This window comes from Micrasema longulum, unplaced genomic scaffold (genome assembly GCF_059751315.1).
Source record: "Micrasema longulum isolate JH-2025_06_02 unplaced genomic scaffold, ASM5975131v1 h1tg001285l, whole genome shotgun sequence".
Taxonomy (NCBI): Eukaryota; Metazoa; Arthropoda; class Insecta; order Trichoptera; family Brachycentridae; genus Micrasema; species Micrasema longulum.
Window position 1 is genome coordinate 84,319 of NW_028278472.1, and position 51,209 is coordinate 135,527.

The 51,209-nt window shown below is 32.2% G+C and overlaps 1 protein-coding gene across 1 annotated transcript; it reads right to left on the minus strand.

The window, feature by feature from the left end:
- Positions 1 to 13,576: 13,576 nt before the first annotated feature.
- Positions 13,577 to 46,744, minus strand: LOC148276080 (uncharacterized). Its single transcript, XM_088234785.1, has 4 exons — positions 45,659 to 46,744; positions 43,777 to 43,881; positions 26,928 to 27,155; positions 13,577 to 13,980 (listed from the first exon to the last, which is right to left on the minus strand). The coding sequence occupies exons 1-4, from the start codon at positions 46,174 to 46,176 to the stop codon at positions 13,728 to 13,730; spliced, it is 1,104 nt and encodes a 367-aa protein (XP_088090911.1). The 5' UTR covers positions 46,177 to 46,744; the 3' UTR covers positions 13,577 to 13,727.
- Positions 46,745 to 51,209: the final 4,465 nt, after the last annotated feature.

Here is a 51,209-nt window from a genome sequence, read left to right on the forward strand (position 1 = left end):
AAAATAAATACTTTAATTTTTACCGTGTGTGAGAAAATATTTTTTTAATTCATTCTCCTATAGCACTGAACTTCCTCATTACTTTGTATTTTTGGGCACCACAACAGACCTTAAGGCCTAATGACAGTGGCAAATTGCACAGAATACCCAGGCATAAGAAACTTAACTGTTGTTTCAGTTCTCATCGAATCTCATTCAATCGAAATCGGAACCATCCATGCGTTAGTTGAGCGTCCTAGCTATTACATTACAGAGGTCGCTGAGTATAAAATTTACACACAGAACTGTATTCTTCGTCCGTCTGAACACAGGTTTTTTTTTAGTTTTTAAAACTTGAACCGATATCCAAAATCACAACACACGCAACTCAAAAAAATCAACAGTTTTTTTCGAATTTTTAATAATTTTATGTTAATGTCTTGTGCCCGTTGGTATACCATGTAAACAAGATACACAATATAAACAATAAAAAATCGTTTGAGTTAGTAGGCACACTTGAATGATTTATAAGAAAATTTATTGCTACGCACACATAAAACGAAGCTTAATAAAGATTTGAGTGGACTATAGGTACATGGTACATGTGTCTAAATTTTGCTCAAAACAGTTTGACAAAAAAGTTTTTAGTAAACATTGTCCGTTCCCAATTTTATAAAATGTCAGACGCACTAACCCTTTTTGTAATATTGTGTGTTGTCAAAGAGATGTTTTTCTTTTTTTATACCTTCCGAAAAGAGATTATTTTTACTAAAAGGAGTATTTATGTTATTTAAGTATTATATGTTTTATTAATTAATAAATAATAAGAAAACGTAAAAATAAGTCAACAATGTTTGAGTATGTCCAAATGCTTGCAGACTGGCTGGATTTTCTCCCTAGGGAGTTATTCATATTTAAATTTATTTCAACAGATCGGAAAATTTCACATTTTACATACATCATCAAACTTAGGTAGGTACCGAGGTACTTATTTATGGTTGAATTCCAAAACATAAAATAAATATTTTTTCAAATACGGCATTCTTTTTTCAAACGTAAAACTTCGGCCTTCTCACCAACAAAGGGGTGTGCTTTTACAGGAATACGATTTAAATTAATGTTTTGAATTTAACATTATTTATTTAGTATTACCAAAAATCCAATAAAAATAAATAAATGGGTAGAAATTATGAGGAATTTAATCTGATTGAGATCCACAAAAAACAAATGATGTTTGTAAACATTAAAAAAAAAACTTTTTCACACAAAAAAATAACATCTTTCCATTTTTTGGAAAATACTTTCTCCTTAAATGCAACCCTGGTAGATCGATGAATAAAACATTTATGCTCCTAACTTCATTTTTACATATTCGATTGAAGGTTTTAATATCTACGAACACGCACAGCGCAAAGATCTATATTTCTCTGAAAACCGCACGTAGATCAGTTAAGCCGTTAAGGAAGAGTACGGTGACATCACACGTACAGAGGAATTATGTATATAAAGATTTAAAGACATTTATAAAAATAAATTATCAAAGGAATGGTACAATTTGTTTTATTGTTGAGCAAAACTATTTTTCATGTTCTTTATTGTATGCACAATTAAAAATGTAAATAAAATTATTTAAAACAATGAAAAACAACATTTTATCGGCATTCTTTGTAGATCCGATCAAAACTTAAATTCTTAAAATATTTACTCAAATTTCTAGCAATTAAAATGTTCTGATAAAAAGGAGATTACCGCAATGCGTTAAAATTTAAGACGCTTAAAATGAATATGGTCTTTTTTAAACTGACGCTTGCGGTTGAATGATGACTTTTATGATCGTGTACATAAGAGAATTTCTTTTGATATTAAGCGATTCTAGTGAAAGTTTTACCATAAAATGTCAAATGAATTCGTGTCACGGGGAGTAAGTCACTTGGCTGAGTGGTGACTGTAGCGAGAGAGATGACAGATATGAGTTCAATACCCCGGGAATAAAAATATATTAATAGATTACTATCATGTTTATTAGTAACACAAGAAATCAAAACCGCCAACAGGTGATTATTTTGCGATAATATACCATCGACTTTTAAGGACGTCACAAGAATCAAACGAGAAATGGAGACCTTTTTCAGGGTTCCCAAATTGAGACTGACTGGAACTCGGAATTAAATTAGTTTAAAAACGAATATGAAGATTTAATATTTACAATAGTCGTTTTTAAAGAATATAATTTTTACAAATAATTGAACATACAATACAAGGTACTTTTTAAGCTCCGCAAAACGGATGCATGGAACCCAAGTTTTACCTCGCACACGAGTTTTCCGTGTTTTGTTTCCAGTTAGATCACTGTATTTTCTTAAGGACAATTCCGGCTACTTGAAAAAATGATATTTTCTTTACACTTCATAAGGGTCGTAAAATGAAACCAAAACGATTAAAAAAATAAATTATTTTATTATTAATATTTAAAGCATTAACTTTGTTTCTAAATGTTATTAAATATTTGTATATAACCACTTACCGACTTTTCTATGTCTTCCAGTTTTGAGACGTACCCCTCTCTTCATCAGGACACCAATTAAACCAACATGCAAAACTCACTATACACCTTCACCATAGTTGTTGCACAAAAATATAAAACCAACCCGACATGCGTTCTAATAAGCACATGCACTGATTAGGAAAAACATGAAAAAATGAAAATATTTTATGTTGTTTGAGAAATAGAAAAAAGATAGGGGGGATGGAGGGAAGGGGTGAGCTTGATAGGTTTAATAGGGTGACCATTACAGTGGAACATCGTATAAAGGACTATATTGAAAGGTTGTTTGATTATTGATCAAAGGAACATTATTTTTTTAAGGCTTTCCTAATGTGAAATATTAATAGTTGGAAGAATATCAAGAAATTTCGATATTCGTGTTAAAGAACATATGAGGTGTCTTCACAATAATAATTTCTCTGAATTCGCAAATCGCCTAATCAATTTAAATCATGACTTATTTAAAAATACAGGAGTTAAAATCTTACATACAAACAATAAAGAGTTAAAAGTAATAATACGGCGGCCTCCGTGGTGTAGTGGTCAAGACGCTTGACTCACGCACGGAAGGTTCTGGGTTCGATTCCCGGTGAGAACACAAAAAAATTAATTAGATTTTTCTTAAGCCTGGGTGTTCAGTGATGTAATTCACCACTGTAATTGGGCCTCCTGGCCTGTTGTGGTGCAAAAATAAATAAAATAAAAAAATATGAAAAAAATTGCAAAGCTGGACGTCATTTTGAGTAATTCACACTAGAGGATTTTCGAGAGACAAAATCTGCCAAAAAAATAATGTGTGCTACTTTTGCAGTTTAAAAATATACCAGAGAGTTATTTAGAAGTATTTCCATCGTAAAAAAAAAAATTACAGTGCTGAAAAAACCTTATTCTTGAAATCCACATTATGTGTACCCTAGAGAATATTGTTGAATGTAATCTAAAATTTCCGAGTTCTCTATTTATATTGTGGTGCAAATAAAATATACAAAATGTCATACCGATTACCTGTAGGCTCAGAAAAAAAAATTACTCACAAAGGTTCGTTCGTAAAATTTTTGAGTCTGATTGTGGTCCCGCCGTAATAGATTTTGTATCCGAAATCCATCCGAGGTTTGCTTGTAATTTTGTTAAGTATATTATAAGTCATTCCATTTCTTTACATAATTATTTAGCAATCAGTTAAAAAAAATTGACTTTTTGTAATAAACACATTTTACGGATGCCTCCTGAGAGCTTTAACTACGCTTTCCTACTCTACAAGGTATTGAGTTGTCGTGGTCCTGCAGGCTTATTCTGTCACACTTTATTCATTTATTTATTAATACTTTGACAATGTTTGTATTCTTTTTTTTCTACAGAATAATGTTCCCTTCCCTTTGGGGTGTCCCGTGCCGAGGGAAACATTTTACAAAAAGTGAAACACGCCTTAAATTAGTTATTTAACAAAGTCAACATACTTATAAAAAACAAAAAAAAACGTAATTTATCTATTAAACCTAATTATCATTAACATAATGAGCAATATAAACTAAAATAATCATAAAAAATACATCTTATCTATGTAGACCTATAGACCAAATTTCATATACAGTACACAAATTTTACCTATTTGGCTTGATCCTCTCATCGATGCGTGCGCAACCCACCTCCACTATCCATTTCTTAAGAGCAATTTTATATTGTGAGTATTTACTAACTGTCCTTATGGATAATGGAAGTAGATGTAGTAGGCCAATCCTCTTTGACCGAAGGTTGTTTTAGTTTTTAATTATTTTTGCATCATCAAGGTGGAGTATCTAGTAACTCTTGTATTTGTAAAAGAAGTTATGGAAGGTAGATAATAATGTTTATGTACTTAAAGTAACAGAGCTTTTACATCAAGTTGTTTTATAGATATTACATTAAGATTTCCGAGTATACCGAGGGAGCTAGTCCTGATTGGGACTCTTAAGATAATTGTTATTAAAGTTTTGTAAGTTCATTCGTTAGTCATATATCCATCTCACTTTAACTCAGTCAAAATCACATTCCTCTCTCGTTCCCTCTCGTACGGTACGAACGCATTTATGAAACGAATTATTTCCAGAATAAGGCTACTGGACGATTTCGGCTGGCAGTTCGTCGGTAGTTCAAATCTGGACTACGGAACGTTGACCTGACTTGAGGAAACACGCGGGAATTGGCCTCAGACAGAAAAGCCTGGTGGACACTATTTGCTTCACCTAGAGAGCGGACATAAAGTAAAGAAAAATAGTTTAAATTTAAGTATTTAAATAATAAGATTGCGTTTTATTTTTTTTAAAAGTTGAAAGCGACAAATGAATGTGTTGGAAAACAAATAAATCCATTGTAATCTTACCCAAGCTGTTGTAAGAATGCTTTTGTATCAATAAGATGTGCCACGTCTGATTAATTCAAGTATCCTCAATATATCCATTATCTCGTTTTCTTCTTTTGTTTTAAAGGTTACCTCCATTATTTTACACATCTTAAATCTAGAGATGTTGAACTTCAACCCTTGGTCATTTAAATACTCGAGAGAAAGTCACGTTCTTAATCATTTAAGTGTTTTACAAGAATTGACAATCCGGTAAATTTTGTTATGTTTGAAGTATTTTAAGTAATCAAAATGTGTTATTTACTGAAGATTTGACATTAAACCTTAATTAAACATATTTGAGTATTTTTTGATTTCTCGTTATTAGATTTGATCAGAACAAATGCATAGGTAATATTGTGAGAATACCAGAAAAACTGACCAAGTTACTAACTAGTATAGTTTTGCTATTTAGATTACTTTTTATTTTAAATTTCTTATGATTTACATAGACAAAGCATTAACAATGTATTGTGTCAGTATGGAAGTGTTTTGATTTTGACAATGTTTCCTGAAGCAAATATTCATACACTAAATTGATAATCAATTTTGTTAACAATCTTTGAGAAATAAGTGGTCATTTTTTTAGTAAAAAATTAAATTTAGCTTTAGAACTGTGTGAAAAAATCTAAAAATTGCAAAAATTTCACTTGGTCAGTTTTCTTTGTATGCTCACGATGTGTTCCTTGATTATGGGGTGATATTTTAAATCTTCTCTACCCTCTAAAGAGTGGTTTATTTGAGGATTTTTAATTTTTGCATTCTACGAAACTTTGCTGCACATAATGGCTACACTGATGATTAAACGTTAAATGATGTATAAAAGTGCTTAAAAATGGAAAAAAAATACGGTTTGTTCAATCAAACCTGATTAAGTGTTTTGGATAATACGAGGTTGTTCTAAATAAAATTCATCGTATTTTGTTTCACGGATTTGTATTTTTCTCACAGAGACGTTTGGAAGAGGCCTTTATCAAGCAGTGGAGAGAATAAGGCTGAAGAAGAAGAAGAAGATAGTTATACAAATTTTACTTTCTAAATCCAGTGTGAAAATGTCCATTTGAAGATTACAAAAAATACGACTACATAATTTTAAAAAATAAGAGAGATTTATCAAGTCTTGTGTCCTAAGCGACTAGGGTGACATCACAGCCACACAAGAGTTAAAATCAATATTTCATGTCAACCATGTTGGGAATCGCACCCAAGACCTCTTGTGTGGTAGGCAAACGCGCTGACCACTACACCACAGGGCCGACAAAAATGGTTTTTCATGCGTCCATAACTGAGTTTTACGCTCCATTAGTCATGGTTGAATAAAAAAGAGAGAAACTAGACCTGAGTCACATAAATATTGCAGTTTGCGTGTTACAAGTTCATCGCGTTTGCGACTTTAAAGTTATTAGTATTACGGTTCAATCATACTCGATACAAAGTGTGTGGATTGTTATAAAATATGTCTGTTTCCAATTTTATGGATACTTTAATGAAAGAGAAAACGGCATACTTAACTAAGTCGTTTATTTATTACTCTATGAAGAATGTTGACTGAAATCATTATCCGTTGTTTGAATATTAAAATGCGCTAAACGCTCGCAACTCGGAACCACCTGAAGTGATGAGAAACTCAGTTTGGACTAATTTATTAGTTTAATCTTATTGGCGTAACACTCTCTACGTGAGGTAAGGCTAATCTGGTGGGCGGGCATCAAATTTTCATTTAAGTAAATCATTCACATTTATCTGGAAAAATCTACTTCGTCGAATTAATCATTTAATTTATTTATTTATTTATTTACTTATATACGGCATTTCTGCCATTTAATTTATTGCTTATTTTAATTTTGAGCGAGCAGCAAGAGGACACGCGGTCTGACTTTTCTTCGTACACAAGCATTCCCGTATGTTTACCCTGGATTATGGTACTAAAGCTGTGATTTTAAACAAACAATTTATTTATTTATTTATACTTTTACATTGTTTGTATTCTTTTTTTTATACAGAATAATGTTCCCTCACTGAGGTGTCTCGTGCCAAGAGAAACATTTTACAAAATGTGAAAGTTATGTAACAAAGTTAACATAATAAACAATATAAACTACAATAATAAAAAAAAACATAACCAATTTATATAAACCAATAGACCAAATTTCATAAACAGTACACACATTTTACCTATGTGGCTTGATCCACTCATCGATCAGTGTGCAACCCACCTCCACTATCCATTTCTTAAAAGCAATTTTATACTGTGAGTACTTACTAATTGCCTTTATGGATAATAGAAGTAGATTGTACACGTTAATCGAGTAGTAGGCCAATCCTCTTTGGTCGAAGTTTGTATTATTTTTTTATTTTTCGCAGCAACATCTGGGTGGAGTATTTAGTAGCTCTTGTATTTGTAAAGGGAGGCAGAGAATAATGTTTATGTGCGTGTAGTAAAAGAGCTTTTACATAATGTTGTTTTAGAGATTTTACATTAAGGTTTTCTAATATACCGAGAGAGCTAGTTCTGATTGGGACTCTTAAGATAATTTTTATTATCCCTTTACTGCAAGAAATTTTCCAATAGGTTAAAATAAATATATGTCATTTTGAGCATCAAATGTAACCTAGGAAAAATAGAAAAAATATACTGAATAAAAAAATTGTTCCCAATTTGGAAGAACGTGCAATAAAGTTTAAAATTATCTAATGGCCAAATTTGGCACAGCATACAGTGGTGTCTCAAATAACTATTCTTCTTCTATTTTTTTGTAACACAATAAAATAAAACAAAGTTATCATTACTACATATATTTGTTTATTATTCAGCGCGATATTTTTGAAAATAACATTTAGGTGTGAAAGTTTTTAAAACAATCGCGATCCTTGTTGGGGCATAAATAGCATTTGCACCTATGTCACATTATGTGGGATTTTTGTGAGCATCTCAACGTTTTGCGCCTTTGCCGATCTGACTGCTACACTGGCCAGTGATTAAAACCATCTTCAGCTACTTCAATTGGAGGCAGCTCAATGCGTCGTCTTTTGCCTTTTTTTATTTGTAAGTAATGACTCATCACTCATCATATTCAATGCCGTTATCAGACCACACCAAATTGACTTTTTTATTTATTTTTCTTATTCTCGAGAAAGGTATCTCTGATGTAGAAGGCTGGCTGTTGATATCACCTTCAAGCGCCACTTCACTTTCAAGCTTCACTTCTTCTTCATAATTGCTAACTTCGTTGTAAAACTTGTAACAACTATAGTCTCCTTCAGTTTCTGGTATAAAAATTTTTGGGGGATGTGGTGCGTGATTCGTAATTATCAACGTCGGATATGTTTTCATCCTCGCTGGTTTCAGGAACGTTGATAACTGTGCGATCCCGAGTCTCCATTTTATGCGAAATATAACAATTTCCAAATTTGACCATGTATAAATAACCACCAAACTGCATAATATTCCAGATTTGGTCGACCAAAAATGACAAGACTGCATAGTGTTCCAAATATGGCACAAAGTTTAGTTGAAGCGTAGAAGCGTATGGAGATGGTTTCGCGGTATGACGTTTGGACACCTCATCAATTGTCGGCTGCCAATTTATTAGATCGTGTTTCAAAGGGCGTTGTTTTGAGTGCGAGACAAAAACATGAACCTATTTTGCATTGTTTGGTAACGGGAGATGAGAAATGGGTCGTGTACAACAACGTGACAAGAAAAAGACATTGGGCTATACCTGGACAAGCCCTATCAAAAACTTCGAAGGCCGAATTCATAAAGTAAGTTGATGAAATAAATATGATATAAATGTGTTAGGGATCCATTTTAAACTAAAAAAACACATGGAAAAAAACGGATAAAATCACGCAAAAGAAAAACCAAAAGCGCTGTCGCTAGCAAAATGACGGATCTGATAGCTTACCAACGTTTTTGTGGCTACTAGAATGGTCCACAATTGCGCTAATGTACGATTTATAGTAAAACAGACTCTATAGTGAGGAATTATCTCAAAACGCAACGCACAGGTAGCGGTAGTAGTTATCCTCGATTAGAAAAGTCGAATGTTCCAAATGTTGAACGACATGCGGTAAAGGGTTAAGCGTGTCCCTTTAGTTTTGTTTGTTTGATAAATTGTTTAGTATAGGAACTCAGATCATCCAAAAAAAATGCAAAAACGCAAAAGGTACTTACAAAAAGTTTAATGACTGTCAGAAAAACAATTTTCAAATACCTATTCATCAATATTTTCTGTCACTGCAAATCCTTTTAAATCTATTTAACAAAAATTAGTTATTGGTGTACATATTTTAACATTTCCTCAACAAATCTAGTCTATTATTGAAGTTACTTGAAACCAGCTTATTACAATCATTAACATCCCAATGGCCCAGGAAAAGTATCCGTGGGTTTAGATTGAATCTTATTTTCTCCAACCCGAGACTGTGGCCTCGAGTCAATATAAATTTAAGATGGAAAAATCTGTGCTTTCCAAAACTATATAGGCAGTAGTATAATAAAATTAATACACGTGGTCTCAAAGTCTTTTAAATAAATTTAATCATGTTATTCTACAACGTTAACGCCGATTCAATAAATAATATAACGTATTGTGCTTTATTCTTAAATTAATAAAGATGACCGATTATTTAAAGTCTATTAATAATTATCATCAAACGTACGAGTATTTATTGTTTGTCTAGGGGCTAGTTATTACAAAATAATTACGGTCCAATTGATTAACAATGTGTATATTAAATATAAATGTGTCGTAATTTGCATAAAATAAATAAATAGTTATTATTACAATAATAATTGTCAGGTACTTTGACATTTAAAGAGCCTAAGGCTTCTTTTAGGAAATCGGCTGTAAGTTTGGCTGTCAGATAAACTTAAAATGTCGTAGCAATAATAATAAATATAAATATCTCTTGTACGCTGCATCTTTTAAAACTGTTTTATAAATTACATTTCAACTTTTCATTTAGGCAATAAATATTAGTGATCGTCGGGAGTATTTGGGTCAGATATTTTGTCGGGGAATTAGCCAAGGGCAAATTCTTCAAAATTTCTTGATATTTTTATACAATTATCAATTTTATCTTAAAATGATTCTCCGTTCAACACTATGCCTTTCCGATATGTTAATTAAAACATTTTAAGCTCCCTAGATACATAACGATTCGAAAAAAAATATTTTTGGCGTAAATTTCGCAACTGAGCGATAATATTGTCATTTACCCAAAATTATTTTCATTTTTGAGTCAAGTATGCTGAAATGTTCCAAAGTACATAATATTTCCCATCCGCAGAATTCTGCGGCTTGGATCTAAAAGAGCCAATGTGAGATTCGATATTTTTCGTGCCACAATTTTGTAAAGGGTCCGTGTCAATAAATACACTTTTATATTCTCGACTATTTTATACACAAGTGAATGTGTTGTGATATTTTTTTATATTCTTTTTCTTTTCAAAGACGTCAAATAATAATTATAACGACAATAAATGGCGAATGAATTACTCTCCTGTAATATTACGATTAACGACATTGCCGAAGCCACAGATTTAAGGGGCTAAATTCTTAAAAATATTAGTGTGGTCTTAAAAGTAAAGAATTTAGACTAAATTGCCACAATTTTGTAAAGGGTCCGTGTCAATAAATACGCTTTTATATTCTCGACTATTTTATACACAAGTGAATGTGTTGTGATATTTTTTTTATATTCTTTTTCTTTTCAAAGACGTCAAATAATAATTATAACGACAATAAATGGCTAATGAATTACTCTCCTGTAATATTACGATTAACGACATTGCCGAAGCCACAGATTGAAGGGGCTACATTCTCAAAAATATCAGTGTGGTCTTAAAAGTAAAGAATTTAGACTAAATTATATTTTTTATTTGAATTCATGAAAACAATGTTGCGCAAAAATAACTATGCACACATATATCATTCAAAACTAGAAGCGCAAATTATGCTTTGTTTTTGGGAATTAATGTTAGTTTACGGATATCGTGGGTGTGCGTGTAACTGCGGTAAAAACGAGATTTTGCACTACGCTGCTTATTTTCCCGGAATGCGATGATTTGTTTTATTCATTAATACCATTTTTCTAGCTGAATATACCGTCGACTATTATCCAGTGGAAAAATACAACAATTTTCAAACGGCTAATTTTGCCTCCTGCGACAGACATTTATTTGCCTAGGTTGATTAAAGCGTACCGTTCACCCTGTTCGTGGCAGTCACCCCACTTTTAATACCTTTTTCAGTACTTCCATCCCTAGTAAATATACTTCCCAGATACAAAGATTATTCTACCTGTCACAGGAACTATCAAGAATATGAAAAAAAAAATACTCCTCATCGTCTCAGATAATTTTTCACAACAAAGTATGTACTCGTACAATTAGTATTTTTATCACAATATTTATTTATGATCATCGTTGTCAAAACCGATTGTTATGCATTGTTTTTTTTCATTTGAGAAGGTGAAAGTTTTTTATGTTTGTATAGATATATATATTTTTTTATAGTTGCAAATTATTTATACTTTGCTTCTTTATATGCAAGGTTTTATCGAAAATATTTAGCTTGAAGTTATATTTAGTTAACTTTTTTCATCGTAGATAACAAAAATAAAAATAAAATTAGCATCTGAATAAACAAAATATATCTAGAAATATTACATTTACAAATAATAAAAAAACAGTCGTAAAAGTTGAAAACAAAAAAATAAAAGGAGCTAGATACCACTAATAAATAACCTAGCCTGCTTGATCGTCCCTGTAATGAATCTAATAGTCTTTCTTCGTGTATCATTACAGTTCAGAAGCTCAGCTAGGTTATTTGTCGCAGCAATCCGAGTGTTTGGTTTGCATTCAAGCTCCCTTGGCCTATCGAACATTGGACAGTATGTTAGAATATGTTCTGCAGTCTGCTCAGTAATGCCATCACATGGGCAGCAACTATCGTCTCGCAGCCCGAAGCGATGCAGATATTCCCTCATGCATCCATGCCGTGAGAGAGCCTGACTTAGTTCATATGAACTCAGGCATTTCATGCTTCCAAAATGTTTTGGCCTCGTCTCTGCTTCTCAAAAGTTGCTTGATCTACTTATTGGCAGTTTCTATATATATTTTACATGTTTGTATATTAAACTCGTATATTTATTATATAAATAAAAGACGAGTGATAATCAAATTCACAAATCTGAAATAACCGTTAACAATGATCGGCTGCGTGACTTTCGTGACAGCTGACTGATTTTTAAATTTTTTTTATTTATTTATATTTTTTATTGATTTTTTTTTATAACAATCTCTTAACTTTAAATATTGACAGAAAAAAAACATTTACTAAAACCACAGTAGGACAGCCTAAATAAAACCTTCAATTAAAAATACGCTCAGAAATACTTGCATCAGTACTCCATATAAAATATTTGGGAATAATTATTGATAAATATTTTGAATGGGCAGAATATACAGCATATACAACACAAAAAATTAGAAAACTTCCCATATCTTTAAGTCGATTCGTAGCATTTTATACTTAATTATACTATAACAACTATGTTTTATTTTATGTAACTCAATTATAACTTATGACATAATAGAATGGGGAGGCATTGATGAATCAATATAATACCTACCAAATTTGCTCAAAAATCAACAACTAAAATAATTTTTAAAAAGCCCCTCAGGTAACCCAGCGTCAAGTTGTTTGAGCAATTTGAGATCTTAGATATAAGGATTATTTATTTTAAAATAATAATGTTTGTGAAAGCAAATTATTCTACCAAATTTCAAATGGAACACTCCCACATCACTAGAAGTCAAACTAGAGGATGAATAATGGGGTCTACCACAAACTCTGAATTTGGGCTAAGAAATTTCAGGTTTTTGGACCCCAAAATATTCAATATATTGCTAAACCATGACCCGGATTCAATTAAATAAATTTGCAAAAATTGGTTACTGGGTTTAGGTAGAGAAAAATCAGAAAACTTACTCAAAAATATTATTAAATAATAAAGGGTATCAATTTATATTATATAACTGTATAATAAATTGACTAGAAGGTTGTAATGTTATTTTTTTTTGCATAACAACGTCTGCCTTAAAACAGGTTGTACCTAGTTAGGCAGGCTAGACATGATCCAGAGAAATCTTTTACCTAAGTGTGTATGTAGTAGATAAAGAAATTGTTATTTTTGTTAAAAAACTATGGTTATTATTATTATAATCCAGAAGTACATAATATGGACATCATTGGATTGATAAAAGAGAGAAGTGAATTATTTATATCATATATTCTATCAGACAGTAATAATTATTAACTGCTAAAATTTTTGTAATACCTAAAACATGTTTTGTCGGCCTCGTGGTGTAATGGTCAGCGAGTTTGCCTACCATACAAAAAGTCTCGGGTTCGATTTCCGACATGGTTGATAAGAAATATTTATTTAAAGGGGTTTTCGAACTAAAATATTTCTAGTCCCTGGACTGGTAACTGAAGCGTAAGACTGATAATCTCACCTTCGTGCAACAAAAAAATATTATCATGATACGCTGAAATCGGTGTACAATGCAGAGCCCTATGCATTATTAGATGCGGAAAGGAAATGATGATGATGATAAAAACATCTCACGCTGACATTGTTCAGACACGCAATAAGAACAACATTTTTTTTTTAAATATTTATTTTTGATTTTTGTCAACAACAATTTATTTTAAATCTTGCTCGTTAAAACAGGACCTTTTTGTAAAATAATTACCAAAAAAAGGTATTACTAAAAACGTAATCATTCTCAATCATGCACTCGCTTTTCTCTACTTAAAACGCCATGCCTTTATTTTTGCTTATTTCTGATGTGGTTTGATAAACTCCATCATCAAAGAAATCCTCACTGTTTATTTCTTCTTCTTCTTTTGTTTCTGTTTTTTGTGTGTTTGATTGTGATCTTTCATTACTTGAAGTTGGATGTCGCACAGAATATTTTTTACATAAAAACTGCCGGCAATCTCCAGATTTGATAGCTTTGAACATTTTTTTCATTCCCGCTTGTTCTGCCACGTGATCAGGTATTCTGGAAGAAAAATAAACGCTTAATTTTTTTTAAATACTACTGATACGTTAAACTACACAAAACATCAATATATTTTTCAAAAAACGAATTAAACTGTTATTTAGATGTGTTTTCGTTTTCATAACCGACAATGACAAAAATAGTATATTGTTTAGAATTTTAATTTATTTTTTACAGCGCGATTATTTATTTTGCAAAACAACAACAATATAAATATAAAATTTAAATATAATACAAAATTAAATTATAAAAAAGGTCCATATAAATTTTCCCTAAAGAATGAAATAATTAATTAATTATATCAAATATGTGTATATATTTCTACTTAGCAATAAAATTAAATTAAAATTAGAAAATTTTTAGGATCCCATAAATAAAAAAAATATAAAAGATGTATATTATATCAAAATATAATCATTAAAACAATATTAATTATAGTCGGAAAATTAAAAAAACATAAATAAAATTTTCTTTATGTGAATAAAGAGAGAAAAAATAACGAAGAAGTAAAAACAATAAAATTTCAACAATGTTTTGAGTATGTCCAAATGTTTTTAGACAGGTTAGATTTCTTCCCTAGAGAGTTTTTTTAGATCTAAATTTGTTGAAACAGAAATCAAATGGAAAACCTTTTTCGGAAGGGAATATGCCCAGACTTCCATATTACCTTCTCAAAACTATCGCTCTCTGATACAATAAAAGATTTTTAAAAATATGATAAATGAAGAAAATACAAAGAATAAAAAAAGTAGCCCTCGATGACGATCTTTTTGCTTTATTCGGAGGTACTAAGGAACGCGCGATTGACGTGGGAGAATTGATAATGATGTCCACATAACCACATGCTTTACTTATGAACGGATTTAGATTGTAGCGGAGAGCATAGTACTTAATAAACATAAACATTATCGGGTTGCCAAACTGGAACGTCTTTTTCAGTTGGCAAACCTGATACGAACCTAACTTCACTCTATACGAGGTTCTAAATGACACGTGAAATGACATCGCTCGCATTTCTTCTCGATCTTTCGTTTCCTCCGCGCTTGGCTAGTTTTAACTATATTGTAAATTCCTTTTGATAAATTGTATGGTAATATAGTGTGTAACTTCCAGTAACAAATACTTCATATCTTATCCGTGTTCATCTTTATAATCCGCACTCACAAATCGATATCATATAAATGGTGACCCCGACATGAAAAGAGTAGAAAGAAGTAATAAATATATAAGAAACCCTTCGTTTTGGACTTTTTTTTCCAACCGTCTTTTGCTTTTGACCTAATAAAGCTCAGCCAAAATCAAGTGAGAGTTATTACCAGAGCCCGCCCAGAGCACTGCAGATTGAATACCTTGCTAGAATAAACCTTTCCAAAACTTCTAGATGTAGGTTCTGCAGTGCAGGTGAGGAAACACCTTTACACATTCTATGTGAATATGATGCTTTACATCATAAAAGGATCCTCACCCTCGAAGAACCACTGGTTAAATCTGATGATGTTAAAGATCTCGCCCCCTACCTAATAGCCCGATACTTTACGGATCTGGGCTTGAAAGGCGAGATTTGGCAATATGTAAACTCTTGCCTTTCACACAAGAGCCAGGCACTTAATAGACTTGAGCTTGGAGGGCGAAAACAATACGGTCTTTGCCTTTGATAAAGTTTTTATTTCGTTCCAAACACCTGTTTGAATCATGAATTTCTATCTACTATAGTTAACACGTTTTTATTGTATTAGTAGACATTAATTTCGATATGAAATAAGAAAGATTTTTTTAATTCCCGATAGTTTTAATTAGATAATCATTTTGATAATGTAATAATTTAAATTTACAAATAAGTTGCTAATTAAAAATACTTGTTCCGCTTATTTTTTCGACCAATTAGCACTGTCACCCTCTAATGGGCATCTTCAGACTGGTAGACATTATACAGTGTAAGGATAATTCATATAAAACTAAATATTATCTTAAGTATAAGTACATTAAAAAATAACTTGAAAGATATACAATACGTCATATTTTAATGAAACAGAATGGGACACATTATTGAAACATGTGTTGGCGGTGTACTGTAAGAGAAGATTCTATTCTATAATTAGTAACTTATATGTAAATATTTGTTTTAACATCATTACAATAGAATTTGTTATTACATCATAAAGAATTGTCAATAAATAATTTAAATAGGATAATTATTTATTCTTTTGAGACTTCGGAGCGGTACGGCGTGATACATGTAATAATTATAGTTGTTGCAACAAAAGTTATCCCTATTCAAAATAAATTTGATAAATGCTGAATTCAATTATTGACACCACCGCCACCTGTTTAGACAAGACGCTAACAATGGCATACAACAGTGCAACAGTATTTGACATTTTATCGTAGACACCTGTGCATGCATATGATCTGAAACCTTACGATTGTTTTAACGTTTTACAAAAGAAATCTGAATTGCAAGCATGTTTGTCGATACGATACATAAAGCTATCTACTTCCGTTAGCTTTGGTTAAAGCTGCATTCCATTGATTGCGGACACCTGTGTAGATATGAGAAACCACGTTGGTCATTTCCGAAAACTTTTGCTTTCTGACAAACGGTAATAAAAACACGCGGTACGCTAATAATCGATTAACCGCGTGATTGGTGAGGAGAAGGGGAGATGCGGGATGTTGGATGTTGGATGCCAAATGCTGGAGAAATTCTTCTCTAACTATAGATCAGTGTGATACAGAGTCGGCAATGTGAATTTCAAGCGTAATTCGATCACATTTTTTAATATACCCGTTCGATTTATTCACCAGATATACCGGCTAGTCAACAAAATTCACAAATCAAGCAAATCTGAATCTTCGCTTCTAATTTTTTTTGAAGAAAAACAAAATAAAAAATTATGATTAATTTATTTTTCTCCATATAGACTTGCATAGTAAACGAGACAAAAAAAATAGCAATATTATTGATGAGATAACTTATGTTTACATATAATTTACTAATTAAAAATACTTGGTACACTTCCACTTTTTTTTAACCAATTAGCGCTTTCACCCTCCAATGGGCATCTTCTGACTGGTAAACATTATACAGTGTAAGGATAATTGATATAAAACTAAATATTATCTAAGTGTAGGTACATTTTAAAATAAGTTAAAAGAGATACAATACGTAATATTTCAATGAAACAGAGTGGGACAAATTATTAAAACATTTGTTGGCGGTGAACTTTAAGAGAGGATTCTATTCTATGAAAATATTTATTGTTTTACTACAAAATCCAACTAAGGGGACTCTAATGGGTGAGTTTTTGAATTCTATCTGCTGATTTATTAAAATTATATCGCTATTATTTTTGATCCTATTTATTCCTAAAATTTATCTAACTTCGGACCTTTATGTTCTACATATAAAATTTTAATGTCTTTTGATTCGTCAAAATTATGTTTTAATTCATTTAGATGTGATGCGTAGTTTGATATATTGTTATTTTAAGGCTATAGTCGGGTAAAACGCACAAAAAATGAGGAAATCATACGATTTTACCACTTTAAAACAAATGTTAATTAAAAATCGTGCACTAATAAAATAAAAACAATATTTTTTAGAGGTATTTCTACTAAAAAATATACTTAAAAGTTTTATTTAACTAAAATATACATACTTTTAGACCGGCAGATAGCGCCATTTCAAATTTAGACGAAACTTTGATATCTCGATTCTTATATAAAGACTATGTATTGAACTTAATTTTTTTCCAATAATATATGGATAAAAAATTTTAAATTAAAATAACGGATTTTAAATCTTATTTTTGGTTTTTGAAAAGAAATACAACAATTTTTAATCACATAAATTTTGTGACATTTTCCGTTATTTCTACGTAAAATAATGCCTTCGGTAATACTTAAAAAAAATAAGGTATTTAAATATTTTAATCAAAATCTTTATTTATAAAAAAGTTTTCTATTATTTTTTTTAAGAAGATGATTCTGGTTGTAATATTTAATTTCTAACAATATCTTATTAAGGTTGTTATTACCATCATACCGGTACCGGTAAGGGCTGGCAATCGATACAAGCTACTTTCTGTCTCGAAAAAATATACCATTCCACCGAGGAAATTCTTATTGCTCAACAACGAAACTAATTTCTCCGTAATACCACCCGTTCAAAGCCACGGGTAAAAGCTGGCAGTATATAACTCTATGCAATGTCGAGCTGAAGTCTCTTGAAAGAGTCTCTTTCCTTAGACAAAATCACATTACAAATAACTAACAAATAAATTTTACAACAATTTCAAAGTATTATTTTGAACTGATAATAATATTTACAGTTTGCACAAAGTGTTATATTGCGAAGAACATTAAAGCGGTCCACATTCATTTACAGATCTGTTAGGTGTACGGAGAACATGAGATAAGTGACCGCAGTGGTAAGGAGGTGGATAAGACTGTTCAATGAAGGTCGTGGTAATGTACACGACGACGAATGAAGTGGGCATCCATCTTAAATTAGTGATGAACTGGTTTATGCAGTCGAGAAAAAATAAAGATAAACGAAAGTTTCTAAGGAAAATTCCCAAATTTCGAGATCACTTTTTCATGAAATCATTGCACTCATCGGACATTGGTGCCAAGAAGTTTGACAATGACAAGAAGTCGACATTGGAGGCGACACCCTTTGTCACAAGTGCCTCCTAAATAGTGAGAGTTATGTAGGAAAATAGTTTAAGGTCTGAAAATATAAACACTGTATTTTTTTTTCTCAATATATTTTTTTGTTTTCTTTAACCTGTGCAATTGAACTTGCTTCCTAGATCTACAAAAAATATATGTTAATCGGAAATCGACAAAAATTTTATTCAGCTTTAAATGTTGTAGTACTTCAAAAAAATCCAATGGTTGAAATACGAGTTTTTGCACAATCTTTCTTAACATTTAACATAACGTGTGAAAAAACTACCCCGAGAAACTGTGTGGTAACGTGAGGTTACCTTAGGTAACCCGAGATTAGGAAATGATTACCAGATAAAAACAGTATTTTTTCATCTAATTAAATTTATGTCTGTCTTGCTTAATACTTAATTAGAGACCCCATGAACATAAAAGGAAAGTGGAGAGACCACAGAGGAGCTGGACTGACGATATCGTTGAACTCGTGGGAAGAGGCCTACATCCAGCAGTTGATTGAAACGGACTGATACGAAGAAGGAGAAGAAGTGCGTCTTGCTTAATGATCTAATAATGTCAGAATCTGCTTTAAAAGGAAGAAAATAAGGAGATTCCGATTTGCTTGGAAAAGAAAACATATAAATCACGTATACTGCCAGTGACGACATACGCATTAGAGACCATGGCCCTTACCAAAAGAGATTTAGAAAAGCTCAAATGCACACTGCTATCCATGGAAAGATCCATGCTTTGTCTGAAGCCCAAGAGACAGAATAAGAAACGAGAAAATTAGGAACAGAACCAGAATAGCGGATATCATGTTGCAAGACATGACCCCACAAGATGAACCCCTAAAATTTTAAGGTGGAGACCTAGGGAGAACAAGAGAGGCGTCAAAAGACCTTTAAAATGATGGTACGCTGTGGGGGGTAAAAATTAACTTCAAGCAGCAACCGACCGAAAGAATTGGAAGGCTGTGGAAAAGGCAGTGGAAGAAGAATTTGATATTTTTCATTTTTAGTGATCCTGATGGGCCTAGGGAGAACAAGAGAGGCGTTGAAAGACCTTTAAAAAGATGGTCTGCTGTGAGAGGTGAAAATTAACTTTAAGCAGCAACCGACCGAAAGAAATGGAAGGATGTGGAAAAGGCCTTTATCCAGCAGTGGAAGAAGAATTTGATATTTTTTCATTTTTAGTGATCCTGATGGACCTAGGGAGAACAAGAGAGGCGTCGAAAGACCTTTAAAAAGATGGTCCGCTGTGGGGGGTAAAAATTGACTTCAAGCAGCAACCGACCGAAAGAAATGGAAGGCTCTGGAAAAGGCAGTGGAAGAAGAATTTGATATTTTTCATTTTTAGTGATCCTGATGGACCTAGGGAGAACAAGAGAGGCGTTGAAAGACCTTTAAAAAGATGGTCTGCTGTGAGAGGTGAAAATTAACTTTAAGCAGCAACCGACCGAAAGAAATGGAAGGATGTGGAAAAGGCCTTTATCCAGCAGTGGAAGAAGAATTTGATATTTTTTCATTTTTAGTGATCCTGATGGACCTAGGGAGAACAAGAGAGGCGTTGAAAGACCTTTAAAAAGATGGTCTGCTGTGAGAGGTGAAAATTAACTTTAAGCAGCAACCGACCGAAAGAAATGGAAGGATGTGGAAAAGGCCTTTATCCAGCAGTGGAAGAAGAATTTGATATTTTTCATTTTTAGTGATCCTGATGGACCTAGGGAGAACAAGAGAGGCGTCGAAAGACCTTTAAAAAGATGGTCCGCTGTGGGGGGTAAAAATTGACTTCAAGCAGCAACCGACCGAAAGAAATGGAAGGCTCTGGAAAAGGCAGTGGAAGAAGAATTTGATATTTTTCATTTTTAGTGATCCTGATGGACCTAGGGAGAACAAGAGAGGCGTTGAAAGACCTTTAAAAAGATGGTCTGCTGTGAGAGGTGAAAATTAACTTTAAGCAGCAACCGACCGAAAGAAATGGAAGGATGTGGAAAAGGCCTTTATCCAGCAGTGGAAGAAGAATTTGATATTTTTTCATTTTTAGTGATCCTGATGGACCTAGGGAGAACAAGAGAGGCGTTGAAAGACCTTTAAAAAGATGGTCTGCTGTGAGAGGTGAAAATTAACTTTAAGCAGCAACCGACCGAAAGAAATGGAAGGATGTGGAAAAGGCCTTTATCCAGCAGTGGAAGAAGAATTTGATATTTTTCATTTTTAGTGATCCTGATGGACCTAGGGAGAACAAGAGATGCGTCGAAAGACCTTTAAAAAGATCGTCCGCTGTGGGGGGTAAAAATAAACTTCAAGCAGCAACCGACCGAAAGAAATGGAAGGCTGTGGAAAAGGCAGTGAAAGAAGAATTTGATATTTTTTCATTTTTAGTGATCCTGATGGACCTAGGGAGAACAAGGGAGGCGTCGAAAGACCTTTAAAAAGATGGTCCACTGTGGGGGGTAAAAATTAACTTTAAGCAGCAACCGACCGAAAGAAATGGAAGGATGTGGAAAAGGCCTATATCCAGCAGTGGAAGAAGAATTCGATATTTTTTCATTTTTGGTGATCCTGATGGACAAAATATTTCATTTAAAGTTATATAATAATTCTAAATATGTCACACAATTTTTTTCTTATGCGTAAAAGTTTAGTTGAAGATTACAAAAAAAGTGGTAATATTCATAGTTGTTGCCAAGATTAAAATAAATTATTTTAAAGTGTTTTTTGATTAATATAAGTAACAAAATATCAGTAAATGGTTGACCACAAATACCAAAAGCTTTAAATATTAATAATATACAAAATATCAGTTTGGCAGGTTGTCTAGTTCGGCCCTGTAGGGGCCATCATACCGAAAGAGAAATTTATTGACTTTTCTTATCGCGCAGATATATAATAACTATGGCTGCTCGCGATCAGATATAGACAACATTTTAACAGCGGACCAAAAATGACCTCATGATTTTTTATATTTGATTTTACGATACGCCCAAGGGGCATTTACAAAAATAATACAGGTAAGTACTAACATAGCAATAATATTACAAATAAACAAAACGATTTTTTTCAAAGGCATGTAGAAACCTTATCGCTCTCGTGATAATGGTCAGCGTGTTTGCCCACCATGCAAGAGGTCTTGGGTTCGATTGATGACATGGTGAATTTGAAATATTTTTTTTAAAGGGTGTTTTTACACTAGAATATTTCAAAGTCCCTGGACTGGTACATGAAGCGAAAGACTAATCATCTTACCTTCATGTAACAAAAAATATCAAGATACATTGCGATTGGTGTACCAATACAGTGCCTTATGCACCATTCGGTGTGGAAAGGTAATGATGATGATGATGCAGAAACCAAAAAAGCATGTTGCAATGAAAAATCCAAAGTAAAACTGCGAAAAAAAAAAGAAAAATATGGATATAATGTAAGATTAACAGTTAAATAGAAAAAACAGCAGGAATATAAAGTGAATAAAAAAAGTGTTGGAATTAAAAAGGAAATTGTAATTATTAAAAAAAAGGGCATTGACAATAAAAAAAATGAAAAAAAAAATGCAGTAAGTGTATAACATAATGATATATATGGTACACATATTAAAAATATTTTCAAAAAATATACCAACTCTTCAAAAAAACGGAAAAAAAATTGCATGAAAAAGAAAGTTTTTAATAGACTTTCATAATTGGCGTTAAACAGTGTATTTAAGATCGAATTTGTTGCAATGGAGAGGAAGAATATTTTCGAGAAGGGAATATGAAAGTCTTGGCATTTACAGGACTTATGCCCTGTCTTATGCTAGTTTAAATGTCCACTTTACACTCTGTTTAACATCCACATCCACAAAAGTCAAACGAATAAGGTAAAGAATTTTAAATTAAAATCTATTTCACTCGTGTACTAGTTATTGAGAAAAAATGATAATCTGTATCCTATAGGACACGTTGCCAAGAAGAGGTTTGAAGCGCCTGGCTGCTGAGTGCAGGGATAGTTTTCTCATTTTCCTAAATCTATCCAGTATTCGTATTACAATCACCAATACTTATATTACGTATTTTCATTTCTTTCGATTTGTTTCCCGTTGCAAGGGAAAAACAAAGTTTTCAAAATCAAAAGTTTTATTATCTTCTAGTCTTTTTGGGATTTTTTTCGACCGCTGGCAATCTCCGATTGCAGACCCCTGGAGCGAAGAATTTTGCTCACAAATGGGTGTCGGTGCGATTTAAAATTCACTGCACTTCAATAATACGTATGCATACTCGTGTATGACCATGTTACAGACGGACACACATACACTCTCTCGATCATAATGACTCACGCTATAATATAACAGATTTAACTCACTATTGGCGTAATAATGAAATGATAACTGCAGTTAATTAACTATTTTTATTTAATTTTTGGCGAAATTTCAGCGATGATTGTGAGCATTAAGAGAAATTTTCCAAAACACGCAGTTTAGCCAATTTTATTTTTAAAAACAAAACCGTCATCTCAGAGGTCATTAATTAAAACTTAACACGACTTCTTTCATATCCAACCCCAGGAAGAACTTCCTGGTAAACCGAGTTGTGAAGCAATGAAATAGTCTTCCCGATAAAGTGATTGGTGCACTCTTGGTTAATGAGTTCAAAAACGACTCAAACAAACACATAAAAGGCGTCCGTGGTGAAGTGGTCAAGACGTTTGACTCACACACAGAAGCTTCCGGGTTTGATTCCCGATGAGAACCCAAAAATTAAAAACGTGATATTTCTCAAGCCTGGATGCTCCGTGATGTAATTCACCACTGAAATTAAACCTCCTGGGTTATGGTGCAAAAAAAAACTTGTAATCAATATGTAATATTTTTGGTTGATCTCGTGTAAGTTGAATTTGTTCGGATGTTTCATCTACCATTGCAGGATCCACCTTCAAGGTAAACTGTGTGTTTTGTAGAAAAAAAAGTGTACCAGTAATTTGTACCGTGTCGCAATCGGCAGCAAATACATTTCATGTCATTTTTGTAATGTGCATCGCCGGGAACTATGTTGAATTTAATTTCAGCCCGTCGTCGTTGTTTATGATATTTGTGTGGGTGTTTGGGTATTTCAATCACCTCTTTTATTATTCGTGCACTGCAATTTCTAGGTTTATCCAAAATCTTTGGTTTGAAGGTGAAAATATGTCCAACTTAAACCCAACTTACACGGGATCACCCAAAAATGATACATATTGATAACAGTGACCGTGAAAATTTACGCACGTATTAAATTTATGTTTTCTTTTCAAATTTTTAAGCTTAAAACACAGTGCGTTCGATGTACATGTCAAATAAAAACAATAATAAAATAAAGGGCCTTACTTATAAACTCGGCGTAAAGTTACACTTAAGTATGGTGGTTCACTTCAGATGGGAATACCATTATTATTGCAGTAGTAGAATAAGGTTGGTATTCCCATCCGAATTATACCACTATATTTAAGTGTAACTTTACGCCAAGTTTATAAGTAAGGCTCAAAGTCAAACAAAATAAATTTCACGCTTTAGGTGAATTTTCGAAAAGCAAGGTTCGGTTGGCTCGCACTGCCACGCGCTGCTGTTATATCATATACAGGCACTCTTGTCAAATATCAGAAATTAGATTTTTGACGCAAACTAGCGAGTGGTGATGTTCTATGTCCAGAGGTGGGCCAAAAACATCATGTCTATTATATTTATTAAAAATAAAATACTGCTGTCGGCACTGATCGGCCACCACGTACCGCACACTGCATCTGAAAATAATGTCTTCTTGGAGGTGCTCAAATACAAATAAACAATACTTGCTTATTGCTGAATGAGAAAAGCTGCTTGAAGAAACTCTATATAATCGTATTGTATTGGCATGTATGTACAGATGAAGATCAAGAAAACCGAAATAAAATAGAGGCACTTCATTGCATTAACAAAAAGAGAGAAGCGAATTTGTCTATATATATTGTATTATTAGTAAACATTCAAGTTTCTTAATAAAAATTCTTAGTGGATTTTCATTGATATCTTTATATGTATAATTTTTCTGTACGTGTGATGTCAGCAAACTCCCCCTAAAACGCTTAACCGATTTAAGTGCGGTTTTCAGTGAAATGTAGATCTTTGCGCTGCGCGTGTTCGTAGATATTAAAATTTTCAATCGAATCAGTTAAAAAAAGTTATAAGCATTTTTTTTTCATTTCATTTTTCCAGGGTTGCATTCGACGAGAATGCAAATTTAAAAAAATGGAAAGATGTTGTTTTATTGTGCTTATATAAAGTTTGTTTTTGAATGTTCACAAACAGCATTCGCTTTTTATGAATCCCAATCAGATTATTTCCTTATAATGTCTTCCCATTTATTTATTTTTACTGGATTTTTGGTGAATCTAAAATAATATATACTCACATTCCATTCATTTTTGAAAATCGCATTCATGAAAAAAGTGCAACCCTTTTGGTCAGATGAGCCGAGTTTGACATTTGCAAATAGATTTCTATATTTGAAAATGAATTATTTTATGTTTTGGAATTCAACCATAAACAAGTACCTCGGTACCTACTTAAATTCAATATTTGAATATTATTAATTTTGAGTTTTGAAATTCAATCATAAACAAGTACCTAGGTACTTACTTATCAATTAAAAGTCTTTTTCCAAACTAATATCAGGCGAGCCAACGTTCGGGCAGGACAAGGTTTGTCGGGTGCGCTAGTTTATTATAAAAATTGAATACGAGTGATACTAAAATCCACAAATTTGGAATAACCAGTTACCGGTTTCATCGTTTTCGCGACATCTTCGAGACTGGGTCATTCTCACTCGTCTTTATCGTCAAATATATTCGACATTATTCAGTTGATTGCAAAACCATTTGAAAGGCTTGAAGTTATTTTTGGAGGCCACCAGATCAATACCCATATCCGACAAAATCTATAAAAGAAAAGGCTAAAGATAGTAGCGACCAGCTCCATTCGATATTCAAAGTGGTAAAAACATAACTTTTAAAAGGCTTTTGACACTTGCTAAGACATGCTTAACGATGGTCTGTATTTATCTACCATGCGACTACAAAGCCGGGTCCTTTAACGTCTCGATACGTACACTCCGGAAATTGGTAAATCAGACGGAAAAAAAAAAATAACTAATTGTTTTTTGTAGTGGTAACTTTCTTATGCCTAAATAGTCTTATATGTTAATGAAGCAGAATCTATCCGCATTATTTTTTGCATCTAGCCACTCGCTTCGGAAACTGACAGTTATGTCAGAATTTTATTCGACTTTAAAATTGACTTATTTCTCTCTCCTCTATTTTGAATAGGCTTTTAATAAAAAAAGTGCCAACCTCAAAACGATTAAAAATTCAAGCGAATCGCAATTCAAGGAAAAATTGCTGGGTGGAACAAAATTTTTGTTACTGAGGAGATAAACGTATCGACGGGTTCTTTACCTGTTGATACAAACCGATGTACTAACATCGAACTTGATGGTGGGGGGATCGATAGTGTATCTTAGTAGTCGGTCGGAAGACTTTTATCTTCAACTATGACGTCATACTGAAGCTTTCATTTAAGATATGTGTACCGTGACGTACGCTTCCCCTTTGTTTCATATCGATGTACCTATCCAAAACATGAAAATGGGGGGTCGGTAGTGTATCTTCGTAATCACTTGAGAGAATTTATCTTAATCTATATCGTCAAGGTGAAGGTATGACGTCTTTATCTTCCCATCATAATCGAGTTTTCGACTCAATGGCTGCCCTCAGGTAAAATCCTCATAAAGGAAATCGAGTGGAGATAATTTCGCCTAGTTTGCGCGATCACCTATCATACCATGCTTGAAGTTATGGGTTCGATTCCTGGTAAGTTGGACGTGAAGTATTGGTTTTAAAGGTATCTCTATACTACCATTTTTTTTGTTCAATCAGTTGTTTTTAAATAGCGTATATATTTTATAATTGAAAAAAATCGTATACATTCTCATCCCCTCTTATTAATACTGCATTAATACTGCTGCTAGAGTTTGTATTCCTCAGGAATACTTATCTCTAAGCGCAGCTGACAAAAAGTCCTCCGGGACTCGTAACAGCTGCGAATGGTTAGCGGGCTTTTGGATCCCCTCGACGCTATATTGTATTGTTCCTGGACTGGCACATGAAGAGGAAGACTGATCACCTTACCTTTTATGTAGCAAAAATGACCAAGATACACGCGCGGATAGGAAAATTATGATGGAAATTAAAGTTTGATGATACATGTTTTTCTTCGACTACGTATTCACTTACGTGAGTGCCAAATTCCAGAAAATTTTATCTGCAGCAAGCGTCGTTGAGTTCCTGCCTTTCTTCGCCAACTCGCAGAACTTCCTGTCCTCACATCCTGGATCCTGGTCCTCATGATGAAGCGCCTCCGTCTCCAAAACTGACTTCTGAACAATCTCCAGTAAATGGCTATTCAGGGATGTTGGCAAATTAGGATCCAATGAACGCTGCCGAAACGGGTAGTGTTTGTTTCTGAAATTGAACATAATAATTTATTTTTTAAAACGCATTATTGCATTTTTTAATATACAGTTCTTATTAAAATAGGTTTTTAAATTAAGTACCTAAACTAAAACTTCAATTATCAGCATTAAAAAGTGCCAGACGCTATCCTGATATACAGAAATCCAGATAATTAATTTATTCATTCAAAATTACACTCATTTAAAAAATAAGTAAACTTATTAAGACTTTTTAGGCTATGCCCGTGTCAAGCCATAATAAATAACAATTAAAAATACATAGTAAAATTAATAAGATTAAAATATAATGACATGTGATACAGTACAAGAAAAATCCAGAAAAAAAAGTTTAAGTAATAAATAATAAAATTCCAAAGAATACAATTTAAAAAAGATAATCAGACTGAAGAATCAGAATTGAAGTATTGAAAAAAAAAACAAAATAAAGTATCATTGAAATCTATAGAAAAATAACATATATATAAAAACATAATTGAGATATGGTTTCTATAAACTCACTATACACTGTAGTAAGAAATAGTAGTAATAAATAATATGCCAAATAAGATTAAGTGCTAAATTAAATAACACAAAAATATATAATGAAAAGAACATAAAAATACATACAATTGGTCTGAGAAAACGCAAAATTTACACTAAGATCAGTATTTTATTAATTTTGAAATTAAACAGCTAATTGGGAATCACGCTAAAAACTTACTTCAACATGCCCAGCTTATTTTGATGAAGAAACTCGTTTACAAACATCTGGACATACTCAAAATACCATAATTTCCCCTTTCCCATGCAATAGTGCATAGGGCACTGCATCATAATATTAAATAAAGCAAATATCGATAGTCTGTAACGTGAAGACTATGTGATTGACGTTGCTACTTGGCTGTCCAGGAACAGTGAAATATTGAAGTATAGAACACAACCTTAATAACAAATATTTCATGTCGACCTTCCCAGGAATGGAATTCAGGACATCAAGCATGATAGGCAAGCGCTTTAAACAATTCATAACAAAGCTCATTTGTATCTACTGGATTTAACGTTATTAACATTTTATTAAATGTTACTAAATATTTGTTTATGTTTAACCACATATCCACTTTTCTGTGTCTACCGGTTTTTTATTTGCGTGATAGTTTGATTGATGTGCTGACGAAGAGACGGACATCTCGAAACCGATAGACAAAGGAAAGTCGGTAAGTGAATATATAACAATATTTACTAAAATTTAGTAATATTATTAAAAATAATAATATACTAGCGGACCCGACAGACGTTGTCCTGCCCGATCGTTGGCTTGCCTGCTATTACCTTGGAAAAAGACTTTTCATTGATTAGTAGGTACCTAGGTACTTTTTTCTGTTTGAATTTCAAAACTCAAAATTATTAACATTCAAATATGGAATTTAAGTGGAACAGGGGAATACTTAATTCGAGAATGTATTTTCAAAAATGTATTTAATGTCAGTAAATATTATTTTAGTACTACTAAAAATCCAGTAAAAAGAAATAAATGGGGAGAAATTATAAGGGATGTAAGCAAAGAATCTTATTGGGATCCATAAAAAGCGAATGTTGTTTGTAAACATTCAAAATTAAACTTTTTTAACATAAAAAACAATACCCTACCACTTTTTGTATATGCATTCTCCTCGAATGCAACTCTGATAGGTCGATGAAAAAGAGATTTATGCTTCTAACTTTTTTTTCGCAGATTCGATTTAAAATTTTAATATCTACAAACACGCACAACGCAAAGATCTACATTTCTCTGAAAACCGCGCGTAAATCGATTAAGCCGTTTAGAAGAAGTTCAGTGAAATCTCACGTACAGAGGAATTATACGTATATAAATATTTTATTAAGCATAAGTAGAACGATTTATAAGTAAAATACTAGCAAAAAAGAGTCGTTTGTCGTCGACTGTTACATGCTAGAAAGTTCGGCCCTTCGGGGCTCATATAATCACCCCTTCGTGCCTCGTTTCATCGGCCCTACGGGCTTCAGTTGATTAGATTCTTGGATGGACACCGAGAATTATCGCCCCTTTGGACGTCACAATTTATTTTTTGTTATTCAGAGCGATATAAATATAATAAAGAAGAATCTTTCACTCATACGAGTAATAATGCTACCAAAACCACGTTAGTCTACGACGACGTAGCACCGTTATTCTGATTTAGTATTAATTAAATCTCAATTACTCATTTTGCCGAGGGAATGAAATGTTTTTTCATGATGAAAAGTAACATGTGACACTCGTCAGCTCTTCGGCTATCCTTTTGTAAATAATCATGTCGATCGGTCCCCCCGTTGCGACGTGAATGAAACACAAACAAACAGACAAACTTTCTTTAGCATTTATAATACTAGTCTGGATTCATCGATAACAATTTATAGATCATTTGATGAAACAATTAGCTTCAATCTCGCTCAGAGTAAATAAATAAATTTCACGCGGGTGATTACAACCTGTCATCTTTTTAATTAATTTCACCTGATGATGGACAATAACTCATCTTAGATTTTTTCTGCACCTGGCTATGGGAACTAGAGCCAGGTGCACTGTGTTTATGCCACGATCTAATCAACTCTCCCTTAGTAATGAAAAAGTGACAATACTATCCATTTGTGCGCCACGTGACTGACACGATTTCGTTATATTGACAAACAAAACATACACTGGTCTCTATGTGCAAATAAAGTCGGTCATCTATTATATTTTGAAATCTATTTTGCAAACATAAAAATAAAACAAACCTTTATAAATATAAGACTCTAATATTGTTTAAGTATATGTATTCTTTAAAGCAGCAGTTCCCAATCATCGTGCTACTGAGCCTAAGGAATTTTTTTTCTGCGCTCACTTGGAAAAGAAAAAATCTCTTCTCCCAACCGTTTTATTTTTTTAATAGATAAAATAATATGGATAAGAGTTGGGCGCAGAAGTTGTAATAGTTACAGTTTCCAAAATTAAATTGTTTTTAACTCTTTTGTGGCTGTGATGTCACTAACTAACTAAACTAAACAAATTTTTTTATATTTTTTTATTTATATCCCTACAGAGATGAGGTAGAATTTTTTCAAATTCAGGATTATGGATATTCGAGCGTTTACAGGGCTTATGACCTGTCATTGGCTGGGTTAAGTGGCCACTTTAAGTACTACAACAATCCCCATTCCGCTTATTAGCAAATATCCACACAGGTAACATTTTTGATTTTTGTATATATGTTATTAAATGAGAAACCATCTCTGTAGGGATATAAATAAAAAAATATATACCTACTCCCCCTTGGGAGAAATCCAGATTTGTGTATGTACAAAATACACGTACCAAAAATATTGTTGTGTAATTTTTTTATACCTATGCTTGAAATAAATTAACGAAGCTGGTTGAGTAATGGCATTTGGATGAAGTAGATATTACTATTAAATAAGTTTCAATTATTGTTATGCACATTTGCTGCGAAAACGTAATTAATTGTTACGAGTAAATTTAATAATTTTCAACGAAATGTCTGATTAATATCATCATATATCATTTTTCTTTTCCTTTTCCCGTAGAATATGTTAATTTCTCTTGAATGCTATGCTATTTTGACGTTTGATAATATTTCAATTTGAAATGTCAGGTTTCACTCAATCTTGGCAAATAAAACCAACAGACGTTTTGATATGAAAATTATCTTTCTTTTTGTTAAATTAAAATAAACATAGATCCATGTGAAAAATTGTCTAGAAATCAGGAAGTTCAATTCTACTGGAAATTCTATACAGTTGTTTTTTTCTTACGTGCGGTAAAAATTAAAGCATTTAATTGTATGGCGAGGATTCTCGTAAATAAAAAATAGATATGAACTACATTGAAATACGTCACAAGTTCTTCCGAATCAACCAATGATAGATTTCCAGTTTCCGGAACTTATTTATTTATTTACAGACGTTAAGTTCATTTAACAATGATAAATACATTTCTTTATAACATATACATTATATACAGGTACAATTGAAATAAAATACAACTAAAGAAAATTAAAGCTAGGACAAAAATTAAATAATAATCACCACCTCAAGACAAGATCTGGTCCATCTAAGTAATTGTTGAAATCTAGAAAGACTTACGTAAAAAAAGTCCAGATCTTGTCTTGAGTTCGCAATTCGACACAATTGACTTATAGACAAGTACTTGTAACGTGACGCGCTAAGTAATTAGAAAACTTTAAAAAATCATAGCGCTGATAATACGATATGTATAAATCCATAAACATATATATATATATATATATATATTTTAAATTTTGCCTTAGTGTGATAGTATTTAAATTATATTAAAATATTAAAAACCATCGATCTTTCCTCATTACTTCCTGTAGGTAGTCAGAACGTCCGATTTTTCAAAAGAAAATAAAAAAATAAAGTTCCTTTTTAAAATTCCTTATCCATACTTATATTTTAAATGCGAAAGTGTGTTTGTTTGTATTTCTTTTACGTCTTAACAGAGAGACCGATTGATATATTTTTTTGCATACAGATAGCCGGAGATATGAGAAGTAAAATAGGAAACTAATTTTCAATCCGAATTAAAAAATAGTGAAATGAAAAAAAATGTCAGCAATCATGTCAGAATTAATTCTTCAAATTTCTTTAATTTACTTGCTTTATCTATGGTTAGTTTAGTTTGCTTTTGTAGTAGGAATTTTCGATTTGTGAAGAGAATAATGATGCAAAATAACGGATCGTCATATTTTTTTTATAGCTAAAGTTGGAGGACCGGCAATTGATACAGGCTACTTTCTGCCCGGAAAAAAATTATCGTTCCATCGTCAAAATTCTAATTACTAAACGATAAGGCTAATTAATTATCTAAATAATTTCTCTTAAGCGCGAGCAAAGTCGCGGATGAAAGCTAATAGTTTACAAGATCCAACTTCAAATCTCTACGGATTAAAAAAAAAAACACACATTTTATTATATTATTTCTTATCATCACTCCCTTTTAAGTGCCAAATGGACCATAGGGGACTGCATTCGTAAACTAAATACACCGTTGTTTAATCATCTGTTAAATGCAGGCATGTTCATCGGTCTTACGCTTCGGGTTCTAGTCCAAGAACAATGAAATACCGCTGTTCAAAAAACCTTTAAAATCAATATTTCATGCCCACCTGTATTCATTGTAGAAACTTTATCAATTGTGTTATGGCTGTTTTCTGCTGCAACCGATACTCACAATGCAAATTTCAATTTATTATGTTAATTTAGTGCGGTATATCAGCTATAAAAATCGTCCATTTAAATGATTTTATTATCCATGATAAATTTAATGCCTGCATCAAATTTTTAATGAATAAAGAAGTCTTTGAATATGTATGTTTTTTTTTTAGTTGGAAACAAAAGTTTGGTCCATTTTTAGAGAGATCCGTCTCTGGGGAAAACAGGGAAAAATATTTTCAGTTGTTATCCATTTAACCAACGACGTAAAATTCACTTTTTTTGTAAAACTTACGACTATAAACAAAGGTTTTAGCACTTTAACTTTACAACAATCAACAAATGGAAGAATTTAAGAAATATTGATAAAACAGTGTTTAAAAACGTGCACTATCCTGGATTCAAACTAAAGATATGAATTCTTTTTTTCTATGATTTATTTTGTTTCCCTTTAATAATAAGGAATATTCTTGGGTTTTTTAAAATATATTTTTTTCCTGTTTAAATTACTATAAAAAAATACCATGTAATCTTTTACAGAATAATTTATTTTTTCTTTAAAAATATTATATAACTGTCCATTATTTATTATAGGAGCAAAAATTCATTAATATTTTCTTGTATACCCACGAACAGGCCATGCCTTTGTAGGATTTTTTGTTTACTATTTTTACTATTAAAATCTATTTTATTGCTATGTAATTATGCTTTCTTTTTTTAATACTCTGTTTTATCACTTATGTTTATTGTAAAAAAACAACAAAAAAAAAATTAAAAAAAAAAAAAGTGTACGCATTATTTCACTATTCACACCGTAGGATAGGGCACTGCATTAGTACTTTAATTGCAGCGTATCTTGATATTTTTTGTGACATAAAAGGTAAGGTGGTTAGTCTTCCTCTTTATGTGCCTGTTCACAATATTGTTTCAGGTGCGTGTTACACAGTATGAAAGGTGCATTCTAATAATATCTCCTCAACAAAGTTATCCGTCTCTGTTGGAATAGAAAACTTTGAAATCATAATACGCCAGGTTTGTTGGTCGGTGTGACCAATGGCGAGTTGCGCATGTGATCTGATGTTAATGGAATCCGGATGAAAGCGAGAATTGATTGGATCTGAATGGCGAAAGAGATCCGGAATAATATGGTTCTCACCATCTTGCTTAGAAACAGGTGCAAAACCTGAGAGTTCGAGGAGAACTAAAACTGATTGATTGATTGCTGGTGATAAATCCCGCAAAAGTTATTCGTGTTTTATTGCCAATAAGCGTGACGCCTTCATTATTGTGCAGATTTGGTGACTCATACTTGTATTATTGACATTTTCAAAACGCACGTGGGCTATTGACATTTACAAGTCAATGGCAAATGCCTTCTGACCACTAACCCGAAAGTTTGATAAATTTAGAAAGAAAAGTAAAAAATATTATATTCGTAGCCACGTCTCACCAAATTTTAACACGCTTAGCGTTATTTTTTTTTTATCGTTGTCGTGAAGTTGTCGCTTTTTTTGCTCCCACCGCTGTCGCTGTCATTAAAGTTGACATTAAGGCGTAGACGTGGACGTAGACGTGGACGTAGACTTTGACGTTGACGTAGACGTTGACGTTGACGTTGACGTTGACGTTGACGTTGACGTTGACGTTGACGTTGACGTTGACGTTGACGTTGACGTTGACGTTGACGTTGACGTTGACGTTGACGTTGACGTTGACGTTGACGTTGACGTTGACGTTGACGTTGACGTTGACGTTGACGTTGACGTTGACGTTGACGTTGACGTTGACGTTGACGTTGACGTTGACGTTGACGTTGACGTTGTTATAAACATTGTCTACGTCGGAAAAACTATGGTAGTACGAGCACCCAAAAAAAAAGCTTTTTCCCAAAAACTATATTTTCCATACTATCGACGACATGATAAAGCTCCATTTTTCAAATCAAATAAAAATGAGAGTCGTCTTCTGTAAATCAGTCATTATTATTCAAAATGACCAATATTGAATCTCCATCACACGTGATTCGTGAGAACCTTTTGCTTTTAGAACCCAAAAAATGATAAATGCACATCATTTAACATGACTTTATCAGAAACATTTAATTATCCAAGATTTAAACTCTTTGGAATAAGGTCGTCGTGTTTTGCAAAGACCATAAGTACTATATTAATGCGTCGGTTATCGATGATTATCAGCTGAATACATTAATTTGAAAGTATAAATATTTATGACATTCCCAATGAGAGATTTATTTTAATGTTTCGGTCAATGAAATTTAAGATAGATCATAGGTATAGATTATAAACGAAACCCTAGAAAAAATAATGATCAACATATTCGCAATATTATGTAAAACACCAGGATATTGTGACGACGCACATGGCCAAAGTAATTAAGCTCACATAATTAATTACACTAATAATATTAGTTTGAACACCGCTCTTCATCAGAAATGGAAAGTGCTTAAGTGAGAAACTCCGGTTGTAATTATTTATTCTAAATGATAAGCGACCACTGACCATATGCTTTGAGGAAACGGGGCCAGACTTATCTTCATACAAACGTATTCCCATATTCCTTGGATTATGGCATTAGAGCAGTGATTCTTTTTTACACGATTAAAATACATTCCACAAATCATTATTGTAAGGATGGGTTGCCTTAACTTAAAAAAAAAATGCATTTATTGTATTATTTTTATTTATTTATTCACACATAAATATAACAATAAAATGCTGTTAGCTTGTCTCTATTGTTTTGCTTTTTTGATCAATTGTTTCTAATGAGAGTTAAGACTATTCAATAACCCAAAAATGCGCCCAGTTTTTTCCCCTGTCTTTGGACGTGCGGTAAACAAATATGATAAATAAATTTGAAAAACGGAAAAGTGCCTATTCAGAAAATTTCATTCTGATGTTCTTTTTATATATAAAAAACTCGGTTCAGTTTTGAGGCGGGAGAAACGGGACAACGAAACGTAAATTTTAGTTAGCTTCCAAGTTGGAACAAATGGTGTTTTATAATGAGCCTCCAGGGCCGCGATTATGATGGGATGCTAAGGACGTCTTACCTTTACCATAATGGTATAGTTAAAGATAAATTCTTTCAAGCGATTACGAAGATACACTACCGACCCCCCACCTCAAAGTTTTGGGTAGGTGCATCGATATGTAACAAGGGGAAGCGTACGTTACGGTACACATATCTACGCATGAAAGTGTCATTTTTTTAAAATTATTTTTTATTGCTTCCGTATGACGTCATAGTTGAAGATATATTCATCAGAGCGATTACAAAGATACACTACCGATCCCCCAACTATCAAGTTTTGATGCAAGTACGTCGCTTTGTATCAACGGGTCTAGTACCCCTCGATACGCATAACTACGCATCAAAAGTGATAAAAAATTGAAAATAAGAGAGAAAAATAAGTTCATTTAAACATAACTGTCAGTTTTGAAAATAAACGCCTAGATGCACAGATAATGTGGCTAGATTCTTCCACTATAAAATATATTTAATTATTATATTCATACTATTTTCCCGAGTGTACGTATCTAGACGTTAAATAAGCCGGCGTTGTAATCGCTTGGTAGATAAATACAGACTATTGCTAAGCATACCGTCTTGATAATTGTCAAAAGTCATGGCATATAAAATCATGTTCAAGCGAGCATTTTTTGTTTGAATTGGGATTTATTGGAGGTTTTAAACGCTTTGGAATGGAGACTTTTTATCACAGAAGCCAATTTAAAATATAAATGAGAACTATTTTAAAATTTAATGAATTAAGGAACGCGGCCTAAATTTTCGGGGCCATTCATTGGTTGAATTCGATCATATGACGTCGAGATGACAGGTCGGTAGAATATACCGATGTAGATAAATATAGTACAGAAGTTTAGTGTACCGTCTCGATATATACAGATGAAGATAGCGTTTATATTTGCGGCACTGATATTCCCCAAATCAAGTCCATATCCCGTAGTTTTGACATCGATACCTCTTTCTGTTCGCGTTATTTCGAGGAATAAAGCTGCCATAGCTGCTCGCGGTATTTTCGCAATGGTAAAGATTCTATGAATTATCTCCTTATTTTTTGTAAAATAATGAAGGAGAATACATTATTAAGTGAGTCAGTTTTTTATCAAGAGGACACAACTAAAAAAAAATACGATGAATTAATCAATAATGTATTCTGCTTCATTATTTTACATTTCTAAGGCCTGTAATCGAATAAAATTATAAATATAACGTAAAAACAAATATAAAATCTTGCAGAGTAGAAAATTTTCTTTCGAATAACAAAATATTTAAGGGAACTGGGCATTCCAGATGAAATAGCTGACAGGCGTCTGACGCTTAGATCTGCTACGTCTACAGCGAGAGAAAAAGTTATTATACCTCTACGCAAACAGCGCACTAAATTCAGTGCACGCAGATTTGCGGTCACAGGTCCTATGGCATGGAATGCTCTGCCAACAGAGGCGTGAGGGCTGTGAGAGTAAAGTGATGTTTCGGAAAAAAAACACCTAGATGTTCTCTAAATCATTTGGATAAATCCGTAGCAAGTGAAAACAAAATAAGTTATTTTAATTAAATTACTGATTTAAAAGCTTCAATCAAATTGATTTATCTATAGAATCACTATGTAAAGCGTCTTTGAGGTATTATACTACGAACATGGAGCTATATAAGTCATCCATAATAATAATAATAATATTAATAATAACCTTAACTTTTTTTTTATTAATGGTGCTCATTTTCAAATTTGGAAAAAAAGAATTTCGTTAAAACCCAGTAATTGAAAAAAAAAACTAGGACGTTAATTAACATATTACAACAGAGATGAAGAACATTTAAGAGAAGGTAATATAGAAGTCTATGACCTGCCAATGGCTGGTTTAAGTGGCCACTTTACACACTGTGTAACATTCACCATTCTGCCCATATTTGAACATCTTTATTTCTTCAATTATTTCATATGTTGATATTTGTGAAGTTAAAGAGCCGAAACCTTTGTTTGTGCCGGTAAGATTCATCTAATTGAATTATTTCACCTACATACCAGGCAACGCCTGAAAATGTTATTTTTTCTATTTCTATACTTCTTCATGGACCATGTGGATTTATCAACAATATTTCGAGCTTGTCCAAACTTCTATATAACCTTCTCTTAAATGTTCTTCATCTCTATTGTAATATGTTAATATAAACAGCTCCTCAGGGAGTTGAATTCAGTCCTTGTCTACAAAAATTTGAACAAACTTGAAATATTGTTTTAGGACGTAAATGATATTTTGTTCGTGAAAACAGTAGTAATAAATATATCACGCAGAATTGACATCCATTTCCATGCCATAATTCTTTGTCGTACCAGTCTAATACCCCCGGGGTTTAATAATAACGCTAGGCATAATTAATACAATGAGTAAAAAACGCAACACGACATAATGAGTTTGTTCCTGCAATTATCATGCTCGTCAATAGTTTTCCTATTCATGTTTCAAACATAGTTTTTGTGTACGTAACTGTTTCAAATAATGTGGTTTTAGGTTTATAACTCTTACGTCAAAACTACAATACCCTGCCCTAGTTAGTTCTTGTATGTTCAATATATAATTTTTGGCAAGAGTTATGAATGCCAATATTTATTTATTTATTTATTTTAAAGAAATAAATAGTCGACTATGATATGGTAACATTTAAAAAAAATACAGTTTAAAGACTGACCAGCAAAGTTTCTAAAAAGGAATCATACATATTTTATTTTATTTTATTGAAATAAACGGCACTTAGTACCATTTACATATAAGTTGCATATAATAAAATACATACATGTACGTGAAATAAGTAAAATATAGTATTTTAAACAAATTATTACTAAACAGTTATTTACAAGTTAAGGAGTAAAAAAAAAGATACACGGATTAAAAATAATATTACTAGTTACAAAAATTCTTGAAAACTTAAATATTTGGTGATATTTGTGAATATTTGGTGAGAAATATTTTGAACCTGTAAAAAAAAGAGAGAAAAAACAGGAAGAAAGTAACACGGTCGGGTTGTGGTTCCGTGGCTAGTGTCTCGGACTCACGGACCAAAGGTCTGTGGTTCGAATCCCACTCTACCCCAACTTGATTCCATTTTCTAATAGTGAGTAATTTACAACTCGTTGAAAATGGCCCTCAAAATTAAATATTTGGGTCAATCATAGGAACACAAATATTTCTTTAAAAAAAAAACACATTAATAAAAAAAAATAAAAAAATTAAAACAGTTTTGAATAACACTAAACGAAGATTTTTCTTTTTTAAATTACATGTATTATTATTTAAATCTACCACTTAGGTAAGTAATATAAATATACACAAATACATACTGATAAAAAAAATTTAGAAGAGAAATATTTTGTACTTTTAAATGAAATCAAGAATAGAAAAGGAGAAAAAAAACATAATTAAAGAAATTAAAACAATTTTGAAGAATACTAATTGATAAAAAAAAAATGTTATCTAGAACTATTAGGTACTAGCTTCTCCTACCCATGAAATACAGGTGAAGGGCCGTCCTAAATAAACTAAACTTAACATGCAATGAGTCACCAACGTCTTGGTACTTATTGCCTAGAACGTGAAGTCAAGAAGCTATTATTAAATTGTGTTACAACAAAAGCGTGTGTTTATGTGTATTTGTATGAGAGTAAGTGTAGATGTGTGTTTATATGTATTATTGTAGGAGTAAGTGTTCAGGTGTGTGTAAGTGTGAGCATCATTCAATAGTTAGTGGGATCGTATCAGAGCCAGAAAAAACAAGTCTTAATTTATTTTTAAATAAATTAAGGGGCATGTAAAATACATCAATAGATGAAAAAAAGCATTATAGTTAGAGCAAGAACGATAGATGAAAGAGCGTTGTGCATAGTCAGTGCTACAGACTGGCAGATGAAACAAATACTTATTTATTGTCACGCGAAAGGGTTCACGCGAAAATGTTCATTATCTAATTACGCGTCCGTGTAGCTAAAGAATTATTATTTTTCCCGTTATTAAAAATTATTTTCAGCATTTTTTTAGTGCCGATCTCCACTTCCTGATTTTACTTATTTGACTTTAAAAACGAAAAAATGTATCATGTAAAATTTGCAAAATGGTCTACTTAACATACAAGAATTAGGACAGTGAATAGGGAAATATTATGTACTACCAATACCGATAAAAATATGTGAAATTGATTTTGAAAAATTGATTGTATTTCTAAAATCAATATGGATATTCTCCTTTGAAAATTTAACAAATAAAATTGTTTAAAAATACGTATCCGCGAAAACGCGATATGTTTAACCTGTACAGTAATTGTAACGTCAAGATTTTATTTATTTTAATTATCTCTCATAAAACTTTATATTTTTTGTTTTCTATATGAACACATCGCGACGACGCCGACGCGACGTTCTATTTAAATGTAAAGAGTCACAAACAAAAGACAAAGTTTAACCTAATCGTGACCCCTTTGGGGTGTGGCCAATGCAACGAACTGTTTTCTAAAAAAGTAATCATTATCAAAGTAATTTAATTACCTAAAATATTAAAACGATTTTTTTGTGAGATTTTATACATTGATTCACTTAGTTAAACAGTTCAATAATATTGTATATTTATTATAATTCTCACTTCGGTATATCTTCTAGTAACTGAAATAATTCAGTCAGATGTTTCTCACTCCCATCAATTAAGGTTTTAGCTCACGAAAACCAGCAAATGGAATAATTAAAATATAGATATTTAAACATAGGCAGTATGGTGAGTGTTACAGTGTGTAAAGTGGCCACTTTAATCAGCCAAAGACAGCCCACAAGCCCTTATACCTAGACATCCATATTCCCTTTTTTAAATGTTTTACTTCTCTGTTTGACCATAATGTGACGAAAAAACTAAAGGTACCAATTCAGTGTCCTATAAACAGTACGGATGGAGAAATCAAAATAAAAGCCAAGGCCAAAAATTTATATAACATTAAAAAATGTTAATATATTAACGAGGGCTAATATTTTATTTTGTTACATATCGTTTTAATACTGTTTAAAATATTCGTTAAAAATGCCGTTCAAACTAATTACCATAACTGTTTTTTTAATCTGCAGGTGGTATCTCCAAAATATTGTTTTGGAAGGCTTCAAATTTTACGAAAAGACTAAATGAATCGATCGATCAAAGGGCACTAGTCACACTTTTGGTGATTTCGATATTTCAATGTAAAATTATATTTAAAATACATTTCAGAGAAGATAATATTGAAGTCTAGGCATTTACAGGGCTTATGACCTGTCGTTGGTTAGTTTAAGTGGCCATTTTACACACTGTGTAACATTCACTATTCTGCCCTTATTTGAACATTTATATTCCTTCGATTCTTTCATCTATTGATGTTTGTGAAGTTAAAGTGGCGAAACTGTTATTTATGCGGGTGAGATACATCGAATTGAATTATTTCACCTACATACTAGGCAACGCCTAAAAATGTATTTTTTTCAATTTCTATACTTCTTCATGGACCAGGTAGATTTATCAACAATATTTTGAATTGATCAGAATTTTTGTAGACAAGGACTGGATTCAACTCCCTGGGAAGCTTTCAAAATTAACAGAAAATATTGTTGTTAAATACATATCTTTTAGTCCTCATTCAATATCTAACAAAAAGGCTCTAATCCAACAAATAACTTGTAATCGGGTTGTGGCCCTGTGGCTAGTGTCTCGGACTCACGGACCAATGGTCCGTGGTTTGAATCCCACTCTACTCCAAATTTATTTCCATTTTCAAATAATGAGTTATTTACAACTCGTTGAAAATGGCCTTAAAATGAAATATTTAGGTAAATCATAAAAACGCAAAGGGCTATGTATAGCGTGTGAGCTCGCCAATACATGACAGTAAAAAAATTATTATCTTTGAATTTCCTAGAGTTTTAACCATCGAAAAAAAAGAAGATTGGAAATCAAAGCAAAAGACAATTGAAATTTGATGAGTATTATTTTAATAAATTGTCTATTACGGAAAAAATACATCGAGAAATGGGCATTTTTATTTATTGTAATAAAAACAGTACAGTAAATTAGAATAAATCATAATATGCTTTACAATAACAATATTAATTAAAATGCAAAAATAACACAAATGTAAAAAACGGGTAGCGATTAAAAATAAAAAATACCGATAATTTTATTTTCATTTTAAAATAGGAAAATTACATATATGCAAAAAAAATGTAACTAGGCAGCTACCAACACTGTTTGAATATTATGAATATTATTGACATGTATTTCAAGCATTGCTGCATTCACGTTGTATTTCTAAGTTGAACTGTTGTGTTTTTCTATGGTTATGTTTATTGTCATCTGTCATGTATTGGCGAGCTTACAGGCTATACTTACGCCAACGCAAATATTTATTTTTATAAAAAAAAAAAAACGAAAATTGTTTCAGCGAATTTAGTTCCATGTTCAAAGAAGACTAGTCCATTGACAAGTTTCCTTTTAACATGGAATTAGAATAAATCATTTTATTGAGTGGCAATACTTTATGAGTGCCCTGTCTTTTTACCTCAAAAAATTCAACGTGACACGCTGCAGGATATTAAAGTAATTTCAACATGGATAAAGAGGAGAATCCGACGAGAAAGCGGATACAAAATTCTGCTTACCTAGACCGTCGAATGTGATCACGATATTGACAAGATGGTAGAAAATAAATAAGAACTATAAATCATTCTAACTGTAGGAAGTAGACTTAATATTGTAACCACAGAATTGAATTACTTTTTTACTTAAAAAATAATTTTAAAAAAATCATATTTTTTTATATTTTATTACAATTGTTCTCGTAGAACAAGTCCGTGGATGTACAAAAAAAATATAACAGAAAAACTTACCAACAAAACAATATTTTAAATAAACTTTTATATTACACTATTATGTCTTATGGCATTTTAGTGTGGGGTCGGGCTGCCGATATTTTCGCAGTTTTTGTTTTGAAAAGGGGGGCAGTGAGGGATATTTACAATTTAAATTTTCGGGATTCTTTAAGAAATATTTTTTTAATTAATAAACATTATGACGTTATGTAGTCAGTATATTTATGCGAATATTATGTATGCGCGTAAAAATATATATCTCTTTAAAAAAATAACATAATAACAATACTAGAAATAAATACAAATTAGTAATCCCGAAATTAAAGCTTAGTAAGGTAAGCACATCGTTTGAGGGGCACTGCGTACGCTTCTACAATAGAATACCCGACAACGTATAATTTATGACGGACAATAAGTTTACAATTTTTATAAAAGGCGTACTTCTAAAAAAGGCCTATTATGGACTAGATTAGTACATGGAACTGACAATATTATTTTATTCGTGTTAACTTATTTAATTATTTTTAGAATGTGTAGTTATATATTGAAACCTGAATATCTCTTTATGTTGTTTTGTTTATTCATTTATATAATGAATTTAACTAAGCGTGTAAATTGTTCCTACCCTGAAGAAAAAGTAAAAAACCAAAAAAAAATTAATAAAATTTAATAATGTTTGAGTATGTTCAAATGCTTGCAGACTGGCTGGATTTCCTCGCTAGGGAGTTATTCATATTTAAATTTGTTTCAATAGAGAGGGAAAACTTTTTGAGAAGGGAATATGGACGTCTAGGCATTTACAGGGCTTATGACCTGTCATTGGCTGGTTTAAGTGGCCACTTTACACACTGTGTAACATTCATTATTCTGCCCATGTTTGAACATCCACGTTTCCTCAACTCTTCCATCTGTTAACTTTTGTGAAGTAAAAGAGCTAAAACATTTAATTACATGGGTGAGATTCATCCGGCTGAACCAAAACTTAAACCAGCCAATGACAGGTCATCGGCCATGTAAATGCCTAGACGTCCATGTTTCCTTCTCAAAAGTTTTCCCTCTCTGTTGAAATAAATTTAAATAATATAATTTAATTTATTATTTGGAATAAAAATGTATTACTTATTTATGCCAAATAATTAATCTAAAATATGCCAAGTTCCTTATTAAAAAAATAAAATACAGTTTCTATCGATTTTCTCAAACTTTGAATCGATGGACTTGTGCCCCTTTAACATTTATCAATTCAAATAATGCCATCTGGTGCACGCTTGTAAAAACTTAAAAGGCATCCTTTGTATTTTTTTATTAAAATATATTATTTTCCACATTCATATACGTATTTGTTTCTAATGTTGATTTTTTTCTTCTATGTGAATAAGATATTATTAGCTCGTTTGAAAATATTGGTAAAATTTCTAAGATTCAATACAACAGATTTCAATACGTTAAAATAATGAATTTTCAACTAAATTTCAATTAGACTCACGCTGTATTGTTGATGCTAATGACATTAGGTGTTAGGGCTGATATCAATATTCCTACTGGGATGAATGCTGTCAATAGGTGAAGAACTTTCTTCCACGGCGATACTCTGCAAAATAGATTACATGTCGATTAAATTATAATTTAAACCAGGCATATTAGTTTGCTGGCTAAGCTCTGATAGTCAAACAAACCGGACCAAACTCACTATAAAGGTTAATTACCTTTGCAGTTTTAAGATAACTTAATATTTCTACAATATCTTTACTAATATAATATCTAGAGCGTTTGATTGCCATGCAATAAGTATCGGGTTCGATTTCCGATATGTTTGACATGAAGTCATAATTTAAAACAAAATATTTTAAATGTCTCTGAAGTCTGATCATCTGACCTTCATGTTATCAAAATGATCAAGTTACGCTGCAGTTGGTGTACTAATGGAGTGTCCAAAGCACCATTAGGTGCTGTTGGGATAAAGTGATGGTGCTTATGTCAAATTGAATTTTTGTTTTTCATTTTTATTTATACATTTTATCATACAAGAATACATTTTTTGTATAGCTAACGTACCCCGTTCCAAGCTAGGCAATTACATTAATACACAATAATAATTTACAAAGTAATAGAAATAACAGCCAAAAATAATATAAACTTACTAGAATACACATATCAAAACATATAAATATATATATATACTATACATATACATATTTAAATAGGTGCGAAGGTTTTCACGGTCACTGTTATCAATATGTTTCTTTTTTGGGTGACTCAGTTTACCCTGCAGATGGCTCCTGCAATGGTGGCCGAAACGTCGGAACAAATCCAACACACACGGTATCACCCGAAAAGAAAACATATTAATATAAATATTTGACAATTGTCGTCTGCATTACTTTGCGGGTTGTTTAACCCATCACGTAATGCACACAGTAAACTTAATATGTTAAAAATTGATTAATACAAAGCAGATAGCTGCTAAACTGCCGATATGTACAGAAAAATAGATCCATATTATACGCAGAAGCCGTATTCAGCAATCAAATTGCCGTATTAATACATTAATACATACACAATTTAATTTATATGTACGCAAAACTTCATGATTGTCATTTGGTTTTTCAAAATTATTCTTATTTTTTATGTTTTATTTTCAACATCCAGTAAGAATTTCTTATCCGCGGCATGCGTCAATCTCTGTTACAACAACATCAACCACAATTCAAATAAATAGAGGAAGGCTTTAACCATAGAGTAAAGACCTAATAGAGGAGAAAAACCATTATATGATTATTGACCACGAAGTTTACTACGGATTAAAGCAATATAACGGACTGTGGGTACTTAGGTTGAAAATTTAAAGAGTCAACCGAAACCGTCCATTTCACGGTCGTTGTTAAATTAAAAACCAAACTAAAACCAAACCAAAAATTTAAAAGGCTTTTGTTCTATGAAATAGAGCTTAAAAGTTTCTGTAGAGAATTATTACTCAAGGTTGTATCAGACCATTATTTATGGAATAAAGGTCTCTTCGCATAAACAAAATTTTTATTATATTTCATGGTACTTGTACATAATTGCTACTAGGATGCATTTTGCAAACATACATAAAATAAAACGAAAAGCAAGAAAATCATATACTTCATGATAATATTTTAGAAAATCATGAACACGTACATCGTAAACGTAAATTTATAAATAATCCCAGGGTGACCAGGAAATGTTTGTAGGAATAATTAAGTAAAGTCCATAAAAAATATGATATTGATTTTAATATAATTAATTAAACCAATTATTTTTGCATTATTTTGTTTTAACTTTAAAAATATATATTTTATATTAGACTTATTTAAACTACAAAAAATCATGTTGTGTTCACTTACGTATGTTTAATATTGTGATCAATGTACGCTGGTTTATTGGTATCGTCAGTGTTCTGTGGACTGTCGTCGTGAGTTGAAATTGGTGCCGGAAACTTCGAACCTTGGTAAATTTCTCCCGCTGGTATATCCTCAGAGCTATCCTCGTCTCGTGCAGGCTTTTTACCATGGAAGAACCGATCGGGTCTCACTACATCAAATCGGAAAGGATGTTGTTTTAATTGAGAAAAATCCGGCACGTGCACTTTACCGTATTCAGTACTTGGAAATTTGTAATTTGATACGAAAACTTTGGTTTGGTCATTTTGTTTTAATTTCCCTCTTACGTCATCAGAGTTAACACCAAAAATATTGTCCTCTTCAATCAATGAACCTTGTTGAGTATCTTCAATGTACTCTCTAAATTTTTCAGCTAATTTCTGATTCATTAGTTCTTCCATGATTGGATAGTTGCTCACCAAATCATTCAAAGCGGGATATTTATTTTTGAGCCTTTCAAAATCATTTTTGAAGTCTTTCATACCTAGTGGAGTATTAAGATTTCTTACTGAATCTAACGCTGGTAACTTGAAACCGTCAACAGGCCCGATTGGAAATTTTTGATCTTCAACATTATAGAATGAATTAGTTGGATCGATTATTGGTAACCTTGATTCTCCGTTTGCTGGAAGTCTTATTTCTCCTAAACCTTTGTCCGGTAATTGCTGATCGCCGTAGCTGTTTAGAGGATATCTGGCTTCACCGACGCCATGATTTGAAAATGATGGTAATCCATAACTATTCAATGGTTGCCTCGCATCGTTATATCCATTATTATTATTCTGGTCATTAGCGCCGCTCGAAAATAATGATTCGTCACTATTATATTGTCTTCTCGCGTCTGTTAGTCTATTGATAGAAGATTTTTGACTACTTTCTCTGTTCGTCAGTCGAGAATTCGCAGACCTTTGTTTGTTAGTACCATAAATAATTTCCGTGTCTCTTATCTTTTTTTCTTCTTTGAATGAATGGGGCACGAATCCTTGTGTTCCGTCAAATGAACCTACTTGAAGACTCGGGGTGAACTCTTTTTTATCATCGATTTGTCTTTTACTCGAATTGAACGATTTGAGATCGGATGACGCGGATGCGAGCGGTGAAGGGATTTGCCACTTTTGCTGATTTCCAAAACTGGGGTTACCAAAATTTGTACCATTTGCAACTTCAGTTTGAGACAACAATAGACTGGACGGTTTTGCGATCATTCCCGCTAAAGCATTAACTTTTTGATTTTCAGCTACAAAGATATGTGCCCTGACAACACTTTCAGTGGAAGATATCTTTTTATTTGCGTTTGAATCGTCATTATATTTCTCGGGTATTGTCGGAAGCACCGGAGTGATACTTTGTGTTGGGTTGACATTGATGTGCGAATACGTATGATTACCTTCAGTTACATGTTCGAAAACTTTTACAGCTAAAGCCTCATTAATCCACCAAAGTAAGGAAATCACCCCGAGAACGTAAACCTTTTTAGAATTCTGCAAAAAACAAAAGCATGAAATCACCAACAAAAAAGAAAACGAAATAATATTGTGAACAGGCTGATACTATTCGAGCTTTTGAAAAGAAAAAGAAACAAAATTATATAATTGGGTGTTAATCAATTATCACACTTATTGATTTATGCAATTTTTAGATATTAACTTCAAACTTATTTTTCTGATCTTCAGAGTGCTTGCTTTTAAGCGCAAACATGTTATGTAACGCACCATATCTGAATATTACTTGAAGCACTTTTACACGGTTGTAGACGAACTTCGTCTAATAAATGTCTTTCCTAATGATTTTCCGGCCGTATATATAGATTCCCCTGTTCTCTCGCCACCTTACAATGCCTTTTGTCCAAATGAACAATGAGAATTATAAAGTAATTGAGGAAAAGATGCCGCAGACCGCAGTAAATGCTGGAAGAAATGGAAAGTAAGTACTGTTTACGTTTGTCACGATGGTAATGTTGTGACATCTAATGGGACACGGATATTAAATATGTATCACAAAAAAATACAAACCTCTTCCTTAGCCTTACCAATTGGAATAGGGCACACGACACACGACACACGACTATGCGTAAAACAAGCAAGCGGGTATTTGATTACAATCATAATCATTATCTAATATTTACGTACTGTATGTAAAATAAACAAAACGAAACTTTTATTAACAAAAGTTGGTCCCTAAGGGCAAATGATTTATATTTAAACAGGTGTTCAAAAAACATTTTTTTATTTATTTAGGATAATTTATAAAGCACCATTTTTGTGGAGATCACCTAGAAGTTGCTGAAGAGCTATGTATGTTCCGGATGAAAATTATTTTAATGTACATAAGTAAAAACTGATAAAATCAAAATAGAGAAAGGTGTCAGACAAGGGGACACAATATCGCCAAAGCTCTTTACGCTAGCCTTAGAGGATGTAATTAAAACCCTAAATTGGGAAAATTAATTAATTTTCATTAACGATAATAAAACCGAAGTGGTTGATGAATATATTTATCTAGGACACAAAGTCAAACTTGGTAAAGATAACCAGATAGCGGAGTTACCAAGAAGAATATGACTAAGTTGGGCTGCTTTCGGCAAACTTAAATATATGTTTGAAAATAAACAAGTCCCTATATGCTTGAAAAGACAAGTATATGAATCGTGCATATTGCCGGTGACAACATACGGACTAGAAACCATGTCTGTAACACGAAAAAGTAGCCAGAAATTAAAATGCACGCAACGATCCATGGAAAGACAGATGCTCTGTGTATGTCTAAGAGACAAAATAAGAAATGAAGAAATAAGGCGCCGAACCGGAGTCGTGGATATCATGGATCGTGCTGCGAAATTGAAATGGCAGAGGGCAGGACACTTGACGAAGCAAAATGATGGCAGGTGGACACCCAGAATAATAAAGTGGAGACCGTGGGCAAACAAAAGAAGTGTTGGACGGCCACAGAAAAGATGGGTCGACGACATTGCCTTTATTGCCGGTAAAACGTGGATGATGAAAGCGGGTGAAAAGAAGGAATGGAGACGTTTGGAAGAAGCCTTTATCCAGCAGTGGAGAGAATAAGGCTGCAGAAGAAGAAGAAGAAGAAGAAGGTACATTACAATTTTTTAATTTTTAGGCTATTTGCTACTCTCCAAAAACTACATTAAAATAATTCTAAAACTGCCATCCACTTACCCTTCAGACACTCTATTCAAGTCAACTAATTTTCTTAATGTCAGACAGATTCATGTCAGAACGGTTCTAACTAGTTTTTTTTTATTATTATTTCTTTGGAATACCAACAGTAATACAGCGAATATACATGTACAAACGAAAAAACATAAAATGAAAGCAATAACAGATATTTACATATATACAATTATGGTCTCAATTTGGAACTAACACTGTATCCCTTCACTGTCATACTGGGAAATCGAAAAAAGGTGTTTGTACTGACCATGTGTATTTGATTGATGACAAATTGACAATACTGCGGTGGTGGGTACAATGAAAGCTTTTTTAGATTATTGATTTATTGATTGATTTGGTGTTTATTTTGTAGAACTCCATATTTAAACTTATAATTAGAAATCAAACACTGATTTGAGTCTACTGAACACTTTATTTTATTTTTACAAATATAAACATAAAAAAATAAAAACTTCGTGACAATTGTTTCGCCTTATTAGGGCATTTTCAAACGAATGTCAACATAATTATGTATATTTTTTGGGTAATACCGTGTATGTTGGATTTGATTTGATTGAATGTCAACATTGTTTGATTTCTAATTATAAGTGTATGAAGGTATTTACTTGGGTGTGAAAGTGAGGGTGAGGGTTTGTGTATATGTAAATAAGTATCAATTTGGACTATTTACATATACACAAACCCACTTCCATAAATTAGTATTTATGAACATTGTAAAATTTGCAGAACAACTGGAATCACGGGCCAAAGGTCCGAGGTTCAAATCCCTCTACCAAATCTCGATTTAAATTTTTCCAGCACAAGTTATTTACAACTTTTAGGAAACGGTTTAAATTTTTTAAATATTTGAGTATTAAATATCAAAAAGAACTCAAGTATTTCTCTTTTACTAAAATAAATAAATATTAATAAAAATAATACTACCCTGTGACCAAAATAAAAGATATTCAATTGTTCGCTGCAAACCAATCATGGGGATTGAAACCAGAATAAGAAAAATAGTTTGCACCCAAATCTATAATTGTTTTTTTCTTATTGGGTTGCTTTTTGTATGATTTTAATTACTTTTTTTATAAGGAGAGTAATTAAAATGAAACGTATTGTTCATGGTTGTTAGTTATCGACGTTTGAATGGCATTACAAAGCTGCCGACGCCCCCTGTAACCTGTAACCTGTAACCTTAACCTGTAACCTCACGAAGCCATAAATCTAAACGGAGTTTTATGACTTATTGTTAATGTTCACAGATCGTTGAATGATTGACTTGTTGTTAATATGATATTATCGCTATTAGTACGAGTAAACCGTAAGTACTAAAATATTATACATTTTATCTGCATGTATAAATATTATCAGTTCAGTTCAGAATAAATCGGCGTTTATTGTAAAGCTCAGTATTATTATGATCTGTTTTCAAAACAGTAAAGAAGATAAAATATACACAAATAAGCAAAATGAAAGTAAAATAAAAATATAAGGAAACATATTGGGCACTGTATATTCTCACTAGGTATAATAAATAAGTAAATACCTACCCGTTCTAAAGTAGACAGTTTTTTTTTTCAAATATAAAATACAGCGTATTTTTTTAGAGATGTCTAAGAGATGTAGACAAATGAATATTTTTTTATTATTAAGAGCAAACAATAATGTTAAGTACACCAGCAGATAATTCAATAATTAAAACCTACAAACGCTCGCCCCGTACGTGGGTATACCTTCATAAAACTAAATAATGGAACTTTTTACACATTTTAAATGGACAATGAATGTTATGGTCCCGTGAGTAGTGTCCTTAGGGTGTCCCTTGTGTCCTGTGGGGATCAAAGTCCGAGGTTCGCAACCTGCTCTACCAGAATTTGATACCCATTTTCGAATAGTGAGTTATAGAAATTGGGCCCGAAAATTTTAATGTTCGGGTAAATCATAAGAATGCAAATGTTTCATTTTTACAAAAAATATCTACCGTAGTCTCACTCAGACCATAATTTGAATAAGGGTAATAAACCAAAATCAGTGATCGAACATCCCATTTCCAAAACAAACAAAAACGATTTTTCCGAGTACCTTAGCCTTGTACACGACACGCAACGCTACTAAATACAGTGGTCCAAATATAAATATAAAAATTAAAAAAACATAAACATGAATTAATTAATAATTTAGCCGTGTTATATTGCATGCGTGCATCCCCCATCATTGTCAGTAACCGACTGAATCTAAAACATTAATGTTTGTAAGTGAAAATCCTTGATGGATGTTCATTGTAATTTATTAAAGAAATAAAATATTATTTCTATAATAAACGACTGAATCTGTTT

Bases quoted from the DNA above. Each gene is read 5' to 3' on its own strand.
- LOC148276080 (XM_088234785.1), bottom strand. From the start codon at position 46,176: ATGAAAGACTTCAAAAATGATTTTGAAAGGCTCAAAAATAAATATCCC. The intron at 43,882-45,658 runs GTAAGTGAACAC...TCTATTTTGCAG, and splicing joins GATCACAATATTAAACATAC to AGTATCGCCGTGGAAGAAAG. The intron at 27,156-43,776 runs GTGAGTCTAATT...GTTCAATTTCAG, and splicing joins ATTAGCATCAACAATACAGC to AAACAAACACTACCCGTTTC.